The following is a 69481-nucleotide window of genomic DNA, read 5'->3' on the forward strand; positions in this document are numbered from 1 at the left end:
TCTTTTTATATATTGTTGTGCTTTTATTTTTTTATGTAATATTATATTATTTCAATATTTATATACTACTGGTTTAAATATAATATTTTAATAATTATATTTTCAAGTAATAATTATAATATTATAAATATAATTATTATTTAGCTAACAATATAATTATTTTATTATGGTTGACTAACAATCTTAAAATAGATAATGAAGGGCAGAGAGTATAAGTATTTTGAAGAAAAATTTTATTATATTTTTTGAACAAAGATAACTTTCAATACATGAACATTCGAAATCTTAAAACTCATTTTAGACAACAAGAAGAAGCATCAAAGCACTAAACCATGCAACAAGATCATCCAAACAAATCCAGCCATTATCTGAGCAGCAATCTGCTTTCCCTTGTTCTGTTCAGTTTGAATGTGCTCTGCCACATTAAAATCACCTGCACAGAAACAAAAACTTAGCCACCATATTATTGTAGCTCGAGTAAATGAACAAGCAACACAGAATTGGGGATTTGGGACCATATACCTCTATGGATGCCATAGCCGCATCCAGCTTTGATAGTGTCCCTTACATCTTCTATGGTGGCCTTGTTATAGAACTCAAAGTGTGTTGCTATCTGATCGACGCAGCTGAGCACCAGGTTCGTCTCCTCCAGGCATGGGCCACCGCAGAATTGTTCGGTATGCTCAGGTGGCACTTTCAGGTTCCCGGTCTGGTCCAGCCGATAAGCTTCCTCACAGCTGCTGTAAATCTGTTCAGGCAGAGCAAATTTCATTTCAGCCCCCTTTCAGTTTCATTTCATCAGCAAAGCCTTCTTTTCGTTACTTGGAATTGGAAATCGCCACAACCAAATTAGATAAATCAAGAAATCAAGATAAACATACAATATAATAAAAGAGTTGAACACTGAAAACATCCCGAAGAAAGTTCCTTACATATTTATCGTTGAAACAGAGGAAGGCTTTGGCGACAATTTGAGCTGGATCCTCAATGGTGGCACCCGTTTGAGGAGAAGTTTGAGCAGGGTTCCCACCGGTGGCACCCGTTTGAGGGAAAGTTTGAGCAGGGTTCCCACCGGTGGCACCCGTGGCGCCAGTTTGAGGGTAGTTTTGGCCGGGAAACCCACCCGTGGCGCCTTGGGGGAAATCTTCGTCTGCTTTTCCTGGAAAGATCAATTGGAAAGGAAAATTGTCATACACATGGGAAGCTGAAAACCTTAGAACCATATGTAGCAGGCAGAGAAGATTAATGTTTTGAGGCACATACCAAGTTTGGCACTGAAGAGAGAGATGTAGATCAGAGACGAAGCTAGAAGCAGCTGCTTGTTAACCGTGAATTTGGACGCCATTAGAGGAGGAGAATAGACTTTGGCCAACTATATATGAGAGAAAATATAAACCATATTAGACAAAGAATGGTTTGCATCTGAAGTCAGAATGTTTCGTTTCTTTATTAAACTCCAATGGAATTATTTATATACGTTTCGTTGGCTTCCATTTGTATATTTTTGGGTTTTAACCATTGGTGACGGGCAATGAGTGGTAAAAGTTGACTTGTCATACAATTTTCATCTTCTAGGTAGTTCTCCATTTCCAGGAAATAGATGGGAGTGGAGATGACCCAGAGGAGATGGAAGTAGGAATGGAAGTCACCAACTTTTACTTGTTGAGGAGGCCTGTTTTCCTTTTTAATCTCCAATAATCAAACCTAAATTTGTTTTTCATGCTTACAAGTTAAAGATTGCTTCCATTATTCGGAGAATTAAATTTTGAGAATTCATTTGGTTGAGGTTTCAAAAACTGAAAAAAAAAATTTGAAAAACATAAAAAAGATGTTCCTTGCCCCATTTGGTTACGAATCCAAAACAATTATTAGGTTATGGAAATGGAAAGGCTCAAGAAATGAAACAAAAAACAAAACAAAGGCCTAGCTTTGGTTAGGGTTACAATTGAACCGAGCTGAGCCAAACTTTACTGAGCTCAAGTTTGATTCAGCTCATTAATTTCTAGGCTCAAGCTTAGCTCGGATTTAGCTCTTCAAAAGGTTGATGAGCCAATCTCGAAGTCAAGCACTCACTCTCTAAATTTGAAGACAGGGGGTGTGTAGCAACAGTGGTGGAAAGCAACAGTAAGTGATGACAATGCAACAAAGGTGTGTGCGGCAATGATAGGCGAAGACATAAGCGACGACAAAACAATGAAAGGCGGTGAGAGATGGAGGTGAAAAGTGGTAACGGGCTGTGGTTTAGCCTCAAATGGAGGCTTGTAGTGATGACTGTAGACGTTGACCATGGACAATGTTCGTGCTTGCCTCTTACTCTTGATTTCTTTTCTATTCAATAAGGCTTTTAATTTAAACAATTATTTATATGGTGTTTGATTAAACCTAATTTGCTATTTTGTTTTATTATATATACATATATTATATTAAATTAATATATAGAATAATTTTAAACATATTTAATTTAATTATATTATGATAATAATTTAAAATTTGATAATTTTATGTTAAATAATATATTTATAAAATTATGTATAAATGTATTAATGTATTTATAGACGAGTTATTCACAAACTTCTAATCGAGCATATCTGCGAAACTTTAATCGAGTTTATTAGTATTCACGAATTTTTAATTAAACATGTTTAGAAACTTTAACGAACTAAGCTTGCCAATTTTTATTGAGCTCAAGTTAATTTATTTACAAATCAAGTTTCAAAATTAAGTTCAAACTCGACTCATTTGCGTTAAGAATGAACTCGAACAAACTTTTGTTGAACCAAATATCGAGCTGCTCGTGAATGAATCAACTCATTTGCAACCCTAGCTTTGGCTGAAAAGAGTTGGTTTTATAACTCGAACTCATTAATTTTTTCCTTTAATTACAAATGAATAACTTTACCATTGTTATCAATGCTTGCACCTCTAAAATAAGATATTTTCTAACCACCGAAAAAACATTAATCTATCTATCACACTCCTAGGGTTAGTTAGGATTGTGATAGGAATTAGAAAAAAAAATTAGAATTGTAAGGGACAAATAAATAGAAAGAGGGAGAGATATTGAGAGAAAGGGGAGAGAAACCTGAGGAAGATTGAAGAGAAATTTTAGAGAGAGAATTAGAGTTTCTTTCATTCAATTCAAGCATATATTTGTATACATATTAGAGCCTATTTATAAGCTATTTAATAGTAAATGAAATCTGAAAAATAGGGCCCATGTGCTCCTAACAACTCACAAAATACCTTCTATTAACTACTATAACATTATTACAATAATACCCTTCTAACTACCATTGACTTGTGATACTTTCTTCTTCTTATTCTTCTTTCTGGTTACCATATGGTTTATTAAAAAAACAAAACAAAACAAAGAGGGGGACGGCAGGGGAGACACGTTTGAAACATTAGACAAGCCTGTTTTACACAGCAATTTGTTCGGTAACTTTTCTTTCCAAATGTAATTAGGTAACAACACATCATCCAAATTGGAAATGAAATAGCACTTGGTTGAATAATGTGCATAAAATTCTAAGCAACAAATATATTTATAAATTGTAAAACTATAAACATTAAACAATAGTTCAAAGGGGCTTCGGCTACATTTGATCAACCTTTTCAGGTAGGAGATGTTACAAACAAGAAGATATTATGTACAGGGGAGCAAACTCATTCAATTTGACTCTCTGAGCAATGCCCAGGTCAAAGAATTGTCATCACTTCAACCAAAAAAAAAAAAAATCGCCATCACAGTAGAACTCTTGCTGTCATGAATAACTAGAAAAAGAATCAACATTATGTATCTTCTCAGAACTCTAGGGGATGTGCCCGTGAGGTGCAAACACTGTTGAACCAAGGAAGATGCCGTTCCAGAGACCACCCAGACGAGCTCCAAATCTCAGATGAGCTTCCTTGCCCCAGTGCAATTTTTTTGTCTCAAAGAGTCACCATGCTCTCCTAAACCACAAATAAGTGCTCCAGAACAGTTATTGCTGACCATTTATAAACTTAGACCAAATAAATATATAAATATATATTTACCTAAGCGTTAGCTTGTACAAGTTCTCTGTAGGTCCTATATTTTCACACATTTACAATCTGAGAAAAAAAAAAAAAAAGAAGACCAAGAGATCTACATACATAAGCCTAAGGACAGTCTTACACCCAACCGATGGCACATTCTACAGGCAGATCATGCATTAAGTACCAGACATGAAGCTTTAGCCATTAGGTATTCAGTGAGTAATAGCCAAAATTCATAGCTAATTTCAGCCACATCAGAACATTCTGAATTTTTTTAGGTTAATTACTTGGTAGCTTGTACATATGATCTTTTATACAATGAACCCTTTCTTCAAAACATCAGATCCTTTTATTGTTAAATTACACACTTTGAGACACCCTTTTTAGTCTACTACTGGATTCTATGGACACTTGTAGGACATCTGTGTCCATTATAGGATGTAACTTGTCTTGTCATCCATCAGTTAAATCAATTTGAACCACCTTAAAAGTACAAGTTAAAAATCAATTATGGAACAAAAGTATTGTATATTTACGTTTATTGGTCCTCCCTCACTAAGGCTTTTTTAATTTGAAGAATCTTAAATTCCAAAGCTTTGCAGAAAGAATTCTCCATAATGTATCTTAGTACTTTTTAACCATAATTATTTCCTATTACATAGAATGCGAACTATTTTTAGGTATATCCATAACATATATAATTTCAAATTTTAAAATGGCCCTATCGTGTTGTGTCCTACCTTTACTTTGAAAAATGTTGTGTCATGTTCGTATTCATGCTTCTTAGATCAATACAGATTCATCTATCTTTTGGACAATATTGCAATTACAAATACTTATGAAAGTTATACCAAATCAAATAAGTTTCATGCACTTTTGTCAAGTAATATACACAACAATGTCTGCAGTTGAAAAAAAGATTTTGCAAGCATTGACTATTTCCAGGTTACTTGATGACAGTGAAACATAATAGCTTAATCTACAAATATTCATATATGTACATGTGCATGTATAAAATGATTTGATCTTAGGAGATGCAGAAAAAGTTTAAAATAGGGGATATATGAATAACAGACACTTTCAAGCACCAGCATGAAATAACTATTAGAAACCAAAACTTAAAGGAATTCTCATCAGGAAAATCCATGAAGCCAATTGTCCATCTTTTTTAGCCTGTTAAATAACATATGCACTCTCTCTTAGTAGATATAAAACCGAACAAATTTCATGAAAAGCTATTCAATTCCATTCCAAAAGTCTTAAGAACAAACAGATGGAAGACTACAAATTATTGTAATTTACTCAAAAGAGGTGTGGCAGATACACAGTTAGTCCATATGAACAAAGATTAAATCTTAAACAGCCGATATTGCTAGATTTCATTCAGGGTTCAAGTTAATGATCAAAAGAAGAAAACAAAGCAACAGGAGTTCCGTCACATACCTTAAGTATACATGTTTCCTTAATGCAGCAGGCAGCACATCAGCCAGCACCAAAAGCTCCGGAAACCAGCCCAAAACTCATGAGCCAGTGATTAGTTTTAACAGCTTAGAAGGAGCCTTACACTACAAAACAGGTATGGGCTTTAATGAAATTCCCCCTGTTTGATATTTCTTCACTATGTCCTGGGCCTCCTTGAACTGAGCCCTCTGGACTAGGGCATCAATAAATGTATTGCATGTATAAGCATCAGGGAGACATCCATTTGCCTCCATTGAAAAAAACAAGTTTTTAGCTTCATCAAATCTCCCCAATTCACATAAAGCCTTAATAAAAGCACTATATGTAAAATTATCAGGACTCAGGTCTAGAGTTAACATGGTTACAAGAACCTTCTGTGCTTTTTCTACCTTATTCATCCTACAAAAACTTTGGATGAGGGCATTGAAAGAGAAAACATCTGGGCTTATTCCATCAGCTTTCATCTTTTTCAGAAGTTTCAGTGATTTAGCAATGTCCCCAATGACACACAAGGAATGGATTAAGATATTGTATGTGATAGCATTTGGAGTGACTCCCCACTCTACCATCTCAGAGAAACAATCCAATGCATCCTCAATTTGGTTTAGCCGACAAAGGCCATCAATTACTGAGTTGAAAGTGAAAATGTCAGGCTTGAAACCGTGCTGTAAGAGCCTCTCCATTAGCTCCCGTGTCTTGCCAACCTCTCCAGCCTTGCAATACCCACCAACAAGGGTATTGAAAGTAACAAGGTTAGGAGCAACACCTCTCCGGCACATCTCTCCGAAAGTTTCTGATGCTCTGTCCATCATTTTGGCTTTGGACAAGCAATCAATTACCATATTGTATGAGAAGACATTTCCTACAAGTCCATCTTGGAACATCTGGTTTAAATACTGATTTGCTTCCACTATTTTTCCAACCTTGAACAAATCCTCAACAAGCACAAGGTATGCATTAAAGCACAATTTAAAACCTCTCTTAGCAAAACCCTCCTGTATATCAAGGGCCTCCTCAAGGTCTAATCCCTTGATCAAACAAGTCATTAAAATGTTACAAGTTGAATTGTCAGGCAAGTAACCTTTATCCTTGGTTTTCCTCAAAAAACCAGCTATCTCTCTTGGCAAACATTCGCGAGCAAGACAAAGCAGTATGGTGTCACAAGCTGCTCTAGGCAAGAAAGGCTCCTTGTCTACAAACCTAGACAACAATTCAAACGCCTTGCCAGGTGAGAAACAACGAAATACCCCATTAACTAAAGATCTATATGTAGCTTCATTGGGATTCACATGCCTTTCCTTCATCATCTCAAACAGCTTAAAGGCTTCATCAACCTTCTTTGCATTACAAAACCCATCAACAAGCATTGTGTAGGTAACTACGTTAGGAGAGAATCCCAAACTCTCCATCTGCTTCACCAAGCGGAGTGCCTCATCCACTACCCCAACCTTGCAAACTCCATGAATGAGGGTATTATATGTATACCTATCAGGCCGGCAATTATCGGCAGGCATCTGTTGGAACTTCAAATAAGCCAAATCAAGTGAATTGGATTTCACCAAGGCATCAATGACGGCATTGTACAATCTAGTAGTTGGATTAAGACCCAAGTAGGAGATCTGCCCAAAAACCTCAGCGCAATACTTAGCTAGCCCTAATCTGCCCCAATTCCCAATCAAAATGCAAATCAAATCTTCTGTAACCCGAAACCCAGAGTTGTTAATGTCTTGAATCAACTCAGCAGACAACAAAACCGGGCCTTTCTGGTAAAGGGCATTCGCTAAAACTCCCCTAATCGCCTTGTCCTTCCCAAACAGAGGATTGATACTCGAAACCCAGATGTAAAACTTCAAAGGGTGTAACGGGTTTTCTTGGTTTTGCAAAATACTCACAACAGATCGAGTATCCAAACCAATCCTCTTGGCTTTAAGCTCGTGGTTCAGCAACAAAACCCAGTCTTTTCTCGACAGAATCTGAGACATATAATGGTGATCAACTGTTCGAATGTGGAATTTCTCTTTATTAGACGATATGGTAGGGTTTGAAATCCGAAACCAATTGGGGCTTCCGAGTTGAGGGTTCAATGAAGACTTACCAGCAAAAGGGGCAACCGAGTTCTTGCTGGTAGGTTCCGGGTAAACAGGCGCCCAAGATATGGGCTTTGAGGGGCTCTCTATCCTGGGTTTGCTCTGGTTAAGCACTTCTTCCGAGAGATTTCTGATTGCAGGAGAAGCCCTAGAAGCCAAAGAAGATAAAGCTCTCATGTCCCCTATCAGAAACAACGTGCAATGGCACAGTTAGTTTTGGAATTTGGTTCCGGTGCTTGTTCGCTACCGGTTAGTCCTACAGCCGGGGTTTTGGATTTTGGTTCCGGCGCTTGTCGCCACCGGTTAGTCCTACAGCCGCGGAATCAGACCCGATTTGCGCTCACCCCTTTTTTGTTTTATTTTTTATAAAGATAATGTTAACTAATATTTTCCAAAATAATAGTTAATAATAATAAATATATTTTATTTTAATATATAAATAAATAATTAAATTATTTAAAATAAAATATATTTATCATCAACTAATAAAATTATTTCTGATGTTAAACTAATATGCAACCTTACACAAAGTATCACATTTATTGCATTATCCTTTTTATAAAGATGAAATTTGACAACAAATTTACTATAAAAATTTATATATAAATTCATACCAATAAAACTTGAATCTCAATCTTAAAATAAATAGTATAGTTATTTTAATTTCTTACCAATAAGTTAATTCTTAAAAAGAGTTATATTAACGTATTAAGAATATTTATCACATCTACATTTTAAAAATTTTTGAGTAATATTATGAAACTTACAACATTTACATCTTATAGAGAATTGTTTAAAAATATATTTCAATATGCTGGGAGATAAAAATAATAATAAAAGAAGAATTTTAGTATTATTTAAATAATAATTTTTATTTGTTTTAGTAAATTATTAGTAAAAATATATCATATATTTCTAATCGATTATCCATGTACTTTGGTACTTTAGAGATATTTAATTATTTCTATTTTATAAGAGATAAGTGACACGTGGATTCTTCATATTTGATCTGATTCCAAGGATTAAACTAAAAATATGGTAGCCAAATCTTGGAAACACGGAAGAATAAAGAAATTATATGCCTTTTTTAAGTGAGAAGCTTGATTGCTAAATTAATTATTAATTAATTTTATTGATCATACACTACGATAGAACTGAAAGCACACCGCAGCAAATTTTTTTTTGTTAATTTTGAAATGATCAGACTTGAGACTGCATTTGATGATAATGTGAAATCCAGAGACTAATAGCCAGAGATGATTGGAACAATTGGTGATAATTAGATATCTATATAATAGGAATGACACTATCTGTATTTAATTCTGAATAAACATGACTATATAATTTAAGGATAAAAATTAAAATTGCCAATCCTATAGTTTTGAGCTCCTAGAGATGATGAGAATTTAATCTCTAGTGATACTTTTAATTGGGATAAATTACACTTTATTTTTTTAAAATTTGGTATAAAGGTAAAAAATAACTTTTTCTTTTTTAAAAATTCCATTAATTTCATCAGATTATCCCATGAAAATAGCATCTCTGATTTTTTTTTATTTATAAAATTACATGAATTTGACCGAGAGGTCAATGTAATTTTCACACATATTAGAGTCCATATTGTAATTTAATGAAAACTTGGGGGTGTTAAGAGTGTAGTTTACTTTTGTAATTAAAATTGATTTAGAAGTAAAATTAAAAAAAAAAATAAGATTAATATTGAAAGGGTCAGAGACAGTAAGTTTGGAATCTAAATTTCCAACAACCAACCCGTATGCAGTCACTTTAAACACGGATAAACAAATCGTTTGCTTTGGGAGATGGGTTTAGCATAAGATGATGATGATGAAGAAGAAGAAGAAGAAGAAGAAGAAGAGTAGAAAATATCCCAACCACTGAACCACATGAAACTGTAATCCCATCACACACAATATAGAACTTTATCTATGAAGCACTTTGATCCATCTATCTAACAGCCCTGCCTGCAAATTCAACCAATTAAATAAAATCAGATTTTTTCTATAGAATGACCCAACTCATTAATATTTTACCCGGGAAAACAAAAAATCTTAACAAAGATGCTCACAATTACAAAAATAGTTGGATCACATCATTCTATACAGATTTTTTTTTTTTTTTTTCTGAAAAAATGGAGTTGAATGAGTACTCACAGCCATATCATCCAGAAGTACAACCAGGTCTTCTTGGGGGGAGCCGCTGATGGGGTGTTCTCTGTAGATTTCCAAGTTTACCATGTTAGAACATTGCTCCGTTTGAACCTTGGATTCTTAATAATAATAAAATAAACTAATAATACCAACTTATTTAGGTAGAATGTCAAACGGTAATTTGATCTTGAGACTAATTTAGTCACTACATATTAAAAATGATTGAATAAAATATTCAATTTTCGGAAGTAAGGCCAATTTGACCTTTTATTTCCTAAATTAATGGAACAAAAAATAAATGTCACTAATTTCAATTAATTCCTCCATTTTCTTCTTCTACCGTCGTATATCGGCAATAAAGTTGTTACCTGTAACTTTGGCTGTAAATTCTCTATGGCAACGGTAGATATTTGGTTCACCCCTGCACCTTGCTATAGCGCGAGAAGGGGAAAAAAAATGAAATATTAAAAACACAACTGAAATCAAAATGCACAAATTCAAAACCATGACGACACCATATTCAAAATTCCAAAAAAGAAAAATTAATATTTTCCTCTAGTTTGTGTTATTTAGACAGATACCTTGCATAAGGCCCAGTCGGCTGAATCAAAGAAGGCCCGCTCATGATCCTAGAACCATAAACACATGGAATTGTTAGATTATTTAGCACAAGTACCAACCCAAAATCATAAACTAGAAGGCACGGGTTATGGAAATGATAGTTCTTGCCTTTGAGATCAAAGGCTTCTTCTTTGGCACAAGTCCTCCATATTTCTTCCCATTGGATGCGTCCTGCCATTTATACCACCCATGAAATAATTCTGGTATTCTTGAACTGAAATTACCAGTTCCACTAGGGCATGTTTCTGTAAATGTATTGCTACTGAGCCTTTGTAAGTGTTGATTGCTCGTTATTTCCTTTTGGAGGTATTAATATTGTTTTTATTACTTAATGTAATTTCTAGTCAAATTTCTTAAAATGCAAGAATGAGCGCTAACATGATGCCATCAAGTTATCGGGAACATCTCTTTGACAAGTCATAGTAGTCAGTATTGACTCAGGCATTATGCCTAACTCAAATTGTTTCTTACCAAAACATCCATCTGGTAAAAAGAAGAATTCAACTAAAGATCCAATAATCCAAGACACAAAAGCTGATTCACCTTCTTCAACTGACAGCGCAACAACCAGTTTACTTCTCTACACTACACAAAACGTACCCGCATATTTTATATAATTTATTCTCACTCATCTATATTATTACTAAAAATCTGCACAAAAAATTAGTTTGCTCTCCTTTATTTCAACTGACCCCATCAAAGTTTTGAATCCTAAAAGTATCCCTCGGATAATAAATATTAAATCTGCTCTCCTCTATTTCAACAAAAAAGTTAAAAATTTAATTGTCTAACATCTAAACTATATGCTTGCAATTTTGATTTTCAACTTCCGATCATATTTATCTTATTTGAGTAAAAATACAATATATTGACAAGGTAAATAATAAGAGTTGTTAATTAGTGAGACACCATCACCCATTCTATTTTTTTGTACAGTACCTAACATTAAAATAATAATATATCACAATATAATGTCCTTTATTTAAAATGAAGCAACCTTATACGCCATCTCTTAAAAGATTAGGCTTCACCGACAAATTCGAGGGATCAAGGGAACCACGCAAACTAACACGCCAGAGCATGGCACACGCGATCACTTTTCCCCTGGACCCGCGCAAAAATCTACATTGCATTTATGCCCTTCATTTGAAGGCCATTTTGGGCCAATAATCATCCTACCATATCTTCATATATAACCTGATATTTTCGTCCATATCAAGCAACTGAATTGACTAACCAAAATTAAAGAAACAAAAAGAAGGTAATTAAGGACATACCATAGAGATTTCCTGTACAATTTTTATATAATTTTTTTTTTTGTGTGTGTGTTATGGTTCACAATTTAGATTGAACAGTGGATTAAATGATTGCCACGCGCGACTAAGGTTGACACGTGTTACAATCATGCAATAGGAACCGTCAGATTTTATATCAACAGCTCAGAAGTGTGGTTATCCAGAACGTGGTCCCACTGCTCCTCTGGAACTCAATCAACGTCAGAATTGTTTCCAGTGCTTAACAGAGAAAAGGTCTAGGGCATCAACGGCCTAGATCGATCTCTGAAGCGGGCCCCATGGGCTCAAAACCACAAAACTCCATGGTTAAAACTTAAAACACACTCAGTTTTATATCTCCGTTTGGAATTATTTTCTTTCCTTTTTTGCTCGAATCTCAGGGAGATGAGAATGATAAAAACAGGTAAACTAAATACAGGAAAGTAGATATACATATATAGGTAGTACCTCTTGGTCTTGACAACTCCTGTTGTAATCCTCCATCCCAGCCAAGCTAATTTATCCTGTTACATCACGCTTCATCATCAATCATTAATTCATGGATATAGAGAGAACAAATAACCAAAACCTAAAACCGCAAAAACTCTGTTGCCAAAAACCTTTCCAGATTTCAAGTTTATGCGTATGTGTGTGCCAGAGAGAGAGAGAGAGAAACGGAACGATAAAGAAATTGAGGCAATACGAGCGATGAAATGCGCAGAATATCAAACCACACGCAGACACACACACACACATACATGTATGATGTATGTGTGTCTTGAGAGAGAGAGAGAGAGAGAGAGAATCTAACATCACCTTGAGGAGGAAGAAGGGGGAGGAGCAAGCAAAGGAGCGGAGACACAAGAGATAGAAAGTGAGAAGAGAAAATATGAGAAATAGAGAGAGGGAAAGGGGTAACAGGGATGAAAGGGTTGAGTGAGAACGGGAGATAAGAATATCCCTCCCCCCCTCTCTCTCTATATATATATTTATATTTATATTTATATTATATATATATATGCGCGTGTGTGAATACCGGAGCGGATTTCTAAACAAATTTCTAACTAACTGCCATGAGCAAGGTGCGTGAGGTTGAGGTGGTGGTGGTGGTGGTGGTGGTGGAGAAGACCTGTGCTGCTGCTGCTGTACATTTATATGTATGAATAAATAAATGTTGTTGTCTTTAAAAAGAATACATCAAAAAATATATAATTATGACAGATATAATAATTTTAAAAGCAAATAGAAGCCGTTGCACTAAGTATTAATAATTAATAGTCTACAAATCAAGGAGTCCACAAACAAACATGAGAAATAAAAACTTGCGTTTGGAAAAGATTTAGAATCCAAAGGCTGGAGGGAGAAGATAGCTTATGTATTGTTTTTAGAAGAATCCTAGCTATGACATAGGCTGTTAAAACATCAACGTCGGTTGGTCCATAGCCAAACGGGACTTTACACTTGCACGTGCTTGTCACACTCACTCGCCGACACGCGTGATTTTTCAGCCACCCTTCCCAAACTTGGCATCCGCTTCCCATTTTCAATAATAATCTCAATACAACTGATTGTTTAATTGTTTTTAAGGGATATATATATATAATTCTAGTAATTTTAATGATTATATATATATTTTTAAAACTTACCATATTGTCATCGACAAGATAAAAAGCTCGAGAAATCAATGTTTATTACATTATTATTATTATTATAGAGGTACAATGAGTATATTATATAAGAGGGATTATTATTGTCTTATGTGGTCTAGATTTTTCAAGAAATTGGACCGTTACGTAACGGTTCAATATCATGTCTATCTATATTAGACAGTGGGCAGCAATTGATGGGAATTTTGAATGCTGGAATGGAACTTTTCCAAGACGGCTCGAACAGCCGTCAGCGGTTGATTGATTTAGTAAAATAATTGAGGAAAATGATTCCTTGGATTGGACCATTCTCAAATATTAAAACTAAAACTTACTTGTCCCTTAGAATAGTCGTTGACGACTTTTAATCACAAAATAAAATTCACGCTAAATTGGGGAAAAAAAAAAAGTAATTTGTATGCTTTTAATGGTATTTATTTAATCATAAATTTTCACATTATAACAAATCTATATTTCTCAAAAAAATTATCTTTTGCATCTGCGATTCTTGTAATGCCTATTCTAATTTAATTTTATTAATTAATTAAAAGTTGGTGTCAATTGCCAAAACATATCCTAAGGTTTAGTGAATGGTTTTTCGGGTTGGGCTAACTTTTGAGTATTAAGTGAACCTCCGGACCTGGGTTCAACTTACAAATGGGCCGAGGCCCAATCTGGCGTCCTTATTCCACAAGCAATCCAATGCACCAATTTAGTTAGATGGGTTATGGATCAAAACCCAGCATCCCATGAATTACAAAAAAAAAAAAAACACGTGTTCTATCTTCTTCTTATTATTTTTTGACAAGTAATTTTGTTAAAAGAGTGAAAAATTCAAAAACATTAATCCCAAAGCACTGATTGCTATGTTCCAAGCAACCCAAACTCAATAGTTTCTTTCATGTATTATTATTATTCAGTATAATCATTAGAGTATTACAAACTTCTCTCTCTCTCCTTTGAGAGCACAAATTGGATTACACAAACACACAACCTCCCACAAACAACCAAATCCAAGAGAATACTTTCTATATTTAAATCCAACACCTTGTATATCTATATCTACCCACATTTTCTAAATTATCTTATTTTATGCTTTCATTTGGCTTATGCTTGTAGTCACTATTAAGTAGAGACCATGCTTTTTTACACTTGGGTAAATGGTTAGTCTACCCTATATATATTCCTAATGCTTTATGTTGTCAAATGTTGCTTGGAGAGAAATGGAATGCTTAAGATCACCAATATGCAAACTATGTTCACCCATTGGAATCCTTCGAGTCCCAAATTGATCAACCACACTGAGGTGTTTACACACATCAATGTCGATATGAATCCTTCTCTGGCCACCAGCCATCACATGGACTTTTTCAAATCCTATCAGTTGCTTATTGGGAGTCGATTTTTCAGCCGGCGGGATTGAGAAGACAAGTAACGTGTGTGTCCCATCCATCTCCCCGGTGTTCTTCACATTAATGTGGAGACCTAGCGAAAGCATGTCACAATTTGTGTGCTTGACCCTAATAGCATTGCTCAAAAGAGTTGAATTTTTAAGTGTATGGAGGCTTGCTAACGATACCGAGAGCGTTGTTGGAGCATGGGCTATTTCATGGGCAAATGAGGTGTAGCTTAAGCCATGCCCAAATGGGAAGACCACTGGGCCTTTGTAGAATCTGTAAGTTCTGCCGGGGTAACCTTTGGCTGGGTCAGCTCTTAAGTCCATCTTTGTCATTGGTGCCTTGGCTAGATACCCTTGTGGGTACCATGTCATTGGTAGCTTTCCTCCTGCGAAACCACCATACCCATTAAATTATTAGCTAAAACTTAGTTGTCTCTGAATAAATGCAACAATACTTGCTAACAAAATATGCACACTAAATAAGCACATAATAACTACCTGGATTGGTCGTTCCAAATAGGACATCCGCAATGGCAGTTCCCCCAGCTTGGCCGGGGTAACCCACCCACAAAATTGCACCAATCCTTGGATCATTCTTGGCGAAAGAAACATCAATAGGACCACCGGACATCAAGACCAAAATCACCGGGCCTCTAGACGCCATGGCGGCACGAGACACCAGCTCCTGTTGGCGGCCGGGCAAGAGCAGCCCTGCCCTGTCCCTGAATTCGGCTTCTATTGATTGGTCAAGGCCCATCACCAAAACCGTGGCGTCGGCATGGCGGGCGGCAATCTCAGCCGTCGCAAAAAGCTGGTTGTCTTTGCAAGCAACTCCGTTGCAGCCTCGTTGATGAATTGCTTTAGCGTATCTTGCTATTCCTTGCAAGGGCGTGGTGTAACCACATGCAACACCTTAACGACACATAAAATCATATATTTCAATGTTGCATCCAAACATCTTGACTTAAAACGTGGACCAACAACTTGGCCCATTGTTTGGAAATAAATAGAGAAGATTCACATACCGGCGTAGTTTCCGATCATGGTGACGGTAACATCAGAATTGGGCCCGATGACGGCAATTGTGCGGTGGCGTGCGGTGGAGAGTGGCAGCGCCCCTCCCCGGTTTTGTAGCAGCACGATGCCCTGACGGGCTGCCTGAAGGGCCAGTTCTTGGTGGGCTGGAGTGCACACATCTCTTGGGCCCAGATTACCAAATGGTTGGCTGGACGGCTCGCCGTCAAACATGCCCAAACGCATCTGCACTGTTAGTGTGTTGGCCAAGGCCCCATTCACGTCGGCCTCGCTCAACTTCCCTGTCCGAATGGCCTCCTCAGTGTGGATTGCCAAAAATGGTCCACAGTCCAAGTCCAAACCTGCAGTATATTTAATTTCAAGTAAATTTAAACTTATCGAACCCATCTAATAATAATTCATGAAACCTGCTACTGTTAGGGACGGTGGTAACCTGCTCGGATGGTGGCTGCAACTGCATCTTCGGGGGTAGCAGTGTAGTGCTGGGTGTCGTATAGAACCCCAACCGAGTCGCAATCCGACACAATATAACTGTTTGGGCATTCATATTTAGTAAGTATAAAGCCAAAAGCAAAAAAAAAAAAAAAGTTCATAAAAATAACTGAAATTAATGTGCAAATCACATAGAAAAACTTGAAGTACGTACCCGTTGAGACGCCATTGGCCTCGAATGGTGCCCCGAAGGAGGTCAGGGTCAGCACAAGTGGGCTTGCCATTTACTTGATTGTAGGAGCACATTACACTCGCAACATTTCCTTCCACCACACAGGCTTTGAATGGCACGTCATACGTATCTGCCAAATCTTGTTTACTCACCTAAACAGATATAATAAAAAAAAAAAAAATGTTGACTCTTAAGTCATAATTAATTTCACATCAAGTAGGAGCCAAGAACAATATATTGTAACCCCTTTAAATGAAAAATCACATTCTACTCTGGTAAAATTTATTTTACAAGACAAAATTAATTATATATATATGCTGACCACACTTGTGCGTCCCTTATTAAAATGAACAGTACCTATCGTTATATGCGTTACCCAAACCACAAAAAATGATGGATATCCATCCACTTGATGCAATCAGTTTTGGCCTATCGCTAAAAGCCAGTTACTAGTAATCTTAGGGTCTCTATTTGCGGCCAAGTAGGTTAGTAATTAACCTGATCAGATGGTTCAGTTCAGCTGTCATGAGAAAAGGAAAAGGAAGACTTATCAGAGGTATCTGGTATCTTATCCAAAAATATATATATTGAGATTAAAGTCGTTGTTAATCAAGCTTGAAATAATGGAAGTTTAATAAAATTCAAAGGTGCTGTCATCAAAAGGATAAAGCCAGCTTGACAGATAGAGATGTGCGAGTACGTGCAAGCAATGCCCATCTCTTTTCTCATTTTTTTTTAATCCGATCCCACGAATATTGTGGATGCTTTATATATATATTGTGATTTGATGAGTTTGAGTTTAAGGCTAGCTAATTAAGGTTTCCCAATTACAATTAGAGTGCCAGACGACGTTCAGGATCAGAAGATATTCCCTTATGATCAGAAGATATATATAATAATAAATATTTTAATTATATTTTTCGCATTTATTATAATTTATAAACAATAATAATAATGTATTAATTACCTTCGCATTAAAATGAAAGCGATCAACGCCGTTCCAGTTATCAAGATCATAGGCAGTATAGTGCTTGCAGCAAGCAGCCACCTTCAAGCGGTTACCTGCGGCGGCACCCTGGAGTCCCCTGACATAACTAGCAGCATATTTACCAGCCAAAGTGGGGTCTTCGCCGGGAGTTTCTTGACCCCTCCCCCACCTGGGATCTCTGAAAATGTTCACATTTGGGCTCCAATAGGTTAGGCCAGCCAGTCCTCCATTGTACATGGCCCTTGCCTCATCTGACACCACCTACAGATATCACACATCGAATATATGTTGACACTAATTAAGCATATACATATATATATATAATATGTGTAATAACAATTAAAGTTTGAATGGTACTACGGAGTGGGTGTTGATTTCAATCTCGAAACATTAATGGTGCAAATGGGACTTTAGCTGTGTAGCAGGTGAGAAAATGTAACAAGAAAGCACCATGGTTGAAGCATACATACCCATGCTTATTTTAAGTCTGACCAAGTTAAAAAAAATAAATAAATAACTCTTTGAGCTCTGAAATAAATTAGGGAACAAAAAAAAAAAAAAGAAATAAATTAGGACACGGAATTTACCTTGAGAATATATATATATAGATTTATTGGTAAAAGAGTAGGAAAAATTAATTAAGGTTAACGTAAATGACTCATCTCTTAATTACTTCGAAGGTTAATTTGTCAATTGTCACGGGCGAGGTTTCCTGGGATATAGTGTTAATAATAATTAGGGTATCTAAATATATATAGATTTTGTATTTGTATTTGTATTTGGGGCATATCACATGCATATGCAAAAGGGTATGGGTGGGCAGAAGAAGGCAGAATTGCAATGCAAGCGAGTAGAGACAAAGGAATATGCGGTGGTCCCCACTCAGCCCCACAACGACAGGGCTGTCTAAAGCTGGCTGCCATGTGCACCCCACCCCACCCCTAATTTAGACAAATTACAAGTTACATGTCACTGAATTTCTCAAACTTAATGAGTTCTCTCGTAACAAATTCTCTTAATTGTTGCTTGCTTATTACATCCTCTTCATGACCTATATAATATTGATAAATTCACAATTTTAAAATTGAATTTTGTAAATCCCAATTATTCTTTTTATTACATTAAGAGTCGTATAATTTTAATTATTTACTATATATATATATATATATAGGCACAAAATTCTCCGACTCCATACAATGAATGAGTCAATTGCCAAGTAACAAAGGAAAACATAAGATATATATTTACGTGTTTCTTAGTGAAAGATTATGCTATATCTTATCCTCTCTCAGATTAGATTTGAAGTAAAGAAAATGCAATTTTATATGTACTAAAAGTCACAATATAGCCATTTAAGTTGACTAACAGTCCGTCTTTAATTGGATTTATAAGATATAGTTAGACCAGATGGCCTGGATCCAATTTTCTGTGTTTTTCATTATAAGAACTGACATAATATAATTATTACGATGCTTCTAGATTTAATTTGAAAATGAATTTGAGCTAGGAAGTGACAAATTAACAGTACAGGATTAGGAACTTAAAAAAGATCAGCCATATATATATCCTAGAGCTCATAAAATGTTTTAACTATTGAATTTAACCATGTAACAACAACAATAATAAGTAAAAAGGGTAGAGGGCCCTGTATTAGAAAAATAACAACAACAAAAAAACAAAGAAACCTTCTAGAGAATTAAAAAAAAAAAAAAAAAGAGTAAAATCAGAGACACTAATTGTGATTAGGGAGGCTCCAATTTTTCTATCATAATAAATTAAATGCTATGTCGCGGTTGTTTGATGTCACTTTCTATGAGAATAGTAAAAATTCAGCTGTTCAAAGTAAAAAATAGAAATATTAGAAAAGTAAGTTTATCCCTTTTTATTTAGGAGTGTAAGTTTAATTATAAGTTGTTAAATCTAATATCCAGAATAGAAAAAGATTCTGGATATGAATCTCATTGTCACCTGCGACTCTCTCAAATTTTAAACTTTTAGATCAATTGATGTTGAAAAATTAAAAATTTTGAATATGTCTTCTCTATAGAGAGAGAGAGAGAGAGAGAGAGAGAGGACATATATATATCTATATGACATGACCCATACAAGTTTTAATTCAAAGAACATGTATTATTTTTTTTATATATGTATATATATATATATTGTGTGAAGGCAGATTTTTTCTTAGGAAGAAAAATAGAAAAAAAAAAGATGATTGGAGGGAACAGTAGAGGATAACGGTGAGCTATGAACCGAGAGAGAGACAGAGAGGGGGAAGAAGAATCTAACCCTTCCAATTTCTTGCCAGAGAGAGGCATTGAAAGAGGCGGCGGTGGTGATGACCTGCGGGAAGCTGGTGGCCCCAGGAAACTCGCCGCCGAACTTGGTCCCCGGCCCCACATTCGACACCCCGTGAAGCGCCTCCGACCACCACTCGTACCCCTTTATTCCCAGCCTCGCCACGGGAGCTGCATTGTTCACCAGCAGCATCACCTTCTCCTGCAGAGTGAGCCTCCCTATTAAATCCCTCACCCTCACGTGTATCGGCTTCGAGGCCCGGCAGAAGGGCAGGTTCCGGGTCCTCGGGTCGCCAGCATCGCAGGCGAATGGCGGACGCGAGGACTTGCAGAGGAGGGGTACGAGGAGGAGGAGGAGGAGGAAGAGGAAGAGGAGAGAAGACTGTGTGTGGAGTGAATTGGAACGCATTCCCATTTTTGGTCGTAGCGGTAGGATTATGCGTTTTGAGGATGGGAATGGAGGAGAATGTCTAGCTTTATATAGAGAGGGGGCGGGGAGGGGGAAGCCCCGGGGAAGTTGCGTTCATATGGGTCGCAAATGGCAGTAGTACTCCAGTTTGCTAACCGAAATATTGTACTTATTTCGCCCTCTGGGGTCCGTTACAATATATTTAGGCACTTTTATTTTCTTCTATAATTTCTTTATAATTATTGATATCATATTTATTGAAGTGTGTTTTGTAATTAAAAAAAAAAAATTCTTCTTGGTGATACTGCATGTATTTTAAAATCAAAATTAGATATTGAAATTAGAGTTTTTCCTTGATGCATGCACGGCCATTCATTATTAACAAATAAATCATATTATTATTTATGGTAACGCATAATTAAAACCCCCCGCGCGCAAATTAAGAATAAAAAAACATATATACAATTTTTACATGCGACTATAAATATATACATAATCGACCCATATATATATATATGTCACTTTCACGAGAAGGTTTCGAGAATGCAAATCCACGTAGTGTATTGTCAGCCAAGGATGTGGCTTCCGGGAGAGAGGGTAAGAAGAACACGCATCTAATTAATTTTCTAACCCAAACAAACATATATACTACTAGCTAGCTAGCTAGCTAGTCAAGAGAGTTTTTGTCAAGGACCAAACAGTATTACTCCCCATGTAAATGTTGATTTAATCATGGAATTGAGGGAAGCTGCGTGCGTGTTAACATGCTTAATGAATTTTGTCTGAGGCTGGCATGGCTGTAGTCTGTAGAGACCGCGTGATCTTAATTTTGTTGTACAATTTCAAGCAACAGTAATTAATTAGTCATAATTAGTTCCTTAATTATATTAATTTCCATTAGGCTAGCTAGCTAGCTAGAGTAGTAGCTCTAAATTGTCCAGATGCATACACACACATGTATATATATACATGAAAAGACAAAAATATATACAATCTTTTCGATCGGGTAGTCAAGTCACAGACACTATATATATTATTATTATTATTATAGCCTAGATTTCTCTTCCACACATAAGCAATACGAGGAGTGAAGTAAAGAATACTCAATATTATGATCAGGGAGTACTGTGTTTGTTTTGATGTGTAGTGTAGGCGTTGAAGGAAGTTATTAATGTTGATCTGTTTCGTTTTTAGGGCTCTCCCTAGCTAGCTTGTTGAGACATATATATATATATGTTTGAGTTTCTTCTGTTAGGTTTAATCCTTCGTTGATGGAGTATTAATTCTTTACTCTTAATTGTTTTGACTACTTTAATGTTTTCTAATTGTCTCTAGCTAGTCTCTAGCTAGGAGATGCGTTGCTTAATTAATTGTTAAAATTTGTATTTTCTCGCTATTAATTAATTAATTAATATGCATTTAATTAGTTAAAAAAACTTTGGTCTTTTTAATTTATAATATATAGTTTGGAAGAGGCTTGGATTTTATATTTTAGTTTAAAATTAAAATGTTATTTAAAGATTACTAAATAACATTTTGTGTAACAGTACTTAACATTTTTAACTGCCACACTAAATGTTATTGTTCCATGCCCAAATATATATATTGCACGTTTTAGTCACAATCTCTCTCATAGTTAGATCATAGGTAAAATAAAGTTAGGTGAATTAATGGTTGAAATTAATATATAATGGTCTCCGGTAAACTCAGATCACTTTCATTGGTTGTTGCATTAGTTATTATTAGCTTATTCTTCAACCTAGCTACGAATTTAAACTTAAATTAATTTATATTTGATATAATTTGATGATTTTAATTTTAGTGTTTGAAACCTACATAACAAAAAAAAAAGTTCATAGCACTAAATAATTATTAAAAATAAAACCCTTTTGGCTTAATTATGAGTCTTGTACAAAAATTATAAAAAAAGTTAATTAACTGCCATCATAAAAAATGTTAATTTATTAAAAAAAAAACAAGGAAAAGTTAATAATTAGTGGAAAGGGAGGCATAAATAATTAAGATAGTTCCAAAGGAGAAGACATCACAATCGAATTGCCATCACTCACAGGTTGGTAATTATAATTCACCAAAAGTACAAGCTTACAATCTCAATCTGCCTTTAGGCTTATGAACATATATATATATATATATATATATAGCATAAATTAATTGTTTGAGCAAGCAAACAATCTAAAGCCCCCGGCCCATATATATGTGGTTGTTTGAAAGCTCCATATTATGTATAATATATAGCAATTAATATCCGTATCCTTTGATCATTAGCTTCATTATGATTCTTGTAAACTTGTTAGTTTTATTATTATTATAATCTATAGTACTAAAAGGCAGGCAAAAACATGCATATATTTTATTGTTAAAATTTTGGTCGCCCAGACCTTCCATCCTCTATATGCCTGCCCCTCTGTACGTATAGCTGTACATTTTGAAAAAACTAAGGCCAAATTAATTAAACATCTCATGAATTTTGACCATTTGATCAGAATACTTCTTTAACGTTAAAATTTTGTCCAGTTAATTTCTAAATTTTTCAAAATTAGTCATACATTCCATTTGTTACTAATTACATTGAAAAAATTGATTGTATACTCCCAAATTTTGGGACTTCGACTTGGACACCCTTAAACTTTTATTCTTTTATTAAATTAATTAGTTCATGAACTTTTCAAAAGGTCACGACTCCTCCCTTATATATATTTAATTAAGTTAAATTTAATACAATATAAAAAATAAAATGAATCAATCGTCATCTTCAGTTGATGAAGACCAACCATCAACTATGGATTCCAACAAACCACAGCCGATTTTTTCAATTTTAGTTTTAGTTTTTCATTCGATTTGACTTAATTAAATAAATATTAGAGATAGCTTTAGTTTAATTAACGTTATTTCTTATTTAGGCAATGTCCTGATCATTTCAAAAATGTTTCAAAACTAATTTGGCAAAAAATAAAAATTTAAGAGTAGCAAAAAGGATCAGATCTTGCATAATTGATTATATACATAAAATTCTAGTATGATTGAATACGTACAGTGTATCGCATAAATGGGATAATTGAAAATTATTATAATTTTAACTGTTTTAATTAGATAATTCGTAACATATCTTTTGAGGGGTTTGTTTATTTGGTTGTGGGGAGACACATAGAATATACAATCATTTTAATATAGTTACATTATTTCATAAATTATTGGTGTGATCTATTTCATAATTGAACTAGCTGGGAATTATTTATTTATAAGTAACAACTTTGGCTGAATTAAGCATTCTAGCTAGATAGGACAAAAAGTGAAAAGATCATAATGGTGAATTATATGCTTTGGTATTTTATCAATATAGGCTAGCAAAATTAAAAGTGAGATATATATATATATACATATAGATTTTTTTTTTTATATATATCTCTTTAACAAGGTGTTTTAGAGTACCTGATGACTTACTTAATTTGTGTTTGAATAATTAGCATGTGGACAAGTCAAAAGAGGTATACATTACATAAATAAGAGTTGGCTTTTAATTAGGGCATTTGGTAGAATATTAATTAATTATTAACGACGCATTATATATAATATAAGTTATGGGTTTATCCGAATTAAATTAAATTTCACCCACTTCAGTTGTCACTTACGCAAAGACGTTTGCCTTATTCGGCTATTAACTAATCTCAAAACTTTTATATTTAGTAATTAATTAATATGCTATAGCTACCTAGCAGCTGGCTAGATTAGATACCCATGACCAGACGAAAAACAATCGTGAGGGTCACCACTAAAATTAAGTTTTTCCTTCTCAAACCCTATTTTAATTCATTAGTATTCTATATATAATAATATATAATTGCAACCACGAGCCATCACGTGGGCAACAAAAGAATAATAGATAATTAATTACTCTTATTGTTTGCCATCACTTAACATGGTTACATATGAGACATATTTATATATATTTTTTCTTAATTTCTTTCTTTGATCAAATGATCCCCCATTTTTACTCAAACTCGACCAATTACTTGGATTATGGTACAATTGTTAATTTGATATTGTTTTCCACTGGGTAGTTATTAGAACATGTTTGGAGGTGCTCCTACCGGTTGTTAGTTTGTTCTTGATTTTCCAATCTACCAAAAAAAAACAGCATTAATTAATGCGTAATGCTTCACTTATAGGCATAAGTATAGTGTAATAACAAAGCAATTTGGTGGACGGATGCTATTGCTGGCGGCACCAACCATGCAATGCAGATTGCATCAATATCTCCCTAAATTAATTAATTAATTAATTGCCATATATATATATATTATACGTACGTACAAACTTATATATAACAACCTTTCTCCCTTTACTACAAGACAAACCATAAAGCTAGCTAGCCATTCCCCAAAAGTATATATTAGACATTATGTAGCCAAAGAAAAGTTAGATATTATTTATTTTCTTATATTTATATATATATATATATAAGAATGCATGCCACTTATATATAGACTAATGTGTATATATACATACGTGTATATCTTATCCAAGCATAAATAAGCATGAGGATGGGTCACGAGTCCCTTTAACAAGTGGCTTGGAAGGGGCCCTTTTTTTAATTGTGACTTAGCTAAGTTAGCTTTTCAAAAGATTGAAATTGAGCATTCAATCAATAAAGAATCAGTACCCAATTCCCCCTTCAAAATAACTACTACTTTATACCAAAATATCTTATCTTCACAATTTTAGTTGATATGTAGAAATATCGTGTTTTAATAATCTCCTTTTATTTGTTATTAATTTTTATTTATAGTCTTTAAAGATAGGTAAAGTGACATTAATTGGACAAAACTATAAATATTATTTTTAACATATTATTATTTTATAATTTATGAAAATATTTTTCTTAGGTATTATTAATTTTTAAAGATTAGGAAAATGTCATTTTCGATGAATGAACTGATTGGCGTTTAGCTTTGGTTCATGTGAAGCATGATTGGTAGTTATTTGGCGTGCATGGCATGGACAGCTCAATTGAGCCGTGACATCTGAGAGCTCTATGTGTGTGTGTGTGTAGTTGGAGTTGGATGTGGCTAAAGCAGGGCCCATCTGGGCTTTGATAAAACAGGTGGGCCCACCCAACCACATATCCACTCACTCTGAAAGGAATATTTTGAATCAGAAGGCTATTTATATGTATGTAGGGGCACCAGAAGAATCTCATCTCATCCAATGCTGCAAACTAATAGTAGCATATGATAAGACTCCAACAGATACCTCAGTAACAGTGGTAGAAGGTTAGAATTCTTTGTTTTGAGTGGGATTAAATACATTTGTCTAAAGAGTAATTTTATACACAAATTTTTATATACTTATTTGGCAGGCACACACAATTTATAAATTTTATTATGTATACTCTTGAATTGACTGAATATATATATATATATACACATTTAAACAATAATAGTTGCCAAAATTCTCATCAATAACAATAATAAAAATAACAGATTGATTGCTGATGAGATGAGATGAGATGAGACCCACCTACGTGGAAAGAATGCTTCCCAGCATTGCTTTGCTTTGCTTTTAAGTTGCATGGTAGAGCCAGCTGATTCATTGGATAGATAGAACATTCTTATCCTTAAAAAAACATCAATCAATTGGCCCCGGCCGGCCAGCCAGCCATCTCTTCCATGTTCCAACTATCCGGTGAATGAAAATGAATGTGCCTGATCCATTTGAGTTTGACGCAGATGTAACTTCCTTGTCCTCTCTGCATGTATGTACGTACGTACTTATGATTAAATAATATATCGTATTTTCTTTTGAGATTATCAACTTCCGCTGGCCGATTATGTGATAAGAACGACGCGCAAAAAGAGTCGTGCCCCCCCAAAACGAAATTGATCAACAAGAAGAAGAAAGCAGCAAGATTCAATTAATATATACATATATATATGTATATATTTGCCATAGTTATCTGAATCATAATCGATATATATAGATTCATAGTTGTTAGTTTACTGTATAAACTTATTACAAAATCTGCACATGTTCTGGCGGCCACTCCCATCAGGGCTACGAAAACAACTAGGAGCAGACTTTAATGGTAGAGAACCATGCAGAGGTATACAGTCTACGAGTCCAGTAACAGAGACACAATTTGATACCAATTCTACGCTTTGGTTTACGACATTGTGTTTCTACATGCTTCTCGAGCACAAAAACAGCCTTAGCCACAATGCCAATGTAACAGAGCACGCCACTCCAAAGGCGAATTAACAAATCTACAACTGAACCTACACCAAAATGCAAGATTTCAAACCAGCGCTAGAAGAGAGTTTTATTAGAGAGAAAATTGATTCGTGTACACATATATACCACATAAATCTATAAATTGGGTTCTTCGTATAAAGAAAATCTCATGGCAGAGTCCATTTCTACTCCTCTCTCCTAATCGTACGTAATTGGGTCATAACGCCTCATTGCTGACATGGGCGACCCAATTGGATCATCCGGACCCAAATTCCAACATGGGATTGGGGGAGCATTGCTATTGCTGGGGAGAAGCAAAATCAGAGAATGTAAACAAGTTGGCTTCAACCCTTGGGTACAAAAACTAGGCCCAAATCAAACTAAACATGCCATTATATGCAGGGAAGGGCGAGCTAAATTAACAAATAGATTAACCAAACCCATTTTGTCCAACAACATAAAGTCCGGTATATAACTGTAAAGAAAATTGATGAAAGGGAAATGAACAGCACCATAAGAAGCTAACTTTTATTAGTCACATGCTGCTACTTGTACTCCACAGGTCCCGTCTCCTTTGCCTTGGTCGTCGCCAAATGCTTTTCTAACCTCCTGCAGCCATCTTTGACAAAGGTCCAAGCAGTAGCACCACCAGAATGCCACATCTTATGATGTGCTGGACATTATTTTCATAACCGGCTCCTCATTACAGGTGCCAGCTCCTTTGCCTTGGCCCTCAGTAGGTGCTTCTGTACCTTACCAGTAGCTGTTTTTGGCAATGGTCCAAATATTACTGATTTTGGAACCCAATATGCAGGCATCTTTGTGCGGCAAAACGTTATTATGTCTTCTGCCATCCCCTCTTCATCTTGTTTATCAAAGCCTGGCTTTAGTGTCACAAAGGCGCAAGGTGATTCTCCCCATCTCTCATCTGGCCTTGCCACAACCGATGCCTCCAAAATTGCCGGGTGTAGATATAGTGTGTTTTCTATCTCCACACTGCTGATGTTTTCACCACCAGATATTATGATATCCTTTGATCTGTCTTTGATTTCTATATAACCATCTTCATGCTTCACAGCCAGGTCCCCAGAGTGAAACCAGCCATTTGCAAAAGTCTCGGCATTTGCTTTAGGATTCTTCAAGTAGCCCTTCATTACAGCATTACCCCGCATCACTATCTCCCCAACCGTGGTTCCATCAGCTGGTACAGGCATCATAGTTTTGGTATTGACCACATCAAGGTTCTCCAAGGCAATGTATCGGACACCCTGGCGGGCATTGAGGCGGGCTTGAGCTTCCAGGGGGAGTGCATCCCACTCAGGCTTCCACACACACACAGTGGAGGGGCCATAGGTTTCTGAGAGGCCGTAAGTATGGGTAACACGGAAACCATTTTGAGACATCGCAGACAGAACGGAAGGGGGTGGGGCAGCACCGGCTGTCATTACATGGACTACACGAGGCAGAGGAAGGATGGTCTCATTTCGTGGAGCATTTACTATTGTATTGAGCACGACAGGTGCAGCACAGAAATGGGTCACCCCTTGTTGTGCTATGGCTAAATAAACTGCCTTTGCTGTGACCTGCAATTAGCATGTCCAAGGAGCATGAAGTGAAGTGATCGAGGGAATTCGATGGAAAAGATAATAGCCAGTTAAATAACCTAAAATCCAACAAAGAAGGTTCATAATTGCCTTGAGCCAAATGCACAAAGAGTAGTAGAGTGGGATGACACGAATGACAAGAACTAATATAGCAACACAGGAAAATTCCAATTGAAGTTGCAAACAACATAGCACTTCAATTACAAATAAATTGGAAAATTAAACAGTTATACATTTTCATAAGACCAAGACTACAAATCCAGCTGTGTATTTTTACTAGTTGAGAGTTTGGCCTAATACACGCATGCAATAAACATTCCTCTTGGTAACTTTAAGTGGAGTACACTATTCAAGAGTAAAACTAGCTAGTCCAATAGCATGGAGTCTAAAGTGGCACCAAAATTCCCCTTTCTTTTCATATAAGTGAAATTGTGTCAAGATCTCCTTTACATCTTCATAAAGATTTTTTATTTTAGGCCATATAAAAGGTTAAATTAGGGGAAGCAAGAATGTATAATTTCTTGGACATAAAATCTAAATAGGAAACCCCACAGAGTTACCTGTCGAAGGCATATGCTTGTCCCACAAAGAGCTGCAAGTGTCCATGTGAAACACCAGCCATTGCAATGGAACATGGGGAGAGTCCATAGGTAGACAGGTCCCTCAGTCATCCCCCATATTAGAGCAGAACTCAAAGACATGACATATGCTCCTCGATGATGTAAAACCACCCCTTTAGGGCTGGCTGTTGTACCAGAAGTATATCCCAAAGAAATACTGTGCCATTCATCTTCTGGTGGTTTCCATGCAAACTCAGGGTCACCAGTCTGAAGGAACTTCTCATATTCGATTGCCCCTCTGCTTAAAGCATATTTGAGCCACTTCGGATCACAGTTTTCATCACCTATGACAACCAGAATTGGTGGCTTAAAACTACCTTTGCTTTTCTCTTGCCAAATTTTCAAAGCTTGCTCTGCCAACGGAAAAAATTCTTGATCAACCATGACAACAGCCGACAACGAGTGTTCTAAAAGAAATGCTACAGTTTGTGCATTTAGCCGGATGTTGACAGGATTTATAACCGCTCCAGCCATTGGGACTCCAAAATGAGCTTCATAGCTAGCAGGGACATTTGGTGCTATTACTGCCACCTGCAAGAATAAGTTAAAAATATACAGTAAACTACAAAATGCCAACTAGCCGAAATAACATCAAGACATAGACATTCCTCTTAGGCGGTAATATTGGAAACGTTAATGATATTGATTATAAAGTTTAATTCTTTTATACAGCTTTACGATACTTAACATTGTTGATATTATTAATTAGTTTATTTTAAATTTATAATATTATTTATTATTAGTTAATTTTGTATTCATTAATATTTTTAATCTTTATTTATAATACTAATATTATTGATATTTCGATATTATATATTATTTATTATTATTAAATTTTTAAATTCAAATTTTTACTATTCATATAGATATTAATATAAGTACAATTAGTATTGATTTTGGTTGGGTTGGGAACTTGGCTTTTTGGTTCAGAAACATAGGGAAAATGCCTTTTCTGTGAATAAAACGGTAGACAACAATCAGTACAAATTTGAAATACAGAGTTTTCTGTTTGCTACTTGAAAATATTTCTCATTTGAAGATGCTCCCGATTTTCTGTTTTCTATGAAAAATTTCAGAAAAAGGGTCCTGCTTAACTGGACAGCTCCATTGTATCTCTTTCAAGTTTCTATCCTAAAGGCATTAATCATCCATGGTCAAGGTCCGCAAGGATGAAGGTTATGACACAAAGGCTTCTTTGCCAGTTACTATCATGATTAGAAATGGGAGAATGGGTCTTTGAAGTCCCAATTTGAGTAGAGGAGGAAACAAGCTTCTTGTACAGGCCCCTTCAGTCAGATTCTAGGGTCCAGGTGCAGAGGAGTTTGGAAGACTAAGTAAGACAAAGGATGCTTTCCATGCACCTTCTCATCAGGTGATGGACCAGGCGTATGCTGCTGGTCAAAAGGTAGGTAGGCAAGGAAGTAAGGGGCAAAGCTAGACAGCATACATGGATGTCTAATAATTCTAAATATAGAGGCAGTGGGATATATGGCATGGTTTTGGAGTACCAAACACTATTATGGAGCAGAGAAGTATGCTTTTTGATTCTGAACTATTGTCCCCTAATGTAGAGACCCAGATTGGAGAGAAAAGAGATGGATGAAGAAAATAATAGAGGTTAGAGAAGAGAACAGACTTAAAATAGGAAGGGGAGAGAAGAATTGGCAGAGATAAGGAAAGGGAGGACAAAGGGGAAAGAAAAAAGAGCAACTAGGAGGGAGAGAAAATCCACAAATATTCTTATCCAAATGAACATACCAAATTTAAATAAAATGCTAACAAAGACACACCAAGTAAATCAATCCACGCATTATCTTATAGGGAAACAACCACCATCGTCAACTGCACATTATCCTAGCCAAGTTGGGATCAATGGCACAACATTCATAATGTCAATTGACTTCTAAAAGTTGCATTGACAATACAAATCCACACAAAAGAACATGAAAATTTTTATATAAGATGCCTTCCTAATACAATCCTCTAGTGACGGAATGATCAGACAAAGTTCCACCAAAATCTCCACTGAAAATCTCAAAAAAAAAATCACAATCAAAATCAAAATCCCATCTGGGTTGAAGGTCCCAAATAAATCTAAATTAGAAGAAAACTAGACAACTGTCCCCATCACCACTGAGGTTTGGTGAAGGTGCTTTGAATGATAATTATAGAAGGGTACTGAGGGCTGACTTCGCATTATTCTCTTTATGCAGCCGAAAGTCCTAGTAATTCATAATTTTTTTGTGATTTACAATTTTAAGAATTTAGCATCTAAGATAACAGTTACTAGTAAGTCCATTTGCCAACAAGTTGTGAGGCAATCCCCATTACAACTTACCTGCGGTAGAGATCTATTCAATGCATGGAATAGGAAATAGAAGGCAGTACCCCACATTTTATAGTATTTTGATAAGATACAATAGCGTTGAATGGACCACATGTTTCAAATGCGTCAAGCAATCTAGACCCCAGATCCTCTATGAACAGAGTAACGCTCTCCATTCTGAAAAGAGTAGGTGCTTCTTGGGCAGGGAATTTTTCATTTGGAACTAATCAAGGTTGATGTCGTGTGTATTTCTAGCAAGTTATATTTAATCAGCCATACATATTCATATATCTTCTAACAGGAACTCTTTTGATATTACAGAGCATTTCATAACAATACACTTTTTCCTAATAGATTTATTCCTAAAAGAAAATAACAAAAGATGAATAAATCCTTTGGTATCAGTATGATCTTTTAAGTGAACTGGACCAGTGTTGTAACAACTATAGGAATCAAAATATTTGTTTTGAAACTTAGTTCAGAAAGCATTCTTTTTTCTTTCTTTTTTTTTGGTGTACTTTTGCCTAACTCCAGAACTACAAAATAAAGTTAAGCAACTGGATCCAAGCTAGGCGCCCACACAATCTGAACTCCTTGTTCAGCAACACAAAAATAATCACTAACCATAAGCTGTAAAACCCCCATCCTATATATGTCAGAAGGGCCGTCAGAATAGCTAGCGTACAACTCAGTCAGCTAACTCATGAACTTCTCAGTGTTCTCCATGATTAAGCATACCAACTTTGAGTTAATCAAGTAGAAAATAAAACTGATATAAACAATTAGGAAAGGTCCTCCTTTAATATGAGAAATACACATTCAGATGCACAAATTGAAGTCAAGGCCAATAAATCATTCAAAACTTTGAATATAATGAGAATTGCTGGTAAATAAATATAATTTGATATGCTTACAACAATAACATCACAAGCCTTTATCCCACTAGGTGAGATCATCTACAAGAATTTTACCTCTCCATGGCCATATCCATTTGATCTAGTTAATATAAAAGTAAAATAAAATAAAACACTAAGGAAGACATTAGCAAAGTAAAACTTTGAAGCATGCAAGATGGTGCTGGCATCAGCTAGTCCATGCATAGAAAAGCTCCAATTTATATCTGGCATGTAGGTATGGATAGGCAAACTGACCAAGAACCAGCTAAATTCGTCCAGCTTGGTCATGTTTTCAGACTACTTTAGCTCAGTTTCCATTCTTAATTCTCAAGAAACAAACAGTTTAGTTCAACCATTTCAACTCGTTCAGTTCATTTGATGTGAACTAGATAAAATATGGCATCAAATAAGCAACATAATCCAGTCTACTTAATTTACATTTTGTCCAAAACGCATACAATTGCTTGCTTAAGGCCTATTTGATTGTGTTGTAATCCTTGTTTGTTTTCATTTCAAAATTTTGAAAACAGATATAATTAAAAGGTGTTTTCACTTGCTCTCAAAATAATGTTTTCATTTTTTGAAAATATATCTTCCCATAATTTTAATGTCATTAATATAATTGAATTGGTATTATAATATTATTATGATGATATTGTTATAACCAATAATATCATGTTATTAATGCCATTATTACATTAAAATATTACTAATTATATTGTTCATCTTATAATATTAACACAACATTCATAATATTACTAATATTATGATATTCATGAAAAAATAATAATAATAATAAAGATTATTATTATCATGTCAAAACTATTGGAAATTATATTGACAATGTTATAAAATATAATATTCATGATGTTGCTAATGTTATAATATTTTTTCAATAAGTAATGTTAAAATACATTAATTATACTGATGATGAATTTTAGACTCTCTTTTTTTTTTCTTTTTGCCTTGTAAGGAATTTTTCTTTTCTATAATGTTAGTAATCTAATAATCCTAATTTGGTATTTATTAATATTATAGTATTAATTAATAGCCAATACACAATACTTTTTTTTCCGAAAACACCAATGCATTATTCTTAATATTTTTTATTTAATACATAAGTATTAAAATTAATCACATAGTAATAGTGATTTACTAGTACGAAAATAATATTAATATTATTGTTAATATTAGAAATGTTATTCTTTCTCCAAGCAAAAAATAATAGTATTATTATCTAATAAAATAACAATACAAGAATAAATATTTTTAATTATTATTCTTTCTCCGAGAAACAGGGAAAAAAAAAAAACAAAACAGGACGTTAAAATTGATCGCAAGATCAAACCGAGCAGATCATACAATAACAAAAATCAGTAGCAAGTTCTTGGGATTTGATTTTACGATAAGAAAAAGAACACTCGAGACTGGAAGCCAGAATTAACCGATGGACTTATCACACAAGTAAACTCTAATTCCAAAATTCCTGATCCTCTATCTATCGGCGATCCAAAAGAAAGCTAAAGCGAGAAGAGAGGCAATTTACCGTGCTACCGAAGCCGACGGAGCGGCAGGAAAGGGCGGAGGCCAGTTGACGGCAGCGTCGGTAGGTCTGGAGCCAGGTGTAGTTCAGCGATCCATGGACCACCGATTTGCGATTAGGATAGACCAGAGCCGCTCTCTCCAGAAACGACAACGGCGTCAGAGCCGTGTAGTTGGCGGCGTTCTTCGGCAGATCGTCGATGTCTCTCTCCACCGCCATCTGAGAGACCACTATCTCACACTCTCACTCCTCTCTCACCCCGTCTCTCCCTCTAGACGCTAGCTCTTGTATCAGCCTACGTTTATAGGCGTGCGGTATCGGGTTCTGTTCCTGTCTGACTTGTTCGTTCGGACGCCACCATCGGCTCCAAATTTTACACGTGGATAAATTCAAATATATGGATCACTTGACTTCTATAGAAATAAATTTTAATGTGAAAATAGGTAAATTTGGAGTTGGGGGTTGGGGCGGAGGACAGTACGTCTAATGAATTGCACGATGTTCGAAGTACATCGTATGGACGTTCTACGACGGAAAGAAGAGTTCAATTCTCGAACGACTACCGGTAACCCAATTCAAGCCTATCCGCCCATGGAAGTGATTTCTTAAAGGGATAGGGTTATTCTATCGATAAATATTAATATAAAATTACAGAAATGACGTAATCATAACACCCTTATTTACATTAACCTTTTTTTTCATTTTTTATTAACAAAATAATTCAAGAAAATTATCCCCTCCCAACAACACACCCAAACCAAATTCAATTTACGGATGCCTTGCGTTTCCCATTTGCTTTGTGTATTTTTGGTACATGTTCACATGCCTTCATTTATTAATTATTAATTAATGTCCATCTACCTATATCTTATTATTTAAGTACTTATTTTATTGTCCTCATAAATTGAATGATAATAATGAGTGTTATATTAATGTTAATTTAGTAAAACACGAATTTGAATCTTTATCTACGTAATAAAGTAAAGTTTTACGTTTATGATTTATCTCTTTTTAGGTAATCAATGACATGAATACGTGAAATTGTGAAATAGCGATCATGTACATTTTGTTTAATGAAAAAATATAATATTTTATTATCTTTTATATTTTTTACACACCTGAGTCACTTTTTCTAGCAACAATATAGTCGGATAGACCCCAATAAATTAACAAGGAAATAAATAAATATAGCGCTTACAATTTTTACAAAAAAAAAGAATGCATAACCCATGTTTAGATGGAATATTTTTAAGTTAGGTTAGAGGGTGACAAACACGTGTCATTTAATAACGTTGTGTATATCTTAATGTACTCCGCACTGTATGGATCGAATTTGTACTTTTTGCATAAAGTATAGAAAATAAAAACTAAAGAAGTTATTTGAGATGGAAGGTCAATTCCCAGAAGCTGCCAAATCACTATTTTTAATCACGGGAAAGCTGGTGTTGTCTCCTTCATTTTTATTTATATATTTCAATTTATTCCAAAAGAGAAGAAAGAATCTGTTATTTCTTTTTGTGCAAAATACAGAAATTAAAAGGTCATTAGCCCCAAAAAGGTCCATGCATAAAAGTAGCCCATGAACATAACTAGTCAAACAAAAAAAAAAACGAACCGTCCTAATCATCTTGAACTTAGAGTTATATTATAGTTTTATCTAATTTTTATATTTACTTTAATTTGATTATTGAAATTTAATTTTAATTTTATCCTTAATTGATCATATATGTAATCCAACAGACATGGCAGCTAAAATGAGATAATGATATGTCTAATAATTAACACATCAGCTAAAGTGAGATAATGATATGTCTAATAATTAACACATCAGTAAAACGTAAGTTACACGGAAATAGAAACGGGAGACGTTTTCGATAGGAAACGAAAACACGAAAACGGCATTTTTCTAAAAAGATAGGAAATGAAAACGCGGGGTAAAATATAAATTTTAAAAATATAGGGGTTTTTTTATAAATATAATTTTTAATATAAAAAAATAAAAAATATTTAAATATAAATAATAAACATAAATTTTATAATATATTAAAAATATATATAAATATATATAGAGAGAGAGACACACATATATATACTGATAAATATAACTTCACATACATATATATATATCTTGCATATACAGTTAACTTGCATATATATATATATACATAAATATATATAAAAGAGAGAAAGGGAATCAACTCACCAACATGGTTATTCTGTATTCTGGCTTTGGAACAACTCACCAACAGAGAGAATCAATTCAATTCAAAGAATAATATTAATCTAATAGCGTTGGAAGAAGAAGGAAATTGCTGGCAGAAATCGAAGAAAAAATGGCTGGAAGAAAAGAAATAGCCGGGCAGCTCGCTAGAAACACGTTTCTGGCTGGAAACGCGTTTCCGGCTACGTTTATTAATTTTTGAAATGGCCCAAAAGTTTTCAGTAATTACACAAACGGTTCGAAAAACGTTTCAAGCCGTTTTTCCCGTTTCCGAAACGGGAAACGGTTCGGAAACGCCGAAACGGCCCCTCCGAGCCGTTTCCATGCTTCACGGAGTATTTTATTTAAGTTAATGTGTTATTACTTTCTGTTATAATAGTGAATTGTTGCATTAAGAATATTTTATTTCTATTAAGTAATTATTGAAATAAAAAACTTTCATACACATAAGTAAAGTTATTTCATCTTATATTAACATGACATTTATAATATATATTAAATATTTTAAAATATATTCAATATTATACTCGTTTTATAGATCTTAATAAAATATTTCCATCGACATATATTTTTTATAATAATTAGCGGGTTAATATGACATATAGTGGGTTTATTTTAATACATTAATTGTGTTTTTGTATAAATCTCTTAAATATAATATTTTTTTCATTCATATTTTCTCTAATTAATTATATAAATGAGTGCTTGGATATTTTGTGTAAAAATCTTATTCTCAATGTGTTGAGACTATGTGACAAGATTCTTTTGTAATAGTATATCTTAAATTATTCATAGTCTTTAGATTTTTTAGATGGGGACTTCGATTAAATGAGTATGGACTAGTACAGGGGTTACTATCTCGTTTAGTATGAGGATACCGATGGAATGATAGTGTATCATACATCATATGATATAAGATGTCACTAATAAACTTATGGGTGGTCGTTGGGAAATGATCAACTGAATGTAATGCCAATGACTAATCACATGACTAGTGGATAATGGTCATATCATTAGGTTGCGATGATGTGTTGATTCTTAGATTTGAACTAACACATTTATTTTATGTATTGGCATGAGAGATTTGTTGATAAGTTGAACCATTTAATTGGAAGGTGGGAACGTTTATCTATATGGTTTCATATTACTGGTATATGGAGACTGGTGTTGGGAATAATATCTATCGCCCTCGTTTGTATTTGATAGGGTAAACATTCTATGTGATCTACTATTAATGTGACGGGATAGTTCCTAATCAAGACAAATTGAAAGTTATGAAAGGTGTTTTCTGATGTGTCATCTAGTCACATTAATAAGGTCTGACACGTAATTATTGAGTTTGTCACTCCATAGCTCTTGCTCAGTCGGGACGTTAGGTGATAGAATAATTATAACACACGATAATCATTAATTGTAATAGGTTCATCTGAAATGAGACTTCACTATCATCTACAATGTCTTAAACTGCTGTTAGCAGCTATTCAGAAACTCTCAGAACATCGTCGGGATTTGGAGAAGTTTTGTGATGGATCAAGGGGTTAACCGATATTAAAAAGGGTTTTCGGTGTTATTTGATTGCTAGCAGGTAATGAACCTAGAAAGTCACACATCATATAATGTTATGTTTTATATCGACAACGTGTGCCCAAAATATCTTAGAAATTGATTGGTCAAAAATTGACCATTAACCCCCTACCAATAATGCATAATATATAGTTGAATGCACAGTGTATAGTATGAAATTAATTATTGATTGCACAATAAAATATAATGTCCAAAATTGCACAATGGATAGTGTATAGTGAACTTGCATAGTAACCTCTCAATTATTGAGTGAATAACTGGGGGAAGGGCCCCAAGAGCACAGCTGGGTGGTAAAGGAAGGGGTTGTAAAGTCATGCTGGAGACTACCAGTGTAGAATTAATTATTGGGGAGGCAAATTTGCATTCTTCTGGGAGTAGTCCTTGGTAAATGTCAATGGACGCAGTTTCAAATCCTGATTACCTAGACACATCCTTGATTTATCTCTTTCATGATGACTCTGAGGCAGGTTATACGAGTGCGAGTGATAGTGCGTAATTAAAAAATAAAAAATAATAATAATTGGGGGAAGGAGGTAGGGGGTGTGCGCGAATTTCAAAAGAAAATTAAATTGGGTAAGGGGAAGAAGACAAAAGGGGAATTTGTTTTATATAAAAGGGACAAAGCGCTCTGCCTCCCTGGTTCTGTCTCTCTCATTTCTTCCAACTTAACTTTTGATGCTTCATTTTTTTTTTTTCTTTAACTGAAAAATTAGAAATATAATTATTATGTGTTTAATTTTGAAATATGAACAGTGGTAATATGTAGATCTTCTATATCTAACATAAAAAGAGGTAATCAGAACGATACTTAACTGCATACTAAGTGTAGATTGACTAGAACCACCATATATTGAAATGGACTCTGTCTCAATATAGAAATCGATTATGTATTTTATCTTTTTATCGGACAATAAATATGCATTTATTTATGTATTTAATTATTTTATATGCATGTTGTTTAAATATCTAATTTATGTATGATGTGTATATTATATTTTATTATATATATCTAATATATGATAATTTTTTTTTTTTTTATCTATACCAAGGTACTCGTGATTTTCTTTGCCCAAGACCAAATTAGTATATCTATTGAATTGCATTTTGACATCAAATTAACACTGGGCACCAAAAAGTGTTCCATTAGAGATGCTCTATAATGGGTTTTAGCAGAAGTTTATGACTATCCTTTTTAGAATTTAGAAAACGGCAAACGTCCTTTCATAGAGAAATTTTGCTAACCCTCCAAAAAGATTAGTATGATCCCTAAACCCCCAAACCAAATTTTCAACTCAAGTCACTTTCATAATAAATTAATTTAATTATTTAAGTAAAGTTAAAATGTATAAATATGTAAAAGATTAGTCAGTAAAATATATAAATTTTTGTGTTACTAAAAAAAAAATTAATTTTCTTTACCATAATTATTAGGTTTAATTTTTATTAAAATTTAATATATTTTTTAATATTGTCAAAACTTGGTAAAACATACTTCAATATAAAATTAAAAATCACTTGATGTTAAAATTAAATTAAACAATTTTAGAATTTATATTAATATCATTTACATAAGTTTCATTGATAGAATTTAACCCAAAAATAAAAATAAAATTTAATACAAATTAAAGTATAATAATTAATTTATTATAAAATTTTAAATTTAAAAATTAGCGACGGTCAGATGAAATCCGTGGTTAAAAATTTAACGGGCCATGACGGGTACTTTGCGGCGGTATCTCACAGCTTTTTTGGCGGGTTTTTTCCCCTCTCTGTGCGTTTGAGGCCGTTAGTTGGGAACCGTAAAAACCCCAATCCGAAATACTGCTCTCGTTCGGAAAACCCCCTCTCTGGCGCTGGACTCTGCCTCGAAACCCTCTTTCGTTTTAATTCGTCGCTCAGCATTTCCGTTTTGGTCAGAGGTACTTTCGGCGCTCTCTCTCTCTCTCTCTCTCTCTCTCTCTCTCTCACTGTGATCAATTGGAAATTTGGGGGTCATTGATTCAAGCGCTCTCCGCCGTGGCTTTTCGCCATAAACCCTAGAACCTTCTTGCGAGAGAAAATCTGATTTCTTCGATCTTTGGTTTTGATAACAAAATCCCGACTTTGAATTGAGCGTGGTCCTGTCTTTGGGTATTCCGGGGTTGGATGCATTTTCGGTTCTCAATATGTTTTCTGGTTTTGCTCCGGCGGTTTGGCCTGTTTTTGAGATTTCTATATTCTGCTATTTTCCTGGGTGTTTGGGGCCATGATCATTGTTCTCGGTTTTGGTTGGTCCCTGACCTGTGATTTTGCTTCTACGGATTTGGTCTGATTTTTGTGAGATCTGTTTCCTGTTCAACAACTTTTAGCTGTTTCTGGGCCTCATTTATTTTCAATTATTGGATGTTCTCGTCGGCTCACGTTAATGCAGGAAATTTATGTAATTCAAATCAGATTACTCAGTTTAAAGGTAGTAATATCTTTTAAATAATTCAGAAGTTGCAGAGGAAGTCTATGCAAATCTATCTACTTTTACACGTACAAAATTTTATTTTGTTTCTTGAGAGCCCTGAAAGCTGTCTAAATATTATTTGATATTGTTGAAGTAACTGAGGTAATTGTTGAGCAGCCCCCCCCCCCCCCCCCCCCCCCCCCCAAAAAAAAAAAAAAAAAAAAAAACTGCTATTTGGAGTAGAAGCATGGTGGTGACATCTGCTCCTTTCTTTTCATTTCTTTTGTTTTTGTCTTTTACTGGAGTTAAATCCGGAGTATAATGGGTAAATCGGTGTGACCAGTGATTATAATAGGAAAGCACTGGCTCTGTGCAACATGGTAAATTTGAGAAAATTGAGAGAATTTGGACCTGGGTAAAGATACATACCTAAGTGATTTTTCCCTGACTTATGGTTTAGAGACTGCTTCTGTTGGTGTCCTCCATTTTAGTCTTTGAGGCAGCAACTTGTTTTGCTGTGTTGCATTGTTGTAGATTGTTGCTTCCGGTTGGTTGCTCTCTTCTTTTCAAAAAAATCAGCTTGAAGTATCCATTGGAGTCAGACCAACACCAAGCAAAACAGAAGTAAAAATTTATTTTCATTGATGTGCTTTGAAGATATTATCTAATGATACTAAACTTTTTTCTTTTGCTCCAATAAATTGTGCTCGAAGGAATTCTATTTGGGGCTTAAGCGTGCTACTGTGGCACCATACTATAATCACAGCTCATACCAGATAATGTGAGTACCTTATTAGTAGGGGATTATATCACTCTTATTCATATAGTTCTAGTTAGTCACTTTATAATTTCTGTTTTCCATCAGAAAGCCTGTCACATATAAATTCTTGGACGTGGATCACTGAAGCTTGTCAGCCAACACAATTTCATTTATGATCCAATATTAAAACATTAAGGTTTTGCATTATCATTATTTTTGGGAATAAAATGGCTCCATTGTAATTTAAATTGTTTTCTTCAATTTTCAATGGTGAAATTCTCAAGTTTAATCACCAGTTCCTTTGTCAGTAATTATTGTAAAGTGAGGAAGCAGATGGAGTAATTCTGGATTTGTAACAACTTTGAAACGTACTACTGCTAAAAATTATTTGAGTTTACTGTAGAAAATTCAGAAATGAATTTGAGAGTTGAAAAGGATATGCATAGTGGGAAATAAGATAGAAACAAGAGCTGACATTGTAAATTCTAGTGCTAGATGGGTGAGAGGCAGTAGCTTTTAGAAATGAAAGGATAAAGAATGAAATTAGCGAACTAGAAATTTTAGTAATAATGTTCATTTACTGGCAAGTTTAGCAATGGTTAAGTATTTGAGTTGTGGAGATAGTTTCTTTGTAAAAATAAGGATAATTTGCATGCAAAAAATGACTCTTTCTTGACTTCTGCTAAGCTGGGTGTATCGTGCACCGGGGATGTCCACACATTTAATTGCAAGGCAAAGAACTGAATCTATCATGATTTAGCAGTGATTTGGTTGAGAAACTAAGCAAATTGGTTATTTATCTGTTATCTTTTATGATGCTGAGTTATTGTCAAACAAGTTTTGCTGGTGGCTTAGTTTATACAGATAATTTATTTCAAGCAGTTCCTGTTGGCCTTCTTGGATTACTCCTATTGTTCCAGGTAATGACAACAATGTAATTCTGGTTAATAAAAAAAGTCATGATTATAGAACTGATTATTTTGGTTTTTGCCCTTTTCCCTTTAATAATGGAAGATTCAAACAATAAACAAGCCAATTGATCAACTTTCTTTCTTTTTATCCGCAGTTTGTTTTTTCTCTTGTGGATTTGCATTGCAATGTATGTACCCTGTGAGTGACAAGGAAGTAAACACTCCCTCTAAGTGGTGGGGGATCACCCATTTTTTGTTTTTAATATTGACACATGGAGTAGGATGGGATTAGGGTTTGGGAGGCTTCCTCAACCCAACACTTAATTGACAAAATTAAATTCTCAACTTTCATTCATATCCATGATAAAACAATTGGCCATCTAAGAAATTCTTAAGCTCGCTAAACCTGTCATCTTGACCATTTTGATTAGCATGGATTGGTTTATCAATAGTGTTGGGTCCGAATCCCTTTTTGATTCTGCGCCATTGATTCCACTATTATTAGTGAGCAATAATGAAAAAATTCCTTCATATTCATAGAAATATAGGACATAATTCACATGAATACAGTAAGTCTCGCTTGGACTGTTTTAATGATAGTTTTTACATTTTCTCTTTCTCTTGTAGTATGGAAAAGAAGTGAACTCAAGAGGTACTACTAATTGAGTTGAGGAATCAACAAACTATATTAATTGTTTTCTAAATTGTTGTGCAAAGCGTTTTTAACGATTTAAACTAAAAAAAATATCTTCTTCCATTGGATTCTAGTAGAATTAATGTATAATATGAATAATACTTTTTCAATTAAAGAGATATTTCAATTATTCTCATGTTTGTATTTTGAAAGAAAGGGGATATAGATAATAGGAAATTTATTCCAATCAAAATTTTCCTAAATTTTCTATTTCAACGAATGGGCTCTTATCAGAATTATAAATAGACAATGAAAAAGGTCGGATCTCTTTTATTTTATTTGTTTTTTTATTTCTTTTCCTCTTTACTATTTAAAGAAGAAGTCGTTATGATAAGTGTATACACACTTTTTATGAGAGTCACTTAGTGTGTATTTACTGTTTGTTTCATTATTTTAAAAATTAAATTTATGTTTTAATGACTCATTTCATGCTTATGTGTTCACTAGGTACATTCTTGTACTTAATTGTAATATTGTGTCATGTATTTGGAGAATCATAGGGAGGTTTTGTCAAAATTTTCTTAAGTTGGTTGTGTATGTTTGCACTAATGAGGTTGACCATATCCACCTTTTACAGACAAGGGATTCATAAGTTTCTTGAGTTTTCTTTTAGGCAAAATACTCCATGGCCGCAAACACATATATTTCTTGTCATGATAGCTGTTTTCAGTCACGATACCCACTATCCCATTTGTCGATTTCCAACTAATCATTCACATCAATTAAATAGTTGACTTGAATTTGTATTATAAGAACTTTGTCAGCTTAAATAAATTATGTATGTGTTTGAATAGTAAAGAAATAATCAAATGCCAACTAAAATGGCAGCTTTGCACAAGGAAAAGATACTAAAGTTTTTTTTATAATGGATGAATCCATCTAATTGCTGGTCTTTGACGTCACGTTCTGTGTGCTCTCCCAATACAAAATTATACATAATTTTTGGTTTTGTTTTGACGTCACACCGCCCCTATCCATTGATTACCCCACCTACCAATCAAAACACACAGTCCATAGATCCGCGCTTGAATGAACGTTAAAGAATTCCCCTACCAAATTCAAAGAATTCCCCAATCCCCAATTACCGTCATTGTTATAGAAATAAATATTATTAAATTAAAGAATTAAACAAAACTAGAAATGAAACTCAATATAAATAAATAATTAATTTAAAACGTGATGCTCATCTTGTCCTTATCAATATAAAAGAAAAATGGACTAAAGAAAGAGACAAAAATGGGATGTGGGTTGTTAAGAAAAACACGAGAAAAAGCAAAATTGATTCTTACAAATGGGATTGAACTGGGCACTGTTTTAAAAAAATAAAATTAAAGGGGGAAGTTAATGCCTCTTTTGGGGTAAAGAAAAGAAAATTTTCAAACTTCAATTTCACCAAGTGTGACGTGGATTATAGATTTTTGTACACTTTCGGCCGCACCGACTGGCTGCTTTCATCGAGTGTGAACGCTGCGACGATGGCGATGGATCGTCACTCTCCGTCTTCGATTACTGGCAACTAATAATTAATGACTCAAATCTGACTTTTCTTCCCACTAACGTCGAATAGCTCAATTGTACAAAATATTGAAGGTTTGGGCATTTGATCTGATGGAAGATGATGAATCCATTATTATGGCTAATCAAACAAGTATATTATGGGTTAAAGTTATATTATGATGTTAAATGATTAGGAAAAAGAAAAAAAAAAAAAAAAAACCATCTATTCTTTCTAATATACAGGCAGCACCTTACCTATGTTATAGACTAATTCATCAAAATGTTCTTCGGGTTATACTTAAAAAAGGAAAAATATAACAAACAAATAAGGACTCGTTTGGCTAAATTTTTATTTCAATTTTATGTTTTCATTTTTAAAATTTTATATAGAAAAATTATTTATAATATTTAAAAATAAAAACAGAAATCGAAATTGTAGCCGAATGAATTCTTAATTCAAAATTATAATTTCCAAGTCAAATTAAATAAGAGTAACTTTATTATCACACTGATACTCATCTTTATTTAAATTTATATAAAAAATAATAAATCTTTAAAAACTTTTAATTACACGTATTATATGGTAAATACCCCCACTCTATTTTTTAAATATTTATTTATTTAATAAATCCACCATAGTTCCTATTTTTAGCCTTCAGGGCCTTTGGTTTTGTTCTTGTTAATCTCAAGGTATTTTTTGTTTTATTTATTTTCTCAAATTTAAGGAAGATTTCACTTTTAATTGGGGTATGATCTCTCTTTTTAAATGTTCTAGAGGTGTTTGACTTAGTGGTTTGATCACTTATAAGCTTCTCTTTAATTTTATAAGTTACATACCTTATTTAGTTATATATTTATTAAAAATTCAAAAATTTAAATATTATCAAGTTTAAACTTTGTTATAATAGCATTTTGAAAAAGCTATACCTCCCACTTTTTCAAATATACTATTAGTAACTTATTTCATTGATCAAATTAATTACAAATTTATCCTCAAATAACTCAAATATTTACAACTCTTTATCTCTTAAAACATTGCACTATTTCATTATTTCTTATCTCATTTTCTGATTGCTTTCTCCATTACCGACTTTCATCATTGTTGCCTCTAGCAGATTCATTGTCACCTCCAATTCAGCACCGTAACTGTCGTCTAAATCTCCTTCTTCGTCGTGTTCATCGCTACCTCCTGCTTCCAAATTAGTCATTACCTCTAACCCATTGTTGTTGCTCCCCAACCCATTCTCGCATTTTCTCGTTATTGTCATTCATCGCCCTTCATTGTATATCTATATATATCACACTCACACACACAAATATATATATATATATATATTAGCTTAATGTGTATACATATGCATATTTAACATATATATATTAATATTTATTATATTAATTTATTTAATATTTTTATAAATTAAATATAAATTTAAACATAAAATATTATATTCATATTTTTTTAATAATTGTATAGAATTTACCAACATTTAATGATAAAGATTTTATCTGTTGAATATCAATTTAATATTTTTATAAATTTTATTTATATTATTCAGTAATATATTTATTTTAATTTTTTTTGTTAAATTTTGATAATTTTTTAATTTTTCAAAATAAATACGTACTTATATAAATGATAATTTAAAATATATTTATTTAAATACATTATTAATTTTTAAATTTTGCACAACAACTCGTAAATCAAATTATTTATAAACTGAATTAAAAAATGGATAATCAAACAGCCTCGTAGAGGTTTGGATATTGTTCATTTAATGATAGTTCCGCAATAATTATCATTCGAGGTTATTAGATGTGCTATCGCAGGTGCCAGAAAGACGTGTTGTTGCTGCTGCTTCACTGTCGACGCACGTGGACTCTGATGAATGCCCGTTCAAAAGGTGGTCACATTCTTGCTCCCAATTTATTTTAGGCCGACATCACGGGCCCACTCTTTCAAATTTTCAACATAAAAACTGATAGCCGCGTTTGGTACAGAAACTCTTTAGATTCATGTGAATCTTAAGTTCGGAATTCACATTCCGGTACAATTTATTTAAAACAAAAATACAAAAATATATTTTATGATTTATTTTTAATCAATTTTTTTAAAAAAAAATTATGAGGGTTGAAAATATTGAATTCTCATTAAATTTAAAAAAAAATTAATAAATAAAAATTAAAATACCCTTTATCTTCTTATAACTTCATGGCTTTTTTCACAACTATTTTTGTCATAATTTCTTTCTTACAAACATATATATATATATTATGCATATATATAATGTGTAAAAAATAATTTTTTTGACTTTCTAAAATATTGTGAATTCTAATATTTTATATATTATGAGGAATTTATTATTTTTACGTAAAAAATTAAATAATTTTTAAAAAATAATATGAATTTTTAGGAATGTTATATTTATACCAAATATATGAATGTAAAATTCTCAAAAAATAATATTCAATATTCTTGAGAATGTTTAATACTAATCAAATATAGAATTGTATAAATTTTGTGAATTAAAAATTCTCAAGAGTATTATAAGGAATCATAAATCATAAGAATTTAAAAACTTTTCTTATATTAATGCTCCGTTAAATACATGATGTGAAATTTAGATGTTTTCAAAATTATTATATTTTATCTTGAAACCTAAACTACTGCTTTCACGCTCCAACTATGTCTAATAAACATATTTTGGGTATAAAAAAATAATTTTATAAATTTATGAAGTCATGTTAGTTATCATTTTTGCTAATGACTTAGTAATGCTATAAACGGCAATAGAGTCAAGTTGATAGGGTAAATTTAACATACACTCAATAAAATTTGAATTTCAGATTGTTAATATTTGTTCACTAAATTTTGTTTAACTTTAATCATCAATCATTCGTTACATTACTATTTGATCTTATAAATAAAAAATGCCAACGTGGCTAAAATAATCTAAAGTGGCCCAATCAATATTAATATACATAAATTAAACTTTAAAAATATAATTATCTACTCACTGAATTTTGGGTTATTATCACTTGTATACTAAATTTTGCTTAACGTCAACCATCAATAATCCATTATATCATTGTTTGATATTATAAACGAAAAATACTAATGTGATTAATAAAATCCAAAATAATCTAACCAAATCCTTATTTTCGGACAATTCAACACTAAATCATATCTCACCCATTTGCTAGGTGAGAAATTTATTTTTGAAGCACGATTTCTCCTCCTAAAAAATGCAAGTTTGTTTTCAGAAATAATTTCCTTAATCTTAAAATTTATTGTAAATCCTTCAGACATAGTACCAAAATTTGAAAAATCAGTGATGGAAAACATGGATGACATTACCTATAAAAACAAGGAAAAGATGTGAATAAGTAGTTATATTTTTAAAATTCAACGAACGAACATTTATTGAATTTTCTCAAGTTAATACCATTATCAAGTACATATTGTTTGAAAAAGTTTAGTTAAATTGAGATATAAAATATTTGACAATAAATAAATTAACTATCAAGAGAAAAACATATCTCTTTTCAAGTATAAATCAATCATCTACTAAAGAATATTTGAATATATTACTTAGTTATGCAAATGTACAAACTCTTTTCAACTAATAATTTTTTAGGAGAGTGCACGTTGTCTTAGGGCGTGGGATTAAGATGAGAAAAGTTAATATAATTAAATTAAATTTTAATTATAATAATTTATTAATATAATTAAACTCTACTAAAACACCAAAAATTTCCCCTCTCTCTCTCTCTCTCTCTCTCCCCGTGTGAGTCTCTGTTTCTAGCTCCCTCTTTATGCTTAATTACGAATTACAAGTAAATAACAAAATATACATTTAAGAATTATTGTTTTTAAAAAATATTTGTTCTCGTCTTTTCTTCCGTCCGCCAAATTCCCCTAAAAGAGGGAAAATAGCGCGTTGCGGGCCCCACATCCGGACAGTTTATTGTGGGTCTCCAATCAGAGTAACATTTGTTGAACACTGTGAAAGCTTCGTTCCCTATCCAATTATTGCTTCGTTCCTCGTCCGTCTCCAGTCAGCAATCCTCTCTGCGATCACTTTACTGGGTTCGATCGTTGCTTCATTTGTTGGAGTGCTGGAACTGTTGATGCTTGGATTGGATGATTGGACAAGCGTCGTTGATCTCTGCCCAAATGGATGCTCCCGGGCAAAGACTGCTCGCGGGGTCCGAAATTCACGGCTTCTTTACCATGGAAGGTGTGTTCCCTCGTGCTGAGAAATCGTCAATTGACTATTCTTTTTGGTTCGTGATGTGTTCCGTCATGCTGAGAAATCATCTATTGACTATTCTTTTTGTTTCATGATAGTTGTTTGTTTGTTAACTGCGATTTCGTCTTATTCTTGACTTTTGTAATCTAGAAGTCGTAAGGTTTTCCGTGTGGTGGATTTTAGAGCTCGGCTTTTGGGTCGGGGATTTTTGGAGGGAGGAAGAAAGATAGGGGATAAAAATATGGGGATTTTAAATTCGATTGAAGTTATTATTTCTTTATTGTGGAATGGGTTTGAAAACGAGAAGAGAACAACAAGATATTGGTCAGGAAGAGGAATCCCTTTCTCATTTATTTGTGTTAAAAAAGAAATGCGGCTAAGTGATCTAAGTTCGCTTTCCTTTGAAAACTTCCAGTTCCAGACATAGCATAAGATTTTCCTACTGGAAAGGAAATGGTAAATGTTGGTACGGAAAAGGATAGATATGTTTGGCGATTACTACTGGATAGGATAGTGGATAACGGCTGTGTCTAGGTAGTGATTATACCGTGTTTTGTGAGACTTGGCACTCATATGTAATACACTCTCGCTGCTTTCAAGTTACAGATTGTCCTGTTTGAGTGGCAGTTTTTTTTTTTTTTAATGTGTGTGTTGTGTGTTTTGGGGGGGGGGGGGGGGGTGCTGTATTTATTTATTTTCGCTAGATAACTGAATATTTTATCCAAGGGAGAAAAACGAAAAAAATTCATCGCAAATGAAGGTGGTACACACACTTGTATGCCAAAGAAGCATGGATAGGATAGTTGGCACCACAATTAAAAAGAAGAAAACAAATCCTCTGTTCTGGCATAATAAGACGAAGTGTTGTCCACTGCCGGGTTTATGTTGTAATATTTTTATATCAAAATAAGAAATATCACGTCATATACTTTATATATTTAGGCTATGTTTGGAGACATCTTTACTTGTAGTCGTTTTTTTTTTTATTCCTTCTTTTTTATTTTGGCATATTTTGGCTTTTTTTCCATTATCATGAATGAAATAAGATAAACTACATAATTTTATGTTAATATCATAAGATATGACATCCATTTTATGTTAAAGGCATTCTCGTCCTTTCCTATAACATGAAACTATAAAAAGACCAATGGAACCTTTTTTTAGAATATACCAGACACCCCATTTCACCTCTTGTTTAAGGCAACCTTTTTTTCTACTGTTTTTCTAAACCGGTCTTTATTTTTTACTTTTTTAATTACAGACTGGTGCCAAATAAAGCCTTACATTCAAATAAGAAAGGTCATGTTTTTACGTTATAGATGCATCTATACTACATTAAAATAGTACAAAATCTGTTTTAAACTTCAGATTTGTTGTTCGTGCATTCTCAAGATGGACGCATGTGTCCCCAAAGTGTTCAACCTTGTCTAGTTTTTTGGAAAGCTATTGGAACTATATGATTCATTGGGATGCATGTTTGAGTGTCATGCAACATGTGCATTTCATGGAGTGTCGAATATGGCACCTTCTAGATGTCTCCATGCTTTTCATATACATATAAGTTTACTAGGCATTGATTTTGGATCATGAATACTTGGTTTAAATTCCAAGCATTGGCATAAGTGGGAGGACGGCCTCTCTGAGATAATTATAACTCGAGTTTAGATGTTGGCTCGTGGCTTTAATTGAACAGACTTTCACTGGCTGATGGCTCTTTTTCCCTTTTAGTATTCCTATGTATTCACATGGGTAAAGTATTGAGGATGTCTAGCTGTACAAGTGGTAGGTTAAGAAAAAGAACCAGCAATAAACTTCACAATAATTTTTTTATTCAGAAATGAGATGAGATGATTATTTAAGTTAAAAGGAAGGTTAGAGAGGTGATTGAAAATTAACATTTGGATCAGCGTAAGGAGGAAGGTGCTGATTGCTATGATGTAATTGAAAATACTATAATATAATGAAGTAGCATGGAAAAATTGTGATTTGTATAGCCACCCAGCTTCTGTACACATGGGGTCAGCCTCCTAGGATCTTATCACTTCCTCTTCTTATTAGAAAATTAAAAAAATAAAGGATGTTGTTTGTGCTTCTGTGTTGATCATAGTGCTTGTCTTTGTATTTATATTCCCAAGTTAACAAAGATTGTTATTTGGTGATATTACTAAGCCTTGACCTAGTATTTCAATAATTTGCTCATCCCATTACTTCATGTGTCATGGTAATGCCTAAGAATGATCCCTTATTCTTTGAACAGATCTGGATTTTGTAAACATCCTGGAAGAGGCGAAGTCAAGATGGCTGCGGCCTAATGAGATTTATGCGATACTATGTAACTATCACCATTTCAGCATCAAAGCCAAGCCAGTGAACTTACCACAAAGTAATTAATATTCATTTTTTAGCATACATGCAATGTACTATTAGTGAATATAGCTACCCTCATTTTTCTGTTCATAGTTTCTTTGGCCTGTGCAGTATAGTTGTTCGTATAGCAAGCAATTGCATCAATATCATTGCAGTTAGTAAAAAGAAAGATTTCTAAGAAACATGCGCTTATTTCTTGACTGTATACCATTTGTGTTCAATTTTTATTAATAATAGAGATAGTTTCGCTCCTACCTATCTAAATCTTGAATTCTTTTATAATACTGCTCTAGTGCTAATGTATATTGTTGTTTTATGTATCCATGTTGTGTATGACTGGAAAGTAAAGAGGGAAAAGGAGAGAAGAAAAATCAGCCATGCATGTGTCAATGTTTTCTCAGTATGTTTCCCATCTAAAAGAAATGACTAGACTGACATCAAGGGAGCTGGCATAGCTTATGGCTTCAGTCAAATGTTGCATGTGTTTGAGCCACTTAGTCAAGAGATGCATCATGTCGTAGTGAAACATGTTATGGTGCAATTATATCTATCTAACCCCAATGAGTATTTTCTATTCCCAATGAATTACAGTGCTAGTTAGGTTCCCTATAAAAGTGCCTGAGATCACTTATTTACTTGTCATGAGTGATTGGTAAAAATATTCTTATATTTCATTGAACTAAGTAAATTCCACAAGCTATGATAGTGATCTGGTTGTTCAGAGATCTACAAGAGTGAGAAGGGAAAGAATTAAGACTACAGAAGACTAGTCTCTCTGAGAATATGATTAGGAGGTCAGGAATGTTTGTACTTGCAAATTATTGTTCAAAATAGTGCATTTATTCATTGTCTCATATAAGTCATAATTTAACTCTTCTAAATCAATTAGGATGCTTTGAGTTGTTCAACTTGTGTCATTGCTCAAGAACTCAAATGTGAAGAAGCAGTTGCTAACTTACTCCTACCATTTACCTCTCATTTTTGTTAACATACATCAATGTGATGCCAAGTTGGTTGGAGATCCGAAAATTCATGCAGTTGACCCCATCTAGTGGGATTAAGGCTTGTGATTGTTGTTGGTGTATGTCAATGTGATACTTATTAGAAAATAATTGTTTTTAATGTTGCGCATTTTGTATGAAGTGTTCAGCTTTCAAAGAAGTATATGCATTCAAAAACTTCTGTAGATCTCAATATTGCTTGATAGCAGAAACATGGCTTCATCTAATATTTTTTTCTTCTTCCATGAATTAATAGGTGGTGCAATTACATTGTTTGACCGTAAAATGCTCAGGAACTTTCGGAAAGATGGTCACAACTGGAAGAAGAAAAAGGATGGGAAGACTGTCAAAGAAGCTCATGAACACTTAAAGGTAAGATTTTCCACTTAGTGGCACTTTTAATTGGCATCTTAATGCTTTATTTACAAGATTAATGATACCAAAAGGAGCTGATGGTGTCCCCACTTTGTAGTCTATTAGTAGTTTTCATTGTCATAGATGACATAATTTTCGTCCATTCTTATTCTATAGTGGACAGCACAAGGCAGTTCTACAATTGCCATTTGTTCCGTGTTAAGGCACAAAAACAGTAGTCTTTGGTGCTATTCACAGTGAAGTCCTTGTGCCAGACATGTCATTGGTGCTGCAACAAAATAATGTTTTTGAGCTGGAAAAAAACAAAGGGAAAAAAAAGAGGTTTATACTGTAAATCTACTGGCTTTGTCCAGAGGTCACGAGCCAATGAAGGTAAAAAGGGGCTAGCTGCTGTATCACAGATTAGCAGCTCACCATGTTCTGAAAACTGGACTGATTTATGCATTTTTTTGGTTTCAATTTTGAGATTTACATAAGACAAGTTTTTCGCCAAACCTCAAGACATATTGTTCGCACTTTGTACCACTTTGGATGTGCAGTACTTAAGGAGAAGATATGTAATGTGTAACAAAATGAGCTGTTTGACGACTTTTAGTGGTTTGCTTAGTATATGAGATATCTAAGCCACCACAGTGAAATATTGGGATTAAAAAGGATTAGAGGCTTAAAGCAACAGCAGCTGACTTAGGGTGAGTTGGGAGAAGACAGCACGTCGTTTTAAGGGGCTGCAGATGCCCTGCACTGAGCAGGAACCCACCTTCAATCTGCAGGGACTAATATAAAACTTAGGACAGGTGTTGTTTCAGGCACTGTGAACTCATAATTATCCATACAAAAATATAGTTGCTTTCCAACAAACTAAGTCAATTAATGTAGTTAAATTCAGTTACATACAATGACCGCTGCATTAGTATTCCTATAAACTTTGTACATTGATATCAATCTGTTCTTGTTTGTTCTATTATGAACATGTAGTGACATTTTCCACGACTTGCTTGTAGCCTAGGATACTTTACTGATATGAATGAGTAGTCCCTACCTAAAAATAAATCTAGGATGGGAATGGACCTATGATTGTCTTATGAATTATTTTGACATTCTATAGCTGGAATGTGGAACACAAATGAAGTTGTTGATTGGAGATTCCTAGGTGGACCAAAATAAATTCCAAAAAATTGCATATCAGATCTGAGGGAGTAATTGTATTTTGGGCAACTGAAGCTTGAATTTTGAGCTGTATGTTTTAAACTGAGCCCTATAGGTAGATAAATATCACTTCTAGAAAGTAACAAATGTGGCAATTTGATACCCTGAAATCGTCTAAAGATAGAGTCAACTCTGTGCAGAGATTATAGACTAGCTAATTGCTTAGTGTTGGTATCACTTAAAGAGCTAAGAACTTGCAAGCATATAAGTCAAAACTTACCAGAAACCATATTGAAGAACGTCACTTACAACCTGTCATCAGCTGAAGCAGCTGGGCCCACACAGGTCTCCATCTCTGCTGTCCCGGAGGGTAACATCTATAGGTTACACAATTATTTTTTATTCTTTTAATCCTAGCATAATTGATTTGTTTCTCACTATGGTTTCTAGTTAAAATTTCTAGTGTTCTTCAGCATCATTTAAAAGAGGAGAAATCTCAAATCTTAGGATGCTATCTTGGTCATTCACTGCAGTGGTTTCTAAATTTATGGAGTTGGTATTGAACTGGTTGTTTATGTTATTATTAGTCTGCTCCATAACTGCATAGATCTCTACATAATCTTTAACTAAAAAGAAAATGAAGAATAATGCTGGTTCATCAATTTTTGCTTGGCACATGTATTTTCTACTGATTTTACTTACAGTGACCTGTTTTCAAGTTTTATAATATCTGTGCATCATCCTTATCTTAAACTACTTTGACACAAATTTTCTATGTTTCTTGAATTAACATTGCACCAACAAAAATTTCCAACATACACCATTTTTGTTTTGAGTGTAGGTTGGTAATGAAGAAAGGATCCATGTTTATTATGCTCATGGTGCAGATAATCCTGCCTTTGTTCGCAGATGTTACTGGCTGCTTGACAAGTATGAAATCGTTAAAGCTTATTTCGTTCCACAAAATTGCTGTTTGCCATGAAATTTTACTTCTTGGCATCTCTTAGAATAAAGGTGGACTATGTAATAACCTTTTTTCCCCCTTTTTTCTAGGAGTCTGGAAAACATAGTCCTTGTCCACTATCGTGACACCCAAGAGGTGGTTCTCTTATTCCTTACCAAACCTCTCTCTCTTTATGCCCATTTGTTTGCATGGTTAACACTTTTGATTTTTTAATCTTTCGCATTTTGGGCTTGAGGAACTAGTTAAAGAAGTTCAGAGAATTTCTCATTAATATAATGAATTAACTCACATAACTGGAGGCATTGACTTTATCATACTTTTGATATATATAATAAGCCTGTCCATAACCAAGAAGGACAAATTTATCATCTCTACTTTTATATTTACATACTTTGTGCTCATATAAAGCTTTTGGACAAGTTTGTTAAGCTGTAAGATGGGATGATTTCTTGCCAGAGACTAGTTTTCTAGCTAAGAAGCACTTTAGGAGTATGTTTATAGGCACAAACATGAACTTGGATGTAGCAATTTGGAGCGAATGAAGACATGGACACAGTTCAGGTCAGGTATGGTGACACAAGCATGGATGTGGTTTGCAGAGAATGAAGACATGAACATGGTTGGGAAGTGGTGAACTCCTACTTGACATAATCTTGTTAGTTGAGTTTGTATGAGTATATCCACAAGCCACTAATAACAATTGTTTGTATGAGTTCAATCTGTTTGGGAGAATTGGCCTTGTGATATGATTAGGGATGTCTAGTTACTCTTATGCGTGTGCAATGTGGGTAATGGACTAATGCTTCTTAGACTAATAAATGTCACAGGCTGGCTAGTGTTTCTCTTTTGGTATGACATCTAAAACCACTCATCATATGTTTTCTTATTATGGCTGTAGTGTTGCTCTTGTACTACTTCTATTCATGATGAATTGAACTGCTATCCATTTCCCCTAGTTCATTATACTTCCCGTTTTCCAGTAAGGAAAAGTTTCCAAACCCTTCTTCATATAATGTTTTACATGTTACATTGTAGATCATGCTCTGACATAACTGTCATTAGCGCAAAAATAAATCAATGAGTGATTTGCAATGTAAATAAAAAGATAGTGTCGATTGCTGTTATTTTATTTCATTTGTTGTTCCATTTACTTGAGGGCTTGCATTTTGTGCTAATATGTTGTGGGAAGTGTTGATCATGACTCAGTTGCAGGGTTCTCCTATTACACCTGTGGACTCAAGTTCTGCTTCTGCCCTTTCTGACCCAAGTCCTCCTTGGATTTTATTCGAAGAGACTGATTCTGGGGCTGATCCTGCATATCATACAGCTGAGAAAGCAGAATTAGGTGATGATATTGGGAATATTACTTATAGAACAATTTTTTTATGGGATATAAAGTGGGAAAGGGCTTCTCATATAGTGGAGGTATGGAGTTGAAATTTCAGAATAACTTCAGACTCCACTTGACTTTATCCTTGGTGTTAAAGGCTTATTTCTTTCAGATTACTATTGTGGAGGTATGGAGTTCAAGGAAATTTCAGAACAACTTCATATTACACTTGTTATAAGGAACAAGTGCTTTGTTCTATTTGCTGATTTCACCACTCTTACGTCAAGACAGTTCATTATTTATTTTTCCTGGAAATTTCTGCATTATATTCTAACCTTTCTTCTATTGGCAACAAAACAGATCTCGGTGACCCTATGACCTTCAAAAGTTATGAAATGAGACTTCATGAGATCAACACACTTGAATGGGAAGAGCTTTTGGTCCCTGATGATCCCAATAAGTTGGCTGCACCTGGAGGTTGTTAACTTGATGATTCTGTTGTGGATCTGGGAACAGCTCAAGAACTGTTAACCTTGTATCTTTATTTGTTTGTGTTAGTATTTTACTTCATTTACCACATCTCACTTTTTTTTTTTTTGGCAGGACAAAATTCAGAGCGGCAGAATCGGTTTGGAATGGATGGATTTTTGACTAATGTAAGTGGAGCTGTCTCTCTATATATAAATATCTTATCATGACCCCAAAATGGAGCATGTGAACTGCAATGTCTCCTAATTAGGTTTTGAGCCTCACTATGGTTCAGCAAACCTCATCAGATGCTAAGCTAAAGCTAGCCTGCTTTTACATAATGATGATAAATATCAACACAAGGCAAGCTGAGTATGACTGAATAACATTGAAGGAATATCATATATCAAAATATAAATTCAATGCTGGACAGAATAGCAAACCCTCATCAGTGTATCAGAATCAGAATGTATGCTGTATTAGTCAGTGAATAAATAAGTACATCACTAATCAAATAGTCAATGAGTTTGACTCCCAGTGGTCAGTATAATTAGTCAGTGTTTATGAGACCGACTAGGTTGTCCCAAGAGTCAGATGCATCCTACCAACAACTGCCACGACTGGGATGGATAAAACCTTGAGCCTGCCAATCTGAAATGGTAAGCAGAGTGAATCATCTAACAAAGTGAGCCCACGATCTGCACTATGATGCAGGGGAAACAAGCACATGTATGAGATGCATTAAAACAGTTAAATGCACATCAAATGCAAGTAACAAAATGGGATACAAGATAAATGCACATCAAACAGTTAGAGAATATACATTGAAAAATGCAAAAATATGGAGTATTTAGGAAGAGCATTTTTCCAAATACATAAGGTTCAAGATTGTGAAATATGAATTGAGCAATATGTTGGCTACACCATGCCTTGGCCTACACTTGGGATTAGCAATTTCCTTGCTAACTGGGTTGGAGTGTGGTGCACCAGTGGCTAACATTGATTTTTGTTTGGAAATTTCAGCTATGGACTTGGTGTAGCTAGATCAGCTTTTCAGCAGCTATTAAACGTTAATTGTTCAAATTAGTTTGTTATCGTTTGCAGTCCAGCCCTTACAAGTGTTCCTAGGGCAGAGTTTATCCACTTCTCCAAACTGCCTCATTATGATGCCTGTTATTTGACCTATCAATTTGCTTTCAACATCAACTGTTATTTGACCTACCAGTTTACTCCACTAAGACACTATTTCAACCCTGGGCTTCAGATCATTGTTGATTTCTTTTAATGCAGCATACTTTAGCGTGGGTTTGTATTTGCAGGGTACCGTCCTATCAGCTAATGAAGTAGCTGCTGAAAATTCTTTTGGCAGTCTATCCAAGCCAGGTGCCCAGAGTAACATTCATTTGAATGTTTTGGGTCCAGACTCACAGATGTCAGAAGGTCAAATGAATTCAAAAATCCAGAGAAAGGATTCTCAACTAGTGACAGAAGGCGTTGCTGCCTCAGACACGCTGGTTAAGGATAGTTTTCAGAGCCAAGACAGCTTCGGAAGGTTGATGAACTACATCTTGACTGATTCACCAGGATCAGTAGATGATCCAGTATTGGGATCCTCGATTCCAACTGGTCATGAATCATCTGTATCTCCAATGTTGGATCATCTCCAACCATCTGCTCTGGGAGAAACATTTAGTATAACAGATATCTCTCCTGCATGGGCTTTTTCAACTGAAGAAACAAAGGTCTTTTCCTTTGTGCTAATTACATTTCTGTTTGGTCTTCTTGGTAGTGTGAATAGTTTTCATATGAATGAGCTAGGTTTTATTTATTGGCATGCACATAGTTCTTCCATTTCCCCTGCTTCTGCATCTTCAGCTTCTCTATGAATAACCATGTCAGATTTTGCAAATTGGATATGTCCAGTGAGGACTTTTTCCTGTAGCGTAGAAACCAGCTTCTTTGTGGATGTGGTGGAAAGGTGGATTGCTGCGTAGATTAGCTCCGGCCCATCCTAAAATTAGTCAATTATCTTCTATGGAAAATGAAAACTGATAAAGAAAATATTGCCTCTGCTAATCACATGGTAGATTATTGAATGATAAATTGCTGACCATCGGAATTTTCTCTTGCAGATCCTTATCACTGGACTTTTTAATGAAGGTCAATTGCACAATGCAACTTCCACAATATATTGCATCTGTGGAGGTACATGTAGTCCTGTAGAAATTGTCCAATCTGGAGTACTCCGCTGTATGGTTTCACCACATGCCCCCGGATTAGTAGATCTTTACTTGAGTTTCGATGGCCACAGTCCTGTCAGCCAAGTTGTGAACTTTGAGTATCGCACTCCTCCAATGCAGGACTGGATGATTTCTGCAGATGATAAGTCTATGTGGGAGGAGTTTAGACTTCAGATGAGGCTTGCTCACTTGCTCTTTTCTACCTCTAAGAGTCTTAACATTTTATCAAGTAAAGTATCACCAAATACCCTGAAAGCAGCTAAAATCTTTTCCCACAAAACTTCCCACGTTGCGAATGGTTGGGTGTGTATGGTTGAGTCGATAAAAAATAACAAGGTCTCTTTTCTAGAAGCAAAGGACAGCCTGTTTGACCTCGCTTTGAAAAACAAACTATGTGAATGGCTATTGGAAAGAATTGTTGACGGGTGTAAAACTTCTGACCACGATGATCAAGGTCAAGGAGTGATCCACTTGTGTGCTATCCTGAACTACACATGGGCTGTCAACCTATACACCTTGTCTGGCTTATCATTGGACTTTCGAGATAAATTTGGATGGACAGCTCTTCATTGGGCCGCATATTACGGAAGGTAATGTTTTCTTGTTTGTCTTATCAAATTGCAGAATCTGGTACTTTACATAGATTTCTGAATAATTATTGCGTCCGCTGAGCAGAATTAATTACTCTTTCCTTTTCCCCCTCGTGTATGTCAGTGCTTCCCTCCATTCTTCACTTCCTTTTATTGTCAATGCCATAGATGTTCTTCTAAGCTAAGGCATGTTGAGGGAGAATTGTCTGGAGTAGGCCATACCTGCATCTTCATGACTCATATATTTCTTCTGTTGTTAGATTTTGGTAACTGCTTTCATCTGTTTGTTGCTTAGATTAAAAATATCCATTTCCAGGGAGAACATGGTTGCTGCTCTTCTATCTGCAGGAGCAAAGCCATACGTGGTCACAGACCCAAGTTCAGAGAATCCTGATGGATGCACTGCAGCTGATCTTGCATCTAGCAATGGCCATGATGGTTTAGCAGCTTTTCTTGCAGAGAAGGCTTTAGTATCACACTTCAAGGATATGACAATGGCTGGAAACGTAAGTGGCTCACTGCAAAGTAGCACACCTAACTCAGTAAACAACTGGAACCTCAATGAAGATGAGCTGTATCTGAAGGACAGTCTGGCAGCTTATCGAACAGCTGCTGATGCAGCAGCACGTATACAGGCTGCGTTCAGGGAGCAATCATTTAAATTACGTAAAAAAGCAGTCCAGGTTTCCACTCCAGAAGATGAAGCACGCAGCATAATTGCAGCAATGAAGATCCAGCATGCCTTCCGCAAGTATGAGATGGGAAAGAAGATGGCAGCTGCTGGACGAATTCAACATAGGTTCCGTACTTGGAAGATCCGAAAAGAATTTCTCAATATGCGACGTCAAGCAATCAAGATTCAAGTAAGAAATTCTTGTGCATCAACCAATATATCTATTCTCCACTAAAATTTGAAATCCTTTTATGTAGTCAATCTGAATGGTGATTTACGTCAGCCATTATACTCTCTTTTCTCTTTCCAATATATGATTATCAGCCTAAGAGTCATAGACACGAATTGGGTGTCATTCCCATGTCCAACAAAGTGGGGGCGTACATAACCATTGGGCATGCCTATTCTAATGGTGATATCTTTGGCACGTTGAAGTATATGTGGTCAATCTAAAGGAAAATCTTTTTCTTTTTCTTTTTGTCCGAATTGTAAAAATTGCCTTTTGGCAAAGCAAAGTAAGATTGCATACAAAAATACCATCGAAATCAGGGAGCCTCATGCACTTAAGACGCCCAAGTTGAATTATTTGGTTACTGGACTTGGTTGTTCTGGGGACAAAAGAAAAACTAATGTCTTCATTTTCATTTGTTTTGTGTGTTACATGCACTCGCATTGTCTTGATTTGATAAATTAACGGCGGACTAGTTACTCAAATTCGTATCATGCAGGCTGTTTTCCGGGGCTTCCAAATGCGGAAGCAGTATCGGAAGATTGTTTGGTCAGTTGGAATCCTTGAAAAAGTAATTCTGCGATGGCGTTTGAAGAAAAAAGGCTTCCGCGGGCTTCAGGTTTCCCCCACTGAAGCCATCAAAGATGAGCAGCAAGGAAGTAGTGTCGAAGAAGAATTTTTCCGAGCAAGCAGGAAACAAGCAGAAGAGCGTGTGGAGAGGTCTGTAGTACGGGTCCAAGCTATGTTTCGCTCAAAGGTAGCACAGCAAGAGTATCAGAGGATGAAGTCCGCCCTTAATGAAGCAAGGGTAGGCAATCTTTGCCCCTAATTATTAGTGACAACTAATTAATCTATTCCAATCTCTTAGTTAACTTCCTTTTGTGCAGCTGCAATACGAAGGTTCATTTCTCCTGGTACTGATATGGGATAGGAGATCAATACGGGGCCATAGGTTCCGGGCACTACCCAGAAATCTCAAGTCCTAGGGCAGTTACAGTAGCATTGGCAAAATGAAGGCTTTGGGTAAGTTTGTATTCTTGGCTGCAACATGTACATCTTGTAAATGCATGGATTAACGTTGTCCTGTAGTTTGGCCGCCCGCCCTTCCGTGTGTTTTATGAAAATGAGGGGCCATGATTTCACTTTACATGTTGTATTATTTCAGGTCCTAGCTGTTTTCTTTTGGGTTGGTATTACACGTCATTAGATTGTTGTTTTCACCTTTTAATCTGTAAACCTTATATAAGACATATAATAATTAGCGTTGCCATTATCATTAAAAGTTAATATCTAATCACATCAGTTTCATCAGACAATATTTGATCTTTGTAGATCATCAAAATAGAATAAGAAATCGTCCATCAACTAATGACATTTCGCCAAGATCTTAACTATTACCTCCAAGTTCAACTTTGTTGTTTCTATTGCTCGCTTGAAATGGAAATGTTTTAAGGTATTTAGTGAACTTTTTAAATATTTTTGTATATAAAGTGATATTAAATTGAAACAATATTTTATAACAAATTAACAAAACCAAAATTGTAACTCAAAATAAATTCAACTCGTGCATGTTCTATTTCTACGACTTCCCTAATAATTGAAATAATTAAAAGTATATTTTGCGATGGTATAGTCTTCAGACATATTTTATAATATTAAAAAAATTATAATATTGACAAGTGAATAGAAATTGAAAGAGAACGTTTATATTTTATAAAAAAAAAAAAGAGTTAATCCAAGGGATCTAAGTATTTAAAATAATCCCCTTCTAACTCCCCGTCTCACCCATAAAACTTGATTTTGTGGATCTACTTTGATATTCCTTGCTCATCTCATTTTATCAAAGTTTCGATTATTGAGGCCTGCAATTCTTAAAGCCCAATCCGCCTGGCCCAGCTCAGCCCGGCCGGCCCATCATAAGAAAGCCCGCAAAAGGGCAAAATAGTCACTTCAACCATCCGAGCTAGGGCTTCGCAAGAAATCATATAAGTAGCAAAGCGTCTTCGTCCTTCCCATTTCTTCTGTCCCGTTGGAAACCCTAACTCCCACCCGAGCGAGGCAAACAACGAACTGGTACATCCATTCGATCCTTTCGATTTCCCGTGTTTCTATGCAGACATGTGTAAATTTATAGATGATTCGTAGCTTTCGCTTTTTTGTTTGTGGCTGATTTTTTTGTCTTAATTGGGTGTTGGCCGAAGAAGAAGAAATGGCGAAGTCGAAGAACCACACGGCTCACAACCAGTCGTTCAAGGCTCACAAGAACGGCATCAAGAAGCCGAAAAGGCACCGCCACACTTCCACGAAAGGGGTACCTTCTATATTCACCTATCTATGTGTCGCGTCTTCGTATTCATTAATGCAAATCGTGTTATTTATTTGTTTTCTTTGTTGGGAGCTTTAGATGGATCCGAAGTTCTTGAGGAACCAGAGGTATGCGAGGAAGCACAACAAGAAGAGTGGTGAGTCTGCCACAGAGGAAGAGTAGACACCACCCTATTGCTGAAACGTGTGTCTGATTAGCGTTCAATATGTTAATCTTGGAGCTAGTTTTACTTCTCTGTCAAACAATATTCATTAGAGTTTATATGGGTTTCTGAATGAGTGTGAACTCAACTGATTTCTGATTTTGTGGGATTTTAGTATTTGTGTTATTCAACATCCATTCGATCCTTTCGATTTCTGAGATTGTTTGTTTTGATATACTGCTTAAGATGGATATTGATTCTTGTTATTATGATTGTTTTATGGTAGTTTTTTAAGTAAGCTCTGTAGTTTCTAGACGGGGTGGAAAGCAAGGGTTTGCTTGAGAATAGCAAGCCTTGCTGGCAATAGTAAGGTTCTACTTTTGTGGCTGTCAGGTCACATGTTTGAATTGCGAATACAGCCTCTTTGTAATGTATGGGTAAGACTTTGTACAAAAAACTACTTTCTCCTAACCCTTGCAGTACTGGAAGTGGGAGGCTTGTGCACTAGGGATGCTCTTTTTATACTGAGAACAAAGTCAAATTATAGGTGTAATATGTGGTTTTGGATTGAGTTGCAAGCAAATAATAATTGAATAGATGCCTTTTTTTTTTGTTGGGGGGGGGGGGGAGGCGGCAGGTGTTGCCCAATTTGTTCAGTTTGCCAGCCGATGAATTTGTTAGCGTGCTTTTCAGTACATGGGTTGTTCAAATGTCTGATCAAGGAGTTTGGAGGACATCACTTTGGTGTCAAAGAGAATGTTGGTCAGTCACTGCGTCTTCATTCATGAATTAGATTAGCCAGAGAACTAAATGACAAATGAGATCCTGCTTATGTCTTCATTATTGGTTTGTTTTATGTTCGGCTGAAATGTTTGTCAATATTGCTTGAATTATTTAAAGTCAATTTATTGTAAGGTGCAATTTTGTATTTAGCATAGAAATCCGTGATTATTAGGAATGGTCGGTTGGTTCTTCATCTGAGGTTTTGGCAGATTTATGAGTGTCTTGTGCAAGATCAGTAAATGTTGGGTGGGCCTTCGTGCAACCAAATGTTGGAAATATCTTTTTTTTTGTTTGTTTGTTAGGAATCCTTTCCATCAGAATGCAAATTTGTTGGTAACACAAACAATTATTTAAATGATTGGCAGTTAGAACTTTATAGCTGTCCTTACATGTGAGATTAAAGCTTGATATGTTACTGTTATTCACTCCCCTATGTTCCCTGGCTTAGTGCTTTTCATGTTGAAACTTGTGAGACGAAAAATAACATGGCTTTGGGGAGTTAGAATAGTTGGTTCAGCCAGTTTTACATGTTCGCTGGGAATTAAGCTTGAAGCAGCTAGGAGTTTTCAATTTTACATGTACGGATTAAGCATTGCTGCTGCACAGTTTTTATTATTATAAGAATTTTATTTCATTTAGTTTTATATGATTTTGCTTCAGAAATGAGGGGGGTTTTGGTTGAATTGGGGTAGGATGGGAATTGGCTTGGAAAGTATTGATGTATTGTTGTTTTTGATAGAATTGTTAATGAGGGATGAAGGGTTTTGATAGCAAGGAAAGGGGCGAGGAAAATTAAGTTTTTAGTCTGATGCGTTCGTTTTCAGCTTCTGTTTATGATTTTCAAAAAATAAGACCACCTATGTCAATACATTTGTTTTTGATTTTTTTTTTTCTTGTCCTATCCCTCCGTGTTGCCATTTGATTTACAACTCGATTTGCATGGACAGTTTAACTAATTCAAGTTTAAGGTTGGTACTAGCCAGTGCCACCATTCTCGTTGGACAGTTCTTAGTTGGATTCAACTTCAAGGCTAGGTTCAAATACAAAGAATATTCTTCATGTTTTAATTTAAAAATTATCCTGGTTTTCTTCATGATTATAAGTTGTTTCAAATTACTTCATACAATTATATTTACATTAGCGTGTCCATAATATTTTATATTCTAACAAGAATTTTGTAACACATGCTCAAGGGAGGGGTTCATGTTACTTTTTTCTTGGGTACATGGGTTGATGAAACTTTTAAAATGTGGGGAATGCTGTAATTTAGTGAATGGTGGCTTCCACTTCCAATACAATAAATTCAGGAAAAAAAAAGTTAATCTGCTTAGGGGTTAATTTTAATTGGTTTTTGGTCTGTTTTGGTTTTGGTTTTGGTTGAGAATGGTATAAGATAAAAAAGAATTAGTTATAATAAATATATCAGTAATATATTATTAAATTGTAAATTGGATGATTCTTGTTTAGATTTTTATAAAAAATTTATGTTTGGATGATATACATTTAAATTCTTTATTTTTAAAAATAAAAAAAAATAGAATCGGTTAGATGGCAGTCTAAGCTCAATCTCAACCTCAATCCTAATAATCAAATCAAAATTCTTAAGAATTTGTGTGTGTGTAGTGGAAGTGGGAACCAAATAAATACTAAATTTCGTTGTTCGTCCACTTTTAATATTTCTGTTTTGGTTGGTTTTCACTTTAATGCTGATTTTTGTAGAGTCTTCAATATATTCATTCATTCATGTATTCTAATAATTGATAACTTTTATGGTATGGGTTAATATATGTTTTATTTAACAGAAAAGATATATTAGCAGTCTTTATAATACACATTTTATACGTAAAGATTTGTGTTATATAATAGAACATATTTTTCTCACCGTACAAATCACCTTGATTTTTAGAATTTCCCCTGTGACTGAATTATTGGTTCACTTTACAGACTTCTGATATTATATTATGAAAAAGAAAATAAAAATATTATTTAGGCATTTTTTTTTGAATTCTTGGACATTAATATAAATATAAATGTGATAAAAAATATTATAATTAAATAACAAAAAATTGGGGAAAGACACTTGGCATCATATTACTTGCCTGATGAATACGAGAGAGAGAGAGAGAGAGAGAGATTCTTTTATACAGGATAATATAATTACCCTGTATTTCAGGTATAAATAACAAAAATGTATTATTAACAAATTATTACTTGAGAAGATCATGTTTACAACTTGTTATGCATGCATGCAGCCAGCAGGTGGTGGAGTATGTATTTGCACAGTGGTTGATAGTTTATTAGTAATCAAATGTTCTTTTATTTTTTTGCTGATTTAAAATATGAAAAATTAAAGAATTTTGTTTCGTAATATATTTATTATTATTATAAAGAAAGGAAGAGATGTGAAGTAAAAAAGATGGGATTTGTGAATGGAATACAAATTTTTAAGGAGTAGTACAGTACAGCAGTGGTGTCTTTTTAGATATATATATATATATATATTTGGTTACTTTATATTAAAAATATATTTTTTAATATCACATTATTATTAAATTAACGACACAATACATAACATATTCACATACTATTACATTTTTAAATCATAATTATATGACAACTAATAATATTATATAAAATTTAAAAATAAAATAAGAATTTATCTTTATCAAATATTTTATATATTCTTATATAATAATGTATAATGAGGTATAATATTAATTAATATCGCATCAGTATATATATTTCCTCCATCGCCATGCAAATTGCGGGAGTAACAGTGGCAATGGTACTTATGTAATTTCCTCAGAAAGAAGGGGCCGTTATCGGGATTTGGTTGTCTTACACTTGGAAATGGAATTGTAAGTGCTTTATTTCCGAAGGTCGGGCTCATACTCAAAGCCCTCAGGACTATTCGCGAGAGACAGAGAGGGACACGGAGGAGGGAAGGAGGAGAGAGAGAGAGAGCATTACAGGACGTCAATGGCGGTTTAGGGTTTTCAACTAATCTTCCAAAGTCCAAAACTGAGTATCCTAATTACTGTTTTGGCTTCCCCTCTTTCTCCCTCATCTTCGTAACAAACCCTAATTTCAATTAAATCATATTCTCAGTTTACTTTCTGTTGCTCGTGAACTGCGAATTTTCACTTGGCGGAGACCGTAGGTGTGATGGCTACGCATGACAGGGCGTCCACGTCGAACAATTTGATGCAGGTGAGTGGCTGCACTGTTTAAGCAAGATTTTCGCTTTTGCCCTAGAATTGAAGTCAATATAGATCATTTCTTATTGCCTGCAGTTTTGGTGCTTCACATAGGAATCTTTTAGTCTCTCTCTCTCTCTCTCTGTCTGTGTCTCTGTCATAATTGTGGACTTAAAATTAGTGTTTATACTTCACTTAATTCATTTACTTCCCATGATGAGAAAGAGTAGTGCTCTCGCCGTGTCAGAATTCGGGTTGCTTCTTTGGGTGATTGTGGTGGGATTCCAGGTTGCTCAGGCTTGGTTTGTGTCGCTCGTTTCAGGGGAATTTATTTTCACTTTTTTATGGGTAAATAATTAACTCCTGCTTGCACCTAGACATGAAGGATATATATATATATATATTTTTTTGGGGTGGGGGCGGGGCGCTGGGGATGGAATTTCACCCGTGTGGCTGTGCTTCAATTTGGAAAGTCTTAGGCTATTAGGCTATAGTTACCTCTTGACACTGTAATAAGTAGCTCTGCTTAAAGATGTAAGTTTTACTGCTAACTTCTGGTTGTCTAAAGGGAGAACAGTTGAAAGCCTTTTCTGCTGATAGATGACTAAATGATGGAGTTACTAGTGTTAGAGATCTGAGTGAAGCAAGTACTCAAATAATACTTCATATATCTTGTGACAAGCTTGCCAAATGGTATATTCTTCTGGCACTAGGCATATGCCAATTTACATTTTGTCCATTTTGCATCAAGCACCTCCTGTTTATTCATTTTATGTAATTTTTTTGTGGTAGGTACTGGACAATAGCGATAGCAGTTTTTTCTTCTTTATTTTTTTTGGGTGTTAATATTATGACGTGATTACTCAGCTCTCTTATCTTTTAGAGTTTCTCGAACTATCTTTTTGATTCCTACAGCTTGCTGTGCATTGGAGAAAGTATTATTTTTCAGCCAGTTTAATGATTGATTTTTTCTCGAAGTCTGGTTTTGATGGGGAGTGATACAGTCAGAAGAATTTATTATGCAAATTGCAGTAGTTGTTGCTTATTTTCCCTCCTATTTTACACAAATTCCATGCGCTCTGTTGGAATACATTGATGTTACCAATAGAAAGCAATTATTGCATGATGTTTTGGTGTACAAGTAGTGATGTAGTTCTGTACGGGTAGTTTTCCCTTTAGCAATCTTGGAAATTTGAATTTTGGAGCTCATGTTTTGTGGCTGGCATTGCAGAACTCTTAGTACCTTACCTATTTAATTACTTAAAAGTTTCTCTTAAAAGGAATAATCAAATACGATGAACTGAAATTTGAAAACAAGAGAGGCTATTTTTAGTAATTATAGGTATTTGTTTTGAACTGGAATTGATAAGCTTAGTTGAGAAGCCCTTTTGGTTAAATGTGCTTATAGTGAATATTGGTCTCAAATTGGAATTATATGCATCTGACCATCTTTCAGAAGCCATTTCTCTCTAACTATAGCGATAATATACTATATTTGTCTACGAGCAAATAAAAGTTATACTGTATTTATTTCAATGATTGAATGAACCACTTTTATTCTGTTCCTGGAAGTCACCTTTGAGAAGCCTTTCCATAAAATTCTTTATCAATTTGTATTCTGTGACCATTCCTCTTGTATAGGAGGTACATTTGACATCATCTGTTATTATCTTTTAGTGGTACAGAGACGTGTGCTCCTACATATTTCTGAAATTATTGACGCAATGTTCTTTAATTTTTCTAGTGGAATTCTGCTCTGCTCTTCATGGGTGAAAGCACTTCTGATTCTATTATTTATTTCATTTAAATTTCAGCGTGTTAAGGTCTACCGATTGAATGAAGATGGAAAGTGGGATGATCAAGGAACTGGGCATGTTACTGTTGATTATCTGGAGGTATGGTTATCTTCATTATTTAGCCTTCCATTTTCCTAACGGTGGGTAGTTGTGGTCAAAGTTCAGTTGCCTACAGAATTGATTTTTGAAGAAAATCTAAATTCCATAACGCAGAGATCAGAAGAACTGGGTTTGTTTGTTATTGATGAAGACGACAATGAAACATTACTTTTGCACCGAATCAGTTCAGATGATATTTACCGAAAGCAAGAAGGTGGTCCTTTTGTTACCTGGCTTGTTATTGCAGTACTTCTTATTTCCTTTGGATTATTGGTTAATGTAGTTATTCTTCCTTTCTCGTCAACAGATACAATAATCTCTTGGAGAGATCCAGAATACTCCACTGAATTAGCTCTTAGCTTTCAGGAGGCTTCAGGTTGCTCTTCCATCTGGTAAATAGTGTTGACAGTGTTGTCCTTCTAATTGTTTCTTGCCTTTGAGTTTTCCTACTTTCCTCCCTTATTACTGGATGATACTTTTTTATTTATTTATTTTTCTTATTGTAGGGATCACATTTGTGGTGTGCAAAGGAACCTACATTATAATCCTCTTAACAGTAAGGGTTTGGTGCCTATATTGTTCTCTAAGACAAATATCATCGTACTTTCATATGATTTATCTTTTACTGAATTTCTGTTCTGTAAAGGTATAAGCTGCACCTGATTAGTCATAAGTTGGATGTTTTTGGGTGATTGTGTATTGCAATTTAGTTATCTGGGAGCCTTGATATTTCTGTTGTAGGTTATTTAGAGTAGATAATGTATATTGAATCTGTTGGGTGATTTGGATTGAATAGGAGTTGAATCAGTACCTGTAATGCCCCACCGTAATTGTCCTGATAAATCTCCAAATAATCCCCCACCGTAATTGTCCTGATAAATGTCCAATTAATCCATCTTCACTGAAATACCAGGGTAAAATTTTCTTTAATTTGATTCTCGTCCTCAAGTCTAATACCATTAATCTCAAGAGCCCTGCATCTCGCTATTACAACTGGACTGGATATAATCCTCCATGGATGATGGCACAATGGAATACACAGCTGGGAAATGCAGTCCCTGCTGTCCAGTCCTCAGTGCATACTCAGACAAGGGCAGACTAGTCATTTGGATGAGGTAATGCCTTACTATTTGGATGTCTCCACTGAAGCCTTAACTCGTGACCACCTTTTTTGTTCAAGTGCAAACTCCCTTAGCCAAATACACTTCATAAAAAATAAAGTAGTAGATGTGAAGGTTTTTAGATTCATCCCCTGTACGATAGGATGCACGTGAGCTGGAGATGAAAGTAGATCTCTTGCAATTCAGTGACTTCTGAATAGGGAGTAAGACACCATGTGCAAATTGTGAACCTGAGAGGTGTCTAGGGATTGAAATTGTATGCCTCTTCCAATTTTTTGTTTTTCTGCTAGGTGCCTCTTCTAAGTTTTGAATAGCTGGAATGGAATCACAAGGAGCTAACCAAGTGAAGAAAGCGACTTTTGGAGGAGTGTTATGGTCTGTTCAGTTGTGAAAAATGATTTCTAATTCTCTTTAAAATCCCTAGTTTTCATTTTTTTATAGAAAATTTGAAAAACATGTTCAAATGTTGGGAATATTGAAAATTTTCAATCTAGAAAATTGGGACATATGTTCAGAAAAGAGAGAGACGTCTTAATTTTTTAATTTCTTTTGTGTAACTTGTGTTAAGAGAAGGAGACGGAGACGATTTGAGAAATTTTTTGGAAAACTGCTTTTTTCAAATCCCCAAATTAATAAGGAAAACTCAAAAAACCCATTTTAAGAGTTTTCCAAGTGCAGTTAAATTAATAAGGATGAGATTTTAGGAATTTTTGTATTTGAACGACTTTTTGAATTTTTCTTGATCTGGGCTGTGGAGTAATTTTTGGAAAACTGGGCTGTTTCCACAACTAAACAGCGCCTTACATTTCCAAACTCCCAGCCATGCAAATTTGGAAGATGCCATTTGGCATGCCTTTCCATATCAAAGAATCTAAGCTTCTTTTCATGGTTTGAGATGTAATAAAGCCTGCTAAACAGAGCAGCAAAGCCTCTACTGATTCCACCCCTAAGAACTGTAAACTCCTCCTAAACAAGGACA

The 69481-nt window shown here is 34.5% G+C and overlaps 8 protein-coding genes and 1 long non-coding RNA gene across 14 annotated transcripts in view; 4 read left to right on the plus strand and 5 right to left on the minus strand.

Annotated features, from left to right (window-relative positions):
* Positions 1-221: 221 nt before the first annotated feature.
* LOC127800198 (uncharacterized) lies at positions 222-1459 on the minus strand. Its single transcript, XM_052334675.1, has 4 exons — positions 1264-1459; positions 933-1159; positions 523-748; positions 222-433 (listed from the first exon to the last, which is right to left on the minus strand). Exons 1-4 carry the CDS (start codon positions 1343-1345, stop codon positions 318-320), a joined length of 651 nt encoding a protein of 216 aa, XP_052190635.1. The 5' UTR covers positions 1346-1459; the 3' UTR covers positions 222-317.
* Positions 1460-3517: 2058 nt separating this feature from the next.
* Positions 3518-8085, minus strand: LOC127800641 (putative pentatricopeptide repeat-containing protein At3g16890, mitochondrial). 2 transcript variants are annotated; one of them, XM_052335366.1, is made up of 3 exons: positions 7577-8085; positions 5464-7477; positions 3518-3954 (listed from the first exon to the last, which is right to left on the minus strand). In XM_052335366.1, the coding sequence occupies exons 1-2, from the start codon at positions 7743-7745 to the stop codon at positions 5586-5588; spliced, it is 2061 nt and encodes a 686-aa protein (XP_052191326.1). In that variant the 5' UTR covers positions 7746-8085; the 3' UTR covers positions 3518-3954; positions 5464-5585. The 2 variants fall into 2 exon arrangements, with proteins under 2 accessions (XP_052191326.1, XP_052191325.1); XM_052335365.1 differs by having other exon boundaries at positions 5464-8082.
* A 1216-nt stretch (positions 8086-9301) lies between these two features.
* On the minus strand, positions 9302-12862 carry LOC127799005 (uncharacterized). Of its 2 annotated transcripts, none has more exons than XM_052332675.1 (7): positions 12448-12862; positions 12100-12155; positions 10466-10528; positions 10318-10365; positions 10105-10167; positions 9737-9800; positions 9302-9549 (listed from the first exon to the last, which is right to left on the minus strand). In XM_052332675.1, the coding sequence occupies exons 2-6, from the start codon at positions 12133-12135 to the stop codon at positions 9747-9749; spliced, it is 264 nt and encodes an 87-aa protein (XP_052188635.1). In that variant the 5' UTR covers positions 12136-12155; positions 12448-12862; the 3' UTR covers positions 9302-9549; positions 9737-9746. The 2 variants fall into 2 exon arrangements, with proteins under 2 accessions (XP_052188635.1, XP_052188634.1); XM_052332674.1 differs by having other exon boundaries at positions 9302-9550; positions 9740-9800; positions 12448-12766.
* A 1298-nt stretch (positions 12863-14160) lies between these two features.
* Positions 14161-20123, minus strand: LOC127799002 (putative beta-D-xylosidase). The gene is made up of 7 exons (XM_052332672.1): positions 19653-20123; positions 17343-17624; positions 16358-16527; positions 16145-16242; positions 15702-16052; positions 15175-15588; positions 14161-15062 (listed from the first exon to the last, which is right to left on the minus strand). The coding sequence occupies exons 1-7, from the start codon at positions 20073-20075 to the stop codon at positions 14464-14466; spliced, it is 2337 nt and encodes a 778-aa protein (XP_052188632.1). The 5' UTR covers positions 20076-20123; the 3' UTR covers positions 14161-14463.
* A 6602-nt stretch (positions 20124-26725) lies between these two features.
* On the minus strand, positions 26726-33790 carry LOC127799003 (acetate--CoA ligase CCL3). The gene is made up of 3 exons (XM_052332673.1): positions 33311-33790; positions 28483-29073; positions 26726-27901 (listed from the first exon to the last, which is right to left on the minus strand). Exons 1-3 carry the CDS (start codon positions 33524-33526, stop codon positions 27005-27007), a joined length of 1704 nt encoding a protein of 567 aa, XP_052188633.1. The 5' UTR covers positions 33527-33790; the 3' UTR covers positions 26726-27004.
* A 5062-nt stretch (positions 33791-38852) lies between these two features.
* LOC127798955 (uncharacterized) lies at positions 38853-41291 on the plus strand. Its single transcript, XR_008022509.1, has 2 exons — positions 38853-39031; positions 40078-41291. It is a non-coding gene; the product is annotated as an uncharacterized LOC127798955 (long non-coding RNA).
* Positions 41292-47388: 6097 nt separating this feature from the next.
* On the plus strand, positions 47389-60332 carry LOC127799367 (calmodulin-binding transcription activator 6-like). 2 transcript variants are annotated; one of them, XM_052333346.1, is made up of 13 exons: positions 47389-47643; positions 49913-50038; positions 51280-51395; positions 53386-53474; positions 53598-53643; positions 54715-54853; positions 55199-55315; positions 55442-55494; positions 56626-57048; positions 57439-58136; positions 58453-58999; positions 59538-59846; positions 59926-60332. In XM_052333346.1, exons 1-13 carry the CDS (start codon positions 47547-47549, stop codon positions 60022-60024), a joined length of 2859 nt encoding a protein of 952 aa, XP_052189306.1. In that variant the 5' UTR covers positions 47389-47546; the 3' UTR covers positions 60025-60332. The 2 variants fall into 2 exon arrangements, with proteins under 2 accessions (XP_052189306.1, XP_052189307.1); XM_052333347.1 differs by having other exon boundaries at positions 54721-54853.
* A 638-nt stretch (positions 60333-60970) lies between these two features.
* LOC127799368 (60S ribosomal protein L29-1) lies at positions 60971-61724 on the plus strand. Of its 3 annotated transcripts, none has more exons than XM_052333349.1 (3): positions 60971-61111; positions 61243-61349; positions 61443-61724. In XM_052333349.1, the coding sequence occupies exons 2-3, from the start codon at positions 61248-61250 to the stop codon at positions 61524-61526; spliced, it is 186 nt and encodes a 61-aa protein (XP_052189309.1). In that variant the 5' UTR covers positions 60971-61111; positions 61243-61247; the 3' UTR covers positions 61527-61724. The 3 variants fall into 3 exon arrangements, with proteins under 3 accessions (XP_052189309.1, XP_052189308.1, XP_052189311.1); XM_052333348.1 differs by having other exon boundaries at positions 60984-61111; positions 61240-61349; XM_052333351.1 differs by having other exon boundaries at positions 61055-61111; positions 61246-61349.
* Positions 61725-65173: 3449 nt separating this feature from the next.
* LOC127800020 (uncharacterized) overlaps positions 65174-69481 on the plus strand; it is a gene marked incomplete in the record, with an annotated part of 17142 nt that continues 12834 nt past the window's right edge. The window contains 5 exon segments of the mRNA XM_052334391.1: positions 65174-65499; positions 67301-67381; positions 67496-67595; positions 67689-67773; positions 67888-67937. Of these exon segments, the coding sequence (XP_052190351.1) occupies positions 65455-65499; positions 67301-67381; positions 67496-67595; positions 67689-67773; positions 67888-67937 (361 nt within the window).

Source organism: Diospyros lotus, chromosome 4 (genome assembly GCF_014633365.1).
Source record: "Diospyros lotus cultivar Yz01 chromosome 4, ASM1463336v1, whole genome shotgun sequence".
NCBI classification, from domain to species: domain Eukaryota; kingdom Viridiplantae; phylum Streptophyta; class Magnoliopsida; order Ericales; family Ebenaceae; genus Diospyros; species Diospyros lotus.

Bases quoted from the DNA above. Each gene is read 5' to 3' on its own strand.
- LOC127799005 (XM_052332675.1), bottom strand. From the start codon at position 12,135: ATGGAGGATTACAACAGGAGTTGTCAAGACCAAGAG. The intron at 10,529-12,099 runs GTACTACCTATA...TATAAATGGCAG, and splicing joins GGAGTTGTCAAGACCAAGAG to GACGCATCCAATGGGAAGAA. The intron at 10,366-10,465 runs GCAAGAACTATC...TTATGGTTCTAG, and splicing joins AGAAGCCTTTGATCTCAAAG to GATCATGAGCGGGCCTTCTT.
- LOC127799002 (XM_052332672.1), bottom strand. From the start codon at position 20,075: ATGGGAATGCGTTCCAATTCACTCCACACACAGTCTTCTCTCCTCTTC. The intron at 17,625-19,652 runs GTTAGATTCTTC...TGATATCTGTAG, and splicing joins TCTGGCAAGAAATTGGAAGG to GTGGTGTCAGATGAGGCAAG. The intron at 16,243-16,357 runs GTACGTACTTCA...ATGCCCAAACAG, and splicing joins GGCCAATGGCGTCTCAACGG to TTATATTGTGTCGGATTGCG.
- LOC127799003 (XM_052332673.1), bottom strand. From the start codon at position 33,526: ATGGCGGTGGAGAGAGACATCGACGATCTGCCGAAGAACGCCGCCAAC. The intron at 29,074-33,310 runs GTAAATTGCCTC...TTATTCTTGCAG, and splicing joins CCGTCGGCTTCGGTAGCACG to GTGGCAGTAATAGCACCAAA. The intron at 27,902-28,482 runs GTAACTCTGTGG...TGCTAATTGCAG, and splicing joins CAAGCATATGCCTTCGACAG to GTCACAGCAAAGGCAGTTTA.
- LOC127799367 (XM_052333346.1), top strand. From the start codon at position 47,547: ATGATTGGACAAGCGTCGTTGATCTCTGCCCAAATGGATGCTCCCGGG. The intron at 53,644-54,714 runs GTGGTTCTCTTA...ATCATGACTCAG, and splicing joins ACTATCGTGACACCCAAGAG to TTGCAGGGTTCTCCTATTAC. The intron at 57,049-57,438 runs GTCTTTTCCTTT...TTTCTCTTGCAG, and splicing joins TTTCAACTGAAGAAACAAAG to ATCCTTATCACTGGACTTTT.
- LOC127799368 (XM_052333349.1), top strand. From the start codon at position 61,248: ATGGCGAAGTCGAAGAACCACACGGCTCACAACCAGTCGTTCAAGGCT. The intron at 61,350-61,442 runs GTACCTTCTATA...TGGGAGCTTTAG, and splicing joins GCCACACTTCCACGAAAGGG to ATGGATCCGAAGTTCTTGAG.
- LOC127800641 (XM_052335365.1), bottom strand. From the start codon at position 7,745: ATGAGAGCTTTATCTTCTTTGGCTTCTAGGGCTTCTCCTGCAATCAGA.
- LOC127800198 (XM_052334675.1), bottom strand. From the start codon at position 1,345: ATGGCGTCCAAATTCACGGTTAACAAGCAGCTGCTTCTAGCTTCGTCT. The intron at 1,160-1,263 runs GTATGTGCCTCA...TGATCTTTCCAG, and splicing joins TCTCTTCAGTGCCAAACTTG to GAAAAGCAGACGAAGATTTC. The intron at 749-932 runs GTAAGGAACTTT...CTGCCTGAACAG, and splicing joins TCTGTTTCAACGATAAATAT to ATTTACAGCAGCTGTGAGGA.